This window comes from Schistocerca serialis, chromosome 6 (assembly GCF_023864345.2).
Source record: "Schistocerca serialis cubense isolate TAMUIC-IGC-003099 chromosome 6, iqSchSeri2.2, whole genome shotgun sequence".
Taxonomy (NCBI): domain Eukaryota; kingdom Metazoa; phylum Arthropoda; class Insecta; order Orthoptera; family Acrididae; genus Schistocerca; species Schistocerca serialis.
In genome coordinates, this window is record NC_064643.1 from 477,123,256 (window position 1) to 477,195,344 (window position 72,089).

Sequence of the window (72,089 nt, forward strand, 5' to 3'; positions counted from 1 at the left end):
GTCGGTTCTGGTATAATATACTTGTCCAATGAATACCTGTTTTTCATCTGCATTTCCTCTTGGTGTAGCAATTTTAATGGTCAGTAGTGTATAAGCGTGTATAAAGAATCACTGTAATTTACAGAAACAAATAGTTAGTTACTAATGATGCTTCTTGTTGAGAACTGTACGTACTCACAAATTCTGCAGCCAAGAAGGGAAAGAAAACCAATGTGCACTCCGTGTGCATACCGGGTGCAATCATTTCAGATGTGGAACGCGTCCTCCCGGATGCCATGAAGATCACATGTTGCAGCCAACTGCATGTGGTTGCTCACGTCGGTACCAATGATATGTGTCACTTTGGATCAGAAGAGATTCTCTCTGGTTTCCAGCGTCTAATAAAAGTGGTAAAGGCTGCCAGTCTTGCTTGCAAGATGAAAACAGAGCCGACCATTTGCAGCACAGTCGACAGGACCGATTGCGGACCTCTGGTACAGAGCCAAGTGGAGGGTCTGAATCAGAGGCTCAGACGGTTCTGCGACCGTGTAGGCTGCAGTTTCCTCGACTTGCGCCAAAGAGTGGTTGGGTTTCGGATTCCGCTGAATAGATCAGGTGTCCACTATACGCAGTAGGCGGCTACACGGGTAGCAGGGGCTGTGTGGCGTGGACTGGGCGGCTTTTTAGGTTCTAGGGTCTCGGGAAAACACAGGAAGGGCTTCAGTCATAGAGGGTACAGGCCGAACATAGGAAGAACGTAGATACAGGAACCACCGGTGTAACAATTGTAAATTTTCGTAGCTGTGTTGGGAAAGTACCAGAGCTCCAAGTGCTGATAGAAAGCACTAATGCTCATATCGTTATATGCGCTAAAACCTGGCTAAAGCCGGAGATAAGCTCAGCCGAAATTTTTTCGAAGTTACTTATTTCATGCAGTTACATATTTCGACATTTTTGTTTACTTGTGCTCCAGTTCAGTTCCATTGAACATGCGTCACGCTATAGGACGTAATCGTTAAAAAAAACTCTATGACTTCTAAAATTCTGTTCACAGCGTACATAGAATTAGGTATCTTTGTATTGAAATTGTAACCCTGCATTGTCACTTAGTCTCACCTTCTGACCCTGAAATATTGTTCAATAACAAAAATGCAGGGTGTAAAAAAAAGTATTCCATATTTAGGGAGTGGTAGCACGGGTCAAAATAAGAAAAAGAATTCCGCATATTGAGGCGTCACGTGTTCTGCCGGATATTAGTGTCGTACTTGCACAATATTTCGACAAAGTGGCTCGTCTTCATCAGATTTTACCTGAGACTGTTAGTCGAGTACTTCCACATACAGAAGGCAATAGCAGAAGGCAAACAAGTTTTAAATGAAAACGCTACACTCTGCAAAGCCACATTATTTAACACATTAAAAGAACTTTACACAAAACGCAACACAAACAGCTTAAAGAAACTTACTCACACACACAGACACACACTCACACACACACACACACACACACACACACACACACACACACAACACAGCTCAGTTACAAGATAGGAACTAAAGGGTTTCGTGAGCATCTGAAAATGTTGCCAACTGTGAGACGGATATTCTGCGATTCTCGGATGACTACCTGGAGAGGCTTCATGCCAAAATTGATTTTTGGCAGCGTAAAGTTGAACTTAGCGGGAATTCATTTCCAATGGCTCCAACAGCTGCAAATGTTTCTAGATACCCAAACTGCTAGGATGTCACCAACTGAACTGTGAACACGTGCATTAAAAATAGTTTCGCATAACAAAGTACCAGCTGGTACTGGGAAGTTGATTTGGGTAAGCGTGGCTGTTGACACACCAGAACGAGTACTGCATGTGGTTGACCCACAACAGAATAATGAGGCATTAGCTGAAAGGCATTGTTTTATACGCGTAAGTGTACCACACGTAAGAAATGTAAATGACGAATTTATTGTTGCAGTAAGCAGCTTTTGGATGGACGAAATGAGTCTCCCAAAAGGGTTAATAGTAGCAACTTCAGAGATACTTGATGAGGACGATACCAATAGATCAACAGATGATCACAGCCTCAAGGAAATTGTCAGTATATGTGCACCATGTGCCAAGATTAGTCACTTGAAAGACAGTGAATGGGAAGCCGAGGAAACATTGTTATTAGAATACTCAGATTTGTTTAACTCAGAAGGGCCACTGCCAGCAACATCCGTAACGCAACATCGCATTCCAACAGGCGATAACACACCAATATACAAGAAACTGTACAGAATAGCAAAGTACCTACCATCAGTGGTAGATGAATTTGTAGACCAACAGCTAACTAAAAGTATTATCGAATATAGCGATTGTACCTAACCATCCAATGTCTTTGTACCAAAAAATCCATCCTATGTAACCAAGAAGTAAAGATTCTTTTGTGACAACAGTTACCTAAATGCGAGCGCTGTAACAGAGATGTATCGAATCCCGAACATCATGGAACATTAGACGGGACAATGTAAATATATTTTGACGCTGCATCTTAGAAGTGGTTATCACCATCTTGAAGTTTGTTCAGCAGACAGGTCTAAACAATACTCACAGCATCTCCGGTCGTTAAAATACCACAGGATACTATTTGGATTCAAAAATGCTCCTGCTACATTCCAACGCTTCTTAGAGGGAGTACTTCATGAGCTGAAACCAAACATATGTATGGTGTATCTTCACAATATAATACTTTTTTTCTTCAGGAAATATAGAGGAGCATGCTAAATGTTTGGATGAAGTGTTCATCAGATTGAGAACATCACGTCTTACAATCAGCATAGAGAAGTGTCATTTTGCTCAAACAAAAAAGTTAATTACCTCAGGCACATTATTAAAAGGATTTGCTGAAAAACCATTAAATCGGTGACGTCAGAAGTCAGTTAAGTTTTAATTGGCAGCACAAAATCAGGCAGCGTTTCAGAAACTGAAGGAAAGAGCGATATCAAATCCTATGTTAGTATTCTCTGATTTTGAGAATGCATTCATACTTTCCTGCACCACTCCAATAGGCTGTATTCTGAGTCAGAATTACAATGGAAAGGAACATCCGGCGGCATACACAGCTAGGAAATTAAACAAGGCTGAGAAAAAATTACTGATCAACCGAAAAAGTGATATGAGGAATTTCTTATTTTCATTGTTATTTGTATGGACAGAAATTTAAGATGATAACAGATCATGCATCCTTGAAGTGTTTGTTAGGCCTAAGAGAACCTTCAAATCAGTTAACAAAATGGGCACTCAAATTGAGTGAGCTTGATTATAAAATGACAAGCCTGGAGTAAAGCTTACAATTGCAGATACTTTAAGAAGAAAAGAAGCTTTATTACAGGCATTAGGTAAGAGTCAAGTAGGCTGGAAAAAAGCACAGGCAGTTGACAATAATTGTCATCTGTTTAGAAAGCAACCTCAGTTTGTAACATATGAGGGCTTATAGAAAAGGTCCACAAAAATGGGTTCACATATCGTGTCTCCCAAAACATTCAGAACCGAAGTATTACAACTGATGCATGACCAAGTATTATCAAGTCATGTGGGTAGGAGGACAAGTGATAAATGAGATACAAACAGGTTTTGATAGGAAACATTCGTAGTGGTGTAGAAATACGTGCTCATGATGACAGATCATTTTTTCGACATATCTAGTAAGGGTCGTGATTCTGGATCAGAAAGCTACTATCGTCACACAGGCAATGGTAAACAACTGGTTAATAAAATTTGATGTATGAGTGAGCATAATCACAGACCAAGGGATAGGGTGTGTGTGGGTGTGAAATCGTACGGCCAAGCTCATCAGTCCTTAAGCTTACACACTACTTAACCTAAATTATCCTAAGGACAAACACACACACCCATGCCCGAGGGAGGACTCGAGCCTCCGCCGACCAAGGGATTAGCTTCGTGTCCTATCTGATGAAACAGTTATGCTGTCTACTGCAAACAAAGAAGTTATGTACCAGTCCTTTCCATCCGCATGCTAATGGACGAATGGAAACAGTTCACCACACGATATAGAAAATGCAAAGCCATTACATGAATAGCCAGCATGTAGACTGAGATACCTATTTAAGTGTTGAAATGAGTGCATATAATTCAAAACTCCAAACAGGAACAGATCTTTCGCCATGCAAATTAGTGCCGTCACCTTTTGATGTGATTCATCCAAAATTAGAGATAGAAGGTGACACAGTAAAACAAATTGCAAAACGGTTAAGAGAAGTTTGGCAGAGGGTAAAACTTGCTAACACTCAGGCTTTGGGAAATCGGCAACACACTGGGCAAAGTAGAGGTGAGCTACCACAATACAGGATCGGGCAGTGTGTATTGCTAGCAAACTCTAACATCTAAAAGGGCAAAACAAGGAAGTTCACGAAGTATCTAGAGCCATCCCAGGTCGTCAATATGTCTTCGCCGGTAACACAACTACCGACTAGGACACCTGTAGTACATGTGAATAGATTAAAAACGTTCAAAGGGGCGACTGACGCATTACCACAAGTTCATTCATCCTTACCAGAAAAGGAGAAGTTGCCTAACAAAGGAAAAGATACACATAAAGTACCATACGAATTTAGGTCTGCTTATCTTTGATTCTGTAGATATACAATGATCCGAAGGAGGGAGGGTATTGACGATAATTCCTATTCTCTTAGGTGGTGTACCAGTTATAATGTCCAGAAAGATTATCTTGGGCATAATAGTACTACACATTTACAGATAGCATATCTACTATTAAAGTTAATGCTGACAGAGATAGTTCATGCCTCACCATATAATTTCCAGTAGTAGGCACAAACGAGTGGACATAATCAATAAATAGGCGCACATATAGGCTCAAGAAGTGTTATTGGTCGCAGAACGAAAAGATACTCATCTATTATTATGTCCACTGCAGATCTAATCAACTGAATTGGAGAGAGTGCTACCACTTGTCCAGGCAGGGTAGTTCAGATTGACGAACATGCATGTAAAATTTCTTGGGAAAATGAAGCAGTAGAGTGTAAATGGGAAGTACTAACCCCACAGCCACATTTACAGGTAATATGAGATCATTAGATCTCCATATTTTCACTAGAAACAGTGATTGTCAACTGTTGCAGAAACGGAAAATCAACAGCGACGATTACCTTTTCTCGACCAATGTTGTATTAGGTGAAAGAACCATTTTACATTACCTCCTACAACAAAACCTTGGATTCTCTTCAATTACAACATATAAATGAATTGATAATCTCAGAAAATGGAAGAATTTCTATTGACTAGATATTACAACATATAAAACAATATCATGAGAACAAATGTTGATGGTTTTGAGACAGCAACATTTGTTTCAAGGTAACAGCCACGGTCTCCAACCATGTCATCATAAGATAAAATTGCAATATCATGAGAAACACCAGCAAAACATAATAACTGTTAGAGCATCCACAAGAACTGTCTTCCTGATTCTAGTACTCATTTGTGCAGATTACATATGCTTAAAACGCAAAATATCCCATTCAAACGAAATCACCAATCCATCAAATACCCATGGAATGGACGCGTACTAGAGATAAGAATCAAGAATATAAACTGTAAAGCGTATTATTAGTAGTAGGAAAGCAGAACAGATGTAAAGTTAGATAGTTAAGTTAACACAGTCTAAGATTAAGAGCCCTACTTTTCAGCTCGAGAAGCAGCCAAGGGATTGAACTCTGAATATTATTAAACTGCAAAGACAAAACATCTACAGACTAGTTTAGTAACAGACAGAGAAAGTAAAATTGACGACAAATCTCTTAGACGATGAGAATGTTATGCCACAGAGCAGAAAAGGGGAAGAAATTACAATTTTTCCTAAGTTCACGTTAGCGCAGCCACAGCGAAACCAGGCAGAGATGGTAACATAGCCATGCAGCAAAAATAAACAATCAACACTGTAAGTCAATTACATGCATGAGCACATATTGCTACATTGGCACAAATCGCCAGACACAAGTTACAAAAAAAATGGTTCAAATGGCTCTGAGCACTATGCGACTTAACTTCTGAGGTCATCAGTCGTCTAGAACTAATTAAAACTAACTAACCTAAGGACATCACACACATCCATACCCGAGGCAGGATTCGAACCTGCGACCGTAGCGGTCACTCGGCTCCAGACTGTAGCGCCTAGAACCACTCGACCACTCCGGCCGGCCACAAGTTACACACTCAGCAAAACGACCACTGAGAGAGAGAGAGAGAGAGAAATAGATATATTTCTTAGCTCTTGGTAAGTGAAGCAACAAGCCTTATCTCAGATGCAATTGCACCTTTTAGAGACTTGACAGTGCACTTAAGAACCTATAAGAAATTGTTAAGCAATCACAGTGGAACGAGGATTGCTGACTACTAGTAGAGAAGCACGTCACATTCGGTCATAATGAACCGAGCCTCACGTTGTTACCTTCCGCCTGTTTCCATAAATACCACATTCCTCCAGTTCTAAATACAGTTGATCATGGTGATCAATGGCGTTCATACCAAAGCACTTTATTCTGTGATTATTACAGTGTTGTGACATACATGTATCGGAAGTTCCAGTACCCACTGCTTGTCATTCCTGAGATGACAACATCCAGCTAACCACAACCTGCTGCTTATGGTACTTCACATTTGCCACTGCCTACACATTGTTGATAGCGATGCTGATGGTCTTTCAGCACCAGTACATCTTCCAGTTCTTATCACACTAACATCATTGTCACTTTCAGGTGAGAGGGCCGTCTGGTGCCTCTGCTGCTGATCATCGTTACAAGCACTTCTCGGTGCAAGGGCCTACCTGTCCAGTGGGGCCAGGATCAGCCAACTACATGGTACATCCCAACGACAGGTCATTGTGTGTCATTGTCATCTTCAATAGCAGGATCAAGGATGTTCTAGCACACACTCACATTATTAGTTCATGTGGAGACTGCCAGACAGCAGCCCACAAGTCTTCAGCTGAACTGCTTGTGTAGCGGCCTTGACAACAGCCAGCTGAGCTGACATCAGGAATCAGCAGATCCCACCATGTCATTGGCATGGGGTGTCAGCTGAGGCTGACATGAAGACACTGAACTGTAAATCAGAATCATTAAAGGTTAACTTCATAATCATGTATTATTGGGGCCAAAAGACTCTCTACAGTTTCCACAGCACCATCCTGACAATGCAGTGGGTCTCCGCCAGGCCTCCCTCCACTAAATTAAGTTTAAGGCTTCTCAGAAAGAACACAAATGTCAACTAAAATTCGTATATGAACTGACATACAAATAAAGTGACAGTCAATAGCCCCCTTATGAGCATATTGTAAAGTGTGTATGTAGAACTGTAAACGGATCCTAGCCAAGGCTCGACATACGTTACATACCAAGAACAATGGAGAAGTAACCCTTGTGCCCAATTTCTGATTAAGCCACCTCACAAGGACAATCACAAATTTAAAAATTACAGGGTCGCCACCAGCCCTAACAAATAAGAAAAGACCGAACTGGAAATTATCAGTTCAATTAAATTAAGAATTTAATTATAAGAATGCAATTTTTTTAAAGACACTAACAATATGAACAGCATTGTATGTCGTATATCAATGAGCTTGTTTAATTAAATTGAGTTTTCCTTCCCATTTTTGTCCATCAAAAGCAACAGATTAACTTTTAAAAAAATCAGGGAATAGAAAATTAATTTGAGAACTGGCATCAATTGGAAAGATAAAGGATGCAGAGTTTATCTTTTACGTAGCACATTTATTTCATTATTGAATTTGATGCGCATCCTATGAATGCAAATGACTGGTGCCTGAATGAAAAATTTCACTAAATAATTCGCCAAAAAATGGTAGAATAGCGAAATTAAAAAAGGAAAAAACACAGAAAAGGGAAGTGGAACACAATAATTCAATCATTCCATCTACAAACGCACCACAGAAATAGTTCAGAGAGATACCTATTACCATTATGCTCATGCACTAGTTTGGAAAGAGGTTTATCCGATTCGCAAAGTTTGTATAGGAGATATCACGACATGTAATCCGCGCCTGCCGCTTACGAACGGCCGAACTTCAGCTCATGGTAAACTTGATTACGAGTTAACTGTTCCGAAATTAGACATTAAACAAGGCGCAAATGTAAGAAATTTTAATGGTGCCATAGCAGAATGATTTCGCCGTCACGAAATAAAATTAACTCAGCAAGGCAGCAACCCTCTCTAGGAGCTACGAACTGTACTCACCAACCACTAGCTGCAGAGTGTCCTTTCTCCACCGAGCTTCGCCTAATTACCGGTGCCACGGAAGCTACCAGAGGGGTAGGCTTCCGCCGCCAACCTGACAGACATACCAACCTCAGACTAAAAGAGGTAAACCTCTCTGTCCAGGTACTGGGATCCTAAGTTGGTCATCCTGTGCTACCCTCCAGACGAGAAGCAAACATCACCTGCTCCTAGCAGACGACAACCAACTCAACATCCCCCACAACAGAAACCCAACCACTCGTAAAAACACTCATTCAGTCACATTCACGCACACATAGGGTAGGGTGTAGGGAAAACCGTAATACGTACAGGACATGATTTCCTATGGAACATTAAAAAAAATCATACATAATATCATTTAATAAGCCTTAGTTTTACTGCTCAGTCTTTCTGGGACAGTTAATAAATTAAACCGCAATCAGGTGGTGGACAGAATAGGATGCACAGAATCCAGTGAGACAAGCGTCTATGAAACGACTCCACAGAGATGTTTCAGTATCAGTAAATTTCACAGAGTATGAACTCCGCATTAAATTTGGTAAATTTAACGAAGATTCCATACAAACTATTGGTGGATATGTCTCATGGTGTCGCCTATCATGACTTCCACCTCATTACCTACAACACCACAACCACACTCAGTGCACTTCTTGGCACAGTAGGATGGCGAAGGGGACTGGTATAGAGATAGAGTGTGTGCAGTCCACTAAAAGCGCTGTGTGAATCGGATGGCAATACTTCTGACCAGAAAATGGAATAAAAATTTTAATAAATTTATTCTAAAATACAAAATTTTCATTTCTTTCACACTCTATACAAACATCTAGAGAGATTATGTAAAACAAAATTTTAGTAATATCTCCAATGCAAACCAATCACCCATTTTCGTAACTACATTTGCATCTGCAGCTGTTGAATATTCCTCAAAAGGCAGTCATTCTTTCCCTGTGGAAATACGCGATATGATTCATTTTCCTCAATGATTATAGTAAACGTAGACGACAAGACGTAAAGATTATGTGTAATGCATTTCACCACCAAAACGATCATGTTCGATCATGCTGGACATACCCTCATATGATGAGAGGTGAGAACATGTAATGCACCCAGGAACATTACCGAACGTGATCGTTTTGGTTGTCTCGGTGTTATGGTGTGGGAAAGCATAACGTTGCATTGGCATACGGACCCTAAATCTTTGGACACGGTGCACTCACCAGTCAACGTTATTGCAGCAGTGTATCTCTTCCCAATGGGTGTCTTTTCATGGGTGGATTCGGTCCTACCTTCATTTTTGTGGATGGAAATGCACGACCGCGTCGAACTGCATGGGTGGAGGAGCTACTGGAATGACAGGATATTAGACAAATCGATTTGCCTATCCGTTTCCCTGACTTAAGTTCCATTAATCACGTGTGGGATGCATTGGGAAGATATATGGCAGCATCTACACATGCACCAACGGCCGTCCAGCAGTTGTCGACCTCGTTGGTGAAGGAATAGTATGCCCTACCACAAGAACTGCTCACCAACATTGTGGCCAGCTTGGGAACACGTTTCATAGTAAGCACAGTCGTCTGCGGGGATCACACTGACCACACACACCCTATTTAAAACCATGTCCAGCCTTCTGTAATATCCAGGGGACCATCATGAATCACGATGTCTTTCAAAAAAAGTTTGATTCTTGTCCGTCTTATTCCTTTTAGTTACCTTGTGTCCTATACTGCAGCAGTTCTTTCTATGTATGGTCCAACTTTCATCGAGCTACGTTACAGTAACACAACAAGCGAAAGTTACTTACGCCTGTAAGTTTTGCATAGGAGTAGAGTTTTTCTGAGCTTATTAAGAAATCACAAACATAATCTTCTTTCTGTGCACCATTACAATCGAGGTGGACCTACAGAGAGACAACGAAACATTGCACCACACTCCCTCTTTGTTTCTCTATGGAAAATTTTCTGTCTCAGAAGAGAAATTTTGCATCGTTGTCTTCCAGTTCAGTAGATGTACGACCTCGATCTGATATCATAATGGAAAGATTCATCATCGCCATATGAGTCATCTTTCGAACTACACTGTAATTTCTTGAAGAGTCTCTCTTCCTTCTTTTGTTGGAAGTCTTCTGATTTCTCGCATTTTATGTTTTCATCTTTAGAACCGCTGTTGAACTTGGATTGTTAACTATCTCTTAGTTCTACCCCTAATTAACATTAGTATACAGAAGAATTTAGAGATGTCCCAGCTTTTCTCTTTCTGTTGGACGTCTTCTTTTTCGGTTGTGGTGATGTCTCCACGTGTAGAACTAAAGCTTTCAATGAACAAAGAGTGGATGCATAAGAACATTTAGAAGAGCAACTAACAGTTGCATCAGAACGCTTAGAAGCACCTTAATTATAACCTGATACGCCCTCTTGGAAAATCAGCCTTTCTGCTACTACAGAACAAGTTTTCAACTAAAAAAAGGATGAGTGCGTAACAAACCACTCTTTGAGTTTGCATTACACTTAATCTCAATGTCTAACACGCGCGCGTAGTAGTTGAAATAAATTTACGAAAACTTACCTGCAGAAATTTCACAATACTGAAACATACACTTCCTTGAACAGTGAATGATGGCAAGCGGTAGACAATCACTATGGAGCATTATGGAATCCCTCAAAAGTAGTATATCATATTCCCACGAGATCACAGCACCTAACAGACGCGGAACACCGATATTCCATGTCATCCGACTGTCCCATGAACCCACATCTCCTCTAGCGTATAAAACCTTCGTTCGACGAATAGTTTAGTACTGCTCGGCACTCTGGGATCCGCATCAGATAGGATTGATAGAAGAAATAGAGACGATCTAAAGAAGAGCAGCGTTACAGAGATGCTAGGCCAACTTTAGTTTGTTGTTAAATTCCGGGAGCGGACGTTTCTACAAGTACCAACTGATATATTCCACCGTGCTACGTACACCCCGCAACACGGTTAAAGTATCATTTCTTTGGAACTCCATAATTGTCGCCCATTGCGACGTAAAAGTTTGAAATTTGGCTTACCACCTTCCTCTGTGATGGTGCAAAAGTGTGGCGCCCTGCGCTTTCAACCTCGGGGTAGGCGATGCTTCAAACAGCTAGGTGTTGCCACATGCGAAAGAAAGGCCAGAGCTCAGAAACTCATGTAAGGTGGATTAATGATGTCACATTGGCACCAAATTCACCACAATTCTGTCGAACCCCACCGTGAACATGTCACACGATGGGAATATCGCCACACCCCGTCTTACATTTCACCCTTTCTTTTGACGCCTGTGCTACAGGTGATAACCGCGACGCCCAACGTTGGAAACAAGCTGTTTTCTTATGGGTGACTGAGGAAGATATTTCGGACACACTGTCGCTCAGCAAGGCCTCAAAGGGTGGCACAAAAGAGCGTCAATGAAATCTCCCTTCCTCTTTGGCCGTTCATTTATCCCCTCCTATTTGGCCGTTCATTTACAGTCAGTTATCGGGCGAAGTGACGCAATGGTTAGCACACAGGACATTCTGGAGGATGACTGTTCAAACCATCCTAATTCAGGTTTTTCGTGATTTCCCTAAATCGCTTCAGGCAAATGCCGGGATGGTTCATTTGAAATGGCACTGCTGACTTCCCTCCTCATCCTTCCCTAAGCCGAGGGGACCGATAACCCCGCTTTTTGGGCCCCCTACCACCCACCAACGTCAGCAGCGACATCTCTGGTAGTGTTGTCGAATATGCAATCAATGCGCTTTTGCACAGTGTGTAGATAAGCAGTGCGAGAGATGAATGCTTTGTTTTATCGGTTGCAGTTTGAAATGGGTGCAAAATATCTGAAATGTCACGAGGCAGTGTTCCTTATAAATCATCCAAAGGGACCAAACCTTTCATGTGGAGCTGCCACTAAAATTCTTAGGAAGTCAAAGACATTCGTTGCGAAGTGGGTCAAATGATATTTAAAGGTTGGAAACGTGGATGATTTATCGAGAGAGGGCTAAAGTGCCAGGCTATAATCGATAATGGCGGCGACTGGAATAACCATTAGGTAATGGCCTGCACCTCAACAGGTATGGGAAGTGGAGGTTGGCAAAGCTTATAGGTGACAGCATAGGTGGGGTTGGTGGGATCATTCATGGGAAAATTCCTGCAGTAGTGGGTGTTAGAGCTGCACCTTTTTTAGATTGAAGTCAGCTGATAGGTATTCCTGCTTAAGGGAAGTCTCTATAACAAGGGAATCACTTTTGACAAAGCTTAGGTATCCGAGTAATGAGGGAATTAGTATATAGGTTAGTGAACTGCTTATAGATGTTGACTCTGAAATTATTGGTATATCTGAACACTTCTTACATAAGGAGATAATTCAGAGGCTTCCTTTACCAGGATACAGGTTGGCTGGCAGCTTTTCGAGGAGCTCTTTGCGGTGCGGGGGAGTAGCCATGTATGTGAAAAACGGCATCCAATTTGAGTCAATTGATGTTTCAAAGTACTGCACTGAAAAGGTGTTTGAATGTTGTGCAGGTGTGGTTAAATTTAACGGAGCTAAACTTCTAACTGTTGTTATTTATAGATCCCCAGACTCCGATTTCACAACATTTTTGCTAAAGCTAGAGGAGGTTCTTGGTTCACTTTATAGGAAATACAAAAAGTTAGTTATATGTGGTGACTTCAATATTAATTGTATAAGTGATTGTGCAAGGAAGAGGATGCTGGTAGACCTCTTTAATTCATATAATCTTATGCAAACCGTATTCTTTCCAACGAGAGTACAAGGGAACAGTAGAACAACCATAGACAACATTTTTGTTCATTCCTCATTACTAGAAGGGCATTCTGTTAGCAAAAAGGTGAATGGCCTTTCTGATCATGATGCACAAATTTTAACTTTAAAAGATTTTTGTGCTGCAACACGTGTTAAATATAGTCATCAGCTCTTCAGGAAAGCTGATCCAGTTGCTGTAGAGACCTTTGCAAACCTTATAAAAGAACAAGAGTGCCAAGATGTTTATAGCGCTGATACAGTAGACGATAAATATAATGCTTTTCTCAAGACTTTTCTCATGCTCTTTGAACGTTGCTTTCCGTTAGAACGTTTAAAACAGGGTACTAGCACAAACAGGCAGCCTGGGTGGCTGACTAGAGGGATAAGAATATCTTGTAGAACAAAGTGGCAATTATATCAAAACGTTAGAAACAGTCAAAATCTAAATGCAGCAGCCCATTACAAACAGTATTGTAAGGTGCTTAAAAATGTTATTAGGAAGTCAAAAAGTATGTGGCATGCAGACAGAATAGCTAAGTCTCAGGATATAATTAAAACCATATGGTCAGTCGTAAAGGAAGTTGCTGGTCTGCAGAGACAGGTCGAGGATATAGAATCAGTGCGTAGTGGGAATGTCCGTGTTACTGATAAGTCGCATTTAAGTACAGTATTTAATGATCACTTTCTGAATATAGCTGGTGAACTAAATAGAAACCTAGTCCCAACAGGGATTCATATAGCGCTCTTAGAAAAAAGTATTCCGAGACTGTTACCTGAAATGCTCCTCCATGATACTGACAAGAGGGAGATTGAGTTAATAATTGAATCACTAAAGACCAAGAACTCTCATGGATATGACGGGGTATCTAGCAGAATACTGAGGTATTGTTCTATGTATGTTAGCCCAGTTCTCAGCCATATCTGTAACTTTTCCTTTAGGAGTGGTCGGTTTCCTGGCCGATTAAAGTACTCGGTAGTGAAGCCACTTTATAAAAAGGGAGATATTGATAATGTTGACAATTTTAGACTTATTTCTATGCCATCGGTGTTTGCTAAAGTTATCGAGAAGGTCGTATATACAAGGTTACTGGAGCATTTAAATTCACATAATTTGCTGTTAAATGTTCAGTTTGGTTTTAGAAATAGTTTAACAACTGAAAATGCTATATTCTCTTTTCTCTGTGAGGTTTTGGACGGATTAAATAAAAGGTTGCGAACGCTAGGTGTTTTCTTTGATTTAACGAAGGCTTTTGACTGTGTTGACCACAAAATATTACTGCAGAAGTTGGACCATTATGGAGTAAAGGGAGTAGCTTAAAATTGGTTCGCCTCTTACTTTAAGAACAGAAAGCAGAGGGTAATTCTCCGCAATATTGAGAGTGGTAGTGATGTTCAGTCCCAATGGGGCACTGTTAACTGCGGCGTTCCCCAAGGGTCGGTGCTGGGGCCACTGCTGTTTCTTATTTATATAAATGATATGCCTTCTAGTATTACAGGTGATTCAAAAGTATTTCTGTTTGCTGATGACACCAGCTTGATAGTGAAGGATCTTGTGTGTAATATTGAAACAGTAACAAATAATGTAGTTCATGAAATAAGTTTGTGGCATGTGGAAAATAATTTGATGCTAAATCACAGTAAGACTCAGTTTTTACAGTTTCTAACTCACAATTCAACAAGAACCGATATTTTGATCAGACAGAATAGGCATATTATAGGCGAGACGGAACAGTTCAAGTTCCTAGGCGTTTGGATAGATAGCTGTTGTGGAAAGCCCATGTCCAGGATCTTGTTCAGAAGCTAAATGCTGCTTTATTTACCATTAGAACAGTATCTGAAATAAGTGACACTTCAACACGAAAAGTAGTCTACTTCGCATATTTTCATACACTTATGTCGTATGGTATTATTTTTTGGGGTAATTCTTCTGATTCAAAAAGGGTATTTTGGGCTCAAAAACGGGCTGTTCGAGCTATATGTGGTGTAAGTTCGAGAACCTCTTGTCGACCCCTATTCAAAAATCTGGGAATTCTGACATTGCCCTCACAGTATATATTTTCTTTAATGTCGTTTGTTGTTAGCAATATTAGCCTATTCCCAAGAGTTAGCAGCTTTCACTCAGTTAATACTAGGCATAAATCAAATCTGCATAAAGAATGCACTTCCTTGACTCTTGTGCAGAAAGGAGTGTAGTATTCTGCTGCATCCATTTTCAATAAGCTACCACAAGAACTCAAAAATCTTAGCAGTAGCCCAAACTCTTTTAAGTCTAAACTGAAGAGTTTCCTCATGGCTCACTCCTATTCTGTCGAGGAGCTCCTTCATTATAACTTACGACTTGTCACCTGAATATGTTTTTTTATATTTCATTTTATCTGTTTCTAATATCATGTTATAATTTCATGTATTGACTCGTTCCATGACCATGGAGACTTCTCCTTAATCTGGTCCCACGGAACAATAAATAAATAAAAAATAAATAAAAACTGTGCAATTAGTAATAACATATATTTGCATGTAAATATGTATTTATAATAGTATCCTTTATCCCGTACGAATAACGGCGTACACTTTCTTGTGGAACTGACTGTATACAGATGTCGTGGTCGAAATCGACAGTTTAGTGTGCGACGTCCAATAGAACGAACTTCTTAACAATTTTTGTAATCACTGACACCTTCGCACGATTCAAACCCTAACTGAGGACATTGTGAGGTTGGAACTTCATTGAACTTTATCTGTGGCCTCTGCAGTTCAGATTTACCCCAATTTTTGCTATGGTACGCTGGTTGGAACCACTAGGGACTGTTTAAAACAATTCGACCAAATTAATGTGATCCGAAGCAGCCAACGCCGGTTATGGTTTCTCAGTCATCTTGTTTCCCGCCCTTTTGTGGCGTGATCGGGGGTAAGGGAGGAGGGGGCACGCGGCATTGAAATGTACGTGAATAAAAGCGGCAAAGGGTCCCTCTAAGATCCCTCAACACCCTCGGTGCCATCAGCTCAGCTTTGGTGAGCACTTTAAAAACGTACCTGTACATAGAAAACCTGCTTGCATGTGCACGGAATAAACAGACGGTGTCTCTTACAAGTACATTTGAAAAGTGCTCAACAAAGGTGCGCTTTTGGCACCGAGGGTGTTACCGGACTAGAGAGTCTTAGTGGCACGCTTTACCGTTTTGTTCAATGTCATATCCTCCTACCCCCACCCCGTTCGTGAACACGCCACAGAAGGACGCGAAACAGGGGGCCTGAAAAAGCACAAACATCCATTGCTGCTTCGAATCGCTTTCAGATTTCGGCGAATGGTTTTGACCAGTCCCTAGTCGTTCCACTCTGCATAACAGAGAAAAAATTCCGGTCACACTACACTCCAAACGGGTCAGGTCATGTTCAGCGGTGATTGCAACTCCACGATGTCCTTATAGAGTTGATCGCCCGGGGGTGTCAGCAACGTCGAATGTTGTCAAGAGCGTCATCTTGTTGCTCATCGAACTGTCAACTGTTGTTTTCGACAGCGAAATATGTAACAATCAACTCTCCAAGAGAACGGGTGGTTTCACTGACGCTCTTTACGCCATCGCCTGACACTTTTTTATGTCTAATCTGAGCGATGGTGTGTCTTAAATGTCTTCCTCGATGACGCATAAGAAAACCGTGTGATTTCAACCCTGGGCGTCGTGATTCTGACCTCCATCATAGAGGCGTCAAAAGAAGGGGTGAAATTTGGATAAGACGAGGTGTGACGACCTTCCCCACGTGTGACACATCCAGAGTGGTGTTAGGTAGAACTGCAGCGCAATCTGGTGCCAATGTGACATCGTTAACCCACCTTGCACCTCACAAGAACTTCTGAACTCTTGACTTTGTTTCGCATGTGGCGACATCTATCTGTTCGAAGCGTCTCCGAGCCTATGGGTGACGCCACAGGGTGGCACGTTTTGCCCCATTACAGGGGAAGGTTGTAGGCGCCTTTGAGACAAATTTCAATCTTCTGCGTCGCAATGGGTCACAAGTACGGGCTTCAAAGGAATGATCATTTAAATTTGTAGCGCAGCGTATGCTTCGCGAAAAGACCGTGAACGTAAAATTAGAGGGATTCGAGCTCACACAATGGCTTACCAGCAGTCGTTCTTCTCGCGAAGTTTTCGCCACTGGAACAGTAAGAGAAAAAGTGTTAGTGGTACACGAAGTACGCTCCGCCACTCACCTTTAGATGGATTGCGGATTGTAGATTCAAATGAAGATGTAGAGAGACCACATGTATTCGATGACCACTGACTCGTTCTCTCAGGCAGATTATCAAGCATATCACAATATCACAAGTTCAAATTTCGATGCGGATATCGATAACAAAGAGCGACCAAGCAACTCGATTGTGAAGTTGTACAAGCTGTTTGTGTTGCCAGGTGGGAAATATCAATACAGCAGCAACCTTTGTTCGGCAGATATAAAGAGAGGGCGGTCCACGGCAGCCGCAGACTTCCTGCAGAGATGTCTCGACTAGGACAGCTGGTGCTCTTGGCTCTTGCGCTCAGCGCCGCTGGCGCTTACGCGGCCGTCAGGAACCTCGCCATCCCTTCGCGGCCGCGGCTCAGCGGAAGGATAGTCGGCGGGGCGCCCGCCAACATCTCGCAGTTCCCCTGGCAGCTCTACTTTATCACGTGAGTGCTCTGCTAAGTTCAAACAACGAACGAGAATGCAGCCTGCTGACGTTTTCGACATCAGACCGTATTTCCGTAGGTGAAAGCCCCGTCATTTTGCAGGCACAAATGCAACGAGGAAGTGCTGTGCAAAGAAATTTAACCAAGAAACAAAATACGATATTTGCAGGAAGACAAAACAAACACACACGTACGAGCGTACACGGACGCACGCACTCACTCACAAATACACACACACACACACACACACACACACACACACACACACACACACACATACACACACCTTAAAACAACTAGCGCTCCACACAACTCAAGACGGCCAAGTTACCGTTCATAAATAGTAATTACCAACTGATGAGGTAGTAGCGTTAGCTCTGTCCCTCTTGTTGTTTGACGAGAACGGGATACCAAGCAAAATTTAAGCAAAATCGCCCGTCTGAAGGTGAATAACCAATCTAATCTCGACTGCTTACTTTATAACACTATACAAGTAGTTAGAAGTTCACGCCAGAATCTCTGCGTTGTTATCTTCCGTAGGATGACAAGTGCCAAAGCAATATTCTGCAGCCGTCCATAGGATGACAAGCGCCAAAGCAATATTCTGCAGCCGGCCGTTGTGGCCGAGCGGTTCTAGGCGCTTCAGTCCGGAACCCTGCTGCTGCTACGGTCGCAGGTTCGAATCCTGCCTCGGGCATGGATGTATGTGATGTCCATAGGTTAGTTAGGTTTATGTAGTTCTAAGTCAAGGGGATTGATGACCTCAGATGTTAAGTCCCATAGTCCTTAGAGCCATTTGAACCATTTGAATATTCTGCTACAGCAGATTTGCTTGGCTGCAGTAAGCGTGTGTGACGCTTATGCCCTATACACCGGTCCTCCACGAACCTGTTTGGGTGACCCAAGTATGACATGTCATAACTGCAAAAGACATGGTAAACACCCTTGTTACTCAGACCAATATCATCCTTTATAGACCCTAAAAGCGCCCTGATCTTAGCTGATGGATGAATAACGCACTTCGAACCGTGTTTCCGCACAATATCACCAATCGCGTTGGAAATCCGAATCACGGTTGGTCAGTTGCACAATATCTTCTGCTATAACCGTTCTCGCGGAAGGTGACTTCGAGATGAGTTGCCTCAACGGACAAACGTTCGGAGTCTAAGATAACGTAGGTCCTGTGAACCAAGATATGAAGTACCCCTGCACGCTGAGCCGGATGGTGACATCTATCAGCTACAAGATACAAACCATTGTTAGTTGCCTTTCTATAAACGCCATGTCCCAACGCACCATTAACCTTCATCCTGGCGAAAACATCAAGGGAAGGAAGGTAGTCATCCTTTTCCTCCTCCACATTGAAGGGGCTATTCGTGGACTGAGTTCAGACGTTCTAAAAAGCACATCGCTCTCTGGTTTCAACTATGCCTTGCAAATAACGGCGTGTTAGAACGTAGACTTCGCTCCAAACGCCAACATCTAACTTCACTGCCTTCTCCAGTTTCGGTTCCTAGGGAAGAATGGGCTGCCATTCCTCCGCAGACATTCAGAGCATCATTGAAGGTGTCTCCAACGTAGTTCCAGCCGTCATAAAGGTGAAGGGTGAACGCACGTCACATTAATGTCTACAAATAGATGTCCGGACACTTTTGATCTATTAGTATATATACACACATTATCCACACCGTTCCGGGAACTTGAAGTCTGCACCACGATACTGGTAGCTGTTTCAATCGGGTATCACAGTGTTCATTGTATTTCTGCTCTACTAACCGACTGTACCATGTTCAGCATGTCTTATTGTTCCGGAGTAGATATACACCTGACTTTTGTGGTAGCATGGATCGTTCTAAACATAGCAAACTAAAACATTTCTGATTGTTATGCGAGTGAAATGAATTTGAGGTCGTGTTTCCCTAGGATGCCACCCATTCTTCCAGATGTTGGGCCAGAATGGGACAGCCATCGCTTTTTTTTTCTTTCTGGTTCTGTTCCACAGAGTTCAAGGCTTCCTCGGTGGGATAGACGGTAGTAACATATCAATTAAATCAGTTGGTTGGTTGGGTGATTGGCTGGGGTGTAAGGAACTAAACAACAATATCATCAGTCCCTCAGTTCAGGGGCAGTTCATGAAAAATCAGTGACGTTCTTGAAGTACGTTTTCTTATGACGGAAGTACGTTGGTACGGTAAGATCGAGGCATTGAAGGCAGCAAGGATGCCAGAGCTGAGAAATAATTTACGGATTAGTACATCGCTCGGGTCGGTACGCAGCTAAGAGCACACGAGGGCTTGGTTCAAATGGCTCTGAGCACTATGGGACTTAACTGCTGAGGTCATCAGTCGCCTACAACTTAGAACTACTTAAACCTAACTAACCTAAGGACATCACACACATCCATGCCTGAGGCAGGATTCGAACCTGTGACCGTAGCAGTCGCGGGGTTCCAGACTGTAGCACCTACAACCGCTCGACCACAGAGGCCGGCAGCACACGAGGAGTCAGCCAGGGCTCATCCATTGGCGAGAAAGGCCCCACCCCACATCCACCCCCACCAGCCCGAAGTGCAGCGAAAACAGTTACAGAGTAAAGAATGTCTTCGAATTAAGGCTAGAAATTTAAAGGACATCTGTTGGATTGTCAATAATAACATGAGGAGAGAAACGAGTAATGTGGGAGGTGAGCGTCTCTGGGGCTCTGCTTACGAAAGGGGTCACCCAACCCACAGCCAACCGTGTGTAGATTGCCGTTTATACAACACCACAAACGGCTGCGTTTCGAGTAGCGCCGTGACGGAGAAGCATAGTTGCTGATGAATGGCGTCGCATTGTATTCGTTGTACACTACTACTCCAGATGATCACCGTCGGCTAGTGCAGCGGAGGTCTGAAGTGAGGCCCCGTTCTTCCAATATTTCCTCTTGGCGTCATGTGCGGGCGCCTATCGTGTATGACTTCAGGTCATGACTATTAATGATTTAGGGAACGTCACACAGGTACGTCACAAATATCCTGTACCCTCATGTATTGCGTCTCATGCGAAACTATCGTGGTGCCATTTTTTCAACAGGACAATTCTCGTCCACACGTGGCACATGTCCTATCAACAGCCTGCATGGTACTGAGTTACTCCCGAGGCCAGTAGGATCTATTGGGGTGTCTCCAATAAAACGTGTTTGAGACCAGCTGGGACATCAACCCTTCACAGTACCATTACCCTGGATATACAAGACCAGTTACAACAGGTGTGGGCCAGTTCGCCTCAGGAGATGGTACAACGGCTTCATGACAACTTTCCGAATCGATTCAGAGCAAGCATTCAGGCCTGACGGGTGCAACGTCATACTGATAAGTGGGCTCATACTGCCATGCCAAGTTCTTTATAAACTTGACTTGGTTTTGTAACCACTGCAATGATATCACATGGTCTCTCAACCCGAAAAGTTTCCTTTTTTTTCCTCCTCCCCTTCTGGGAGCTACATATTTTTTGTCAAGCATTGTATCTTCCATTAGATATCAGGCCACCCTGACAAAAATCACTTTCAATAGTAGCTGAAACGTTTGTTCATGGTTGTGCAATATCATACGGTTTACAGCCTAAAAAAATTTCACTCAAACTGACTTCCGCGAAAATCCGACGACTTACACCCCACGGAGAGGTCTGAGGTTTAGCCAAGAATGTTTGCTGCTCACGCTTGAAATGAAACTTTGTACGACCGCTCACATGCCAGCAATATCTGGAGTTGATAATTTCTGACAAAAGCTCTCTCGAATCTGTTTTTGTAGTTATCTCGTAAAATGATCTGTGCACTCTTTAAAGAGGTTACGCAGTTCACAACAGAGACATTAAATTGATTACTGACTCCAAGGACTTCCGTTATCATGCATATAGATAAGCAAAAACTTAATGGACTTGCTTAAAGTGGGCTCAGTAGGCTATGAACGTGACAGCAAAGACAAGTGAAAAGTCTGTTAAGATCAGGGATCTGTTTTCTTTAATTGCGGTAAATTAAAACTGAACGATCTTTTTGGATCAAATAATTCACTGTCACGTCATCTGTTTGTTTTTAGCTATATCTGTCAAGAAGCAACCGTGGTGTTCTCGTGGGTAGAGCACTAGACTCCAGCTCTGGAGGTCCCGGATTCAATCCCAGGTAGAAGAGGGGATCTTATATACTTCCGGTCCCTACAGGACGGGCCCAGCTCCACTCAGCCTGCTAAGGAATTGAGTATCTGGGATTTTACCCGGGGGTTAAAGGCGGCCCGGACGATGGGTTCGCCACCTTCTCCCTCCTATTGCCGCGACGAGCGGAAGTCTGCAATTAGTCGCAGTCAGGCCAGAGGCCCATTCACGGTTTGAACGTAACAGACATTTTTTTTCGTTTTGTCAATTTTACGTTTTGTCTCCAATTTTTGTAGGAGATGTAACAGCAGGTATTCATTTGTGTGAAACCGTTTACCTTAAACTATCACACTGCAGCACAATCTATATCATAAAACTCGCGTAAAGAAATTGTTCTACATTGTTCTGATTTGTAAGGTTCCAGTTTTTTAAGAAGGAAATCGCTTTTGCTACAGCCATTCCTCAAGTATTTTGGCTCCAGGAAATACTGAATGACAGTGCAGTTCAAAATATAAGCAGATATTCCCAATTACACATACAGACCGAATTAGTCAATCACAGGTAACATGTCGGTAGTACCGTGTAGCACAGCTTCTAGTCTCGATATGGTCCCAAATCGGAGAGGAACAGATGCACAAGTTTCTTCAGGTACGCCACATCCAGCATAAGCCATTCATTGACGATCCAGTAGGACGTAGAGCTACCAAATTGCAGAGATCTGCTTTACCAAGTCTCACCTGCTGTTCTTAAGAGTATCACACATTTCCTAATGTATTAAGATCATTCGAGGTGCTACAGAGTACCTGAGTGTTCGTCAAACCATGGACATATGGATGCCGTCATGTGAACACAGTTACTGTTACCTCGGAGTGTCCACAGCACACTCATCCTGAAGATATGGATAAGAGGGCAACACGTAGACACCGATAATGCTGCTCCATAATAATGGTCCATGTTCACGGTAACCTGAATGAGTTGGCCCCGAATCGTTGTACGAGAAACACCTCCGAAACATCAGAGAACCGCCAGAACTGAGTGTTAAGCTTTTCATTAGCCATAGCTGCTCTCTACGCCTTCTATTACGTGGAAAGAGGCAAAACCACGACTCTTTGTATTACAATGCACGGCTTCAGACACCAACTCCAATTCCTGTGTTGTCCCGCTTACTAAAGAAGTGTAGCTTTATGCGATGCTCTGGCTTCTCTATAAGATGCGTAAATCCCCAAATGTCAATAACTACTTCTCAGTCTTATTCATCACATCATTCTCTAACATTTTGAAGAAGGTAATGCACTTCGGGCTTGTCACACGCCTTTGTAGTAATGGGATACTTAATTAACCACATTTTGGATTTCAAAACAGCCACTCTAGTGCGTTAACTATTTATTCCTTCACGAAGCACACAATAAAATCTTTAAAGAATACAATATCACCAATTACGATCATCTATGGCTTATCGAAGGTATTTGATTATGTCAGTTGCAGTATTCTACTAGAGAAGTTAAGTTTTTATGGAATAGGTTCTCACTTAAGAAATAGAAAACAGAAAGTTGCCCTAGGCTGTTCGAGTAACACGAAGCGGGATGCCACAACGTCTGAAAGGGGAAAAATTAGGAGGGTGGTTTGAAAAGTTCTTGGAATCACCACGAGAGGTCAGCGCTAGCGCAACGAGTTGCTCAAGTGATATTCGTTGGACTGTTTCCTGTAAGCACGCGCCATGTCAGTGCTCTCGGAAGAGAGCTGTGAAGGTGATGTGGTTCTGTTATTGTTCCCGCGAAGATGAAAAAAAATCGAGATTCGAGCAGTGTTCAAGAACTTCATGCCGATTTCCAGAATACACTGGGAGAGGGGGGGGGGGGGGGGGTCTCCGCTCCTTCATATTCAACTGTTGCCAAGTGGACAAATGAATTTAAATTTGGTCGGAAGAGCTTAGATGATCATCCGCACAACGCACAATGGTCGGCCAATTTGTGTCACTACTCCTGAAATCATTGCAGAAGTGCACAAAACGGTCATGGAGGATCGCCGGTTGAAAGTGCGTGGAAATTGCTCACGCTTGTCAGATGTCATCTGGAAGGGTATATCACATTTTAACAGAAGAATTAGAAACGTAAAAATTATCTGCAAGATGGGTGCCGCGACTCTTGACGTGCGCCCGCACACATGTGTCGTCGCCATGTCAAAATTACACGAACTAAAGTATGAATTGTTGTCACTACTGCCTTATTCACCTGATATGGCTCCGTCAGACTTCCATCTCTTCCCAAAATTGAAAATTTTTCGTGGTGGACGAAGATTCACTTCAAATGAAGAATTGATAGCTGCAGTTGGTAACTATTTTGCAAGCCTGGGGGAAACTCATTTTCAAGATGGGATCAAGACACTGGAACATCCATTGGACCAAGTGCATTAATCTACAAGGAGACTACATTGAAAAATAAAAATAGTCTAGGTGATGTAAGTACTTTTTTCCTATTCCGTTCCGAGAACTTTTCAAACCACCCTCGCTTACTGCGCGGTCCACGTAGTTCTATCATTTTCCAACTACTGTTCTTGCTTTATGTTAATGATCCGTCCTTTTATTTAAATCAGCAGGCATGATTAGTCCTGTTTACAGATAACACAAATAGTGTTGTGACTCTTAACAAAGAATCATGAACACACAAAATAGTAAATGATGATTTTGTGAACGTTACTGATTGGTTCTACAAAAACGGCTTAGCTTTGAAGTTTGAAAAAACACAGCTCATCCAGTACTGTCAAGAATGTTCCTAGAGAGTTCTATGTTCTTGCTTGTACATATTCAGAAAATAGCAATCTGGAACAAATACATAGTAGATACAGTAGAACTTCTAATACATATAGGTCGGGTAATTTTTATCATAATAATAACTGCCAATTTTGGGGATATAGAAATAACTAAGTTAATATTTTTGTATATTTTCATTAACTGATGTCTTGCGAGATACTCCGCACTCAGACAAAATGAAAGTAATTAGAATTACGGGTGGAGTTCACATACATACATCTTGCAGGCATTTCTTTAAACAGCTGGAAATAATAACCACAGCCTAACAGTACATTATTCACTTACGAAATTCATTATCAAAAGTCCTTGTACTTTAACACACTTTCCAAATTTTTTCTTCGTTTCTTTTACTGCTTGTTAAACGTACAGCTTGAACACAGAACTGGCGAAAGGCTATACTCCCTTCCCAACTACTGCTTCCCTTTCATATCTTTCGACACTTATAACTGCATGTGGTTTCTTTATAAGTTATGGATAAAATTGTGCTCCCTGCTGCTTTCCGATTTTGGAACGGTATGTTTAAGTCAACATTGTCTAAATTTTTCCCTAACTCTACAAACACAATAAATGTAGGTTTCAATAAATGTAGGTTTACCTTCTTCAGCTTATCTTCTAAAATAACTCGTAGGGTTAGTATGGCCCTAGTTTTGCTTCGGAACCCAAACTGACTTTCCTCGATATCGACTTCTGTAAATTTTTTCCATTCTTCTGTAAATAGCTCCTGTCAGTATTTTGGAAGTGCCGTTTGTTAAAATGATGATTCGGTGATATTCATAGATGTCGCCACTTGCACTCTTTTGAAATGGAATTGTTACAGTCTTCTTGGAGTATGAGGGTATTCCGCCTGTCTGATACGAGATGAGATAGTTTTATCATGACTCAAATCATTGTGAGGGAATGTCGTCTATTCCAGGTGTCTTGTTTCAGTTTAGGTCTTTCTGAGCTCTATCACATTCTTCTCGCATCACTGTATCTCCCACCTCACTTTCATTTACTTTCTCTTCTCTATCTATCAAGTTCCACATGTCTTGCGCACCTGCATTAGGCAGTGGCGTCGGTACACTTCACATTACCAGCTAGCCATCGAAACTCTTTGTATACACACAAACAAATACACATTTGACATGAATTACATTAAAAATATTTCACATCGCCTGGCTCCAACCAATGTTTGCAGGATTTTCCCTTCGCTGCAATACCGAGCGAGGTGGCGCAGTGGTTAGCACACTGGACTCGCATTCGGTAGGACGACGGTTCAATCCCGCGTCCGGCCATCCTGATTTAGGTTTTCCATGATTTCCCTAAATCGCTCCAGGCAAATGCCGAGATGGTTCCTTTCAAAGGGCACGGCCGAATTCCTTCCCCGTCCTTCCCTAATCCGATGAGACCGATGACTTCGTAGTTTGGTCTCTTCCCCCAAACCGACCAACCAACCTTCGCTGCAATGAAAATGATGGGACCGTTAATATCCTCCCTAGTATTTCCAACTGGGAGTTTAGCTTCCAATGGGTCAACATTCAAAAGCCCCCCTCTACTTTTAAGTGTGGGGTATGAAAAGCATTAAAAAAACTTTCGTAATTTTGACGTCAGGTTCATTTCCTTTTTATAACCCTTCTACATATTCCTTCACCGTTTTGCTTTCCCATCTTACAAGGAGACGGCACGACCGTGGGGTCGGGGACAGCCGGCACGGTAGCTCAGCGTGTTCGGTCAGAGGATTTAGCTACCCTGTGTAAAAAAAAAAAAAACTCAGCGAACGAATCAACGATCAACCTGAACAGGTGTCATCGGACGTCCACCACGAACAAATTCAACGAACAATCTAGAACATAATGAGATCAAAAAAAGAAAAAAAAGGTGTTTAGGGCTCGGATTCTTACGCCAAAGATCTCGTGTTCGATTCCTCCTCTGGCACTTTTTTTTCTTCTGTTTCATTTTCTTTGGTTATTCCACGAATTATTCAGAAAGTTTCCCAAACCTATATTATCTTTAACAAATTAGTTTCATTATTGAATAAAAATTATTTTCTTTTTGTCCAACAACACAATTCATGACGGTGGGTTTTCCATTTTTCATTGTAAAGTATACGAGGAGAAACATTCCTTTTTAATCAGAATAACAAAGTCGATTGGAAAACATTCAATTTTAATACATATAATAATTATAAACAAGAACCGCAGTGGTAATTATCGTAAAAACAAACAAAGCAATAATTTTTGCGACATCTTGCACAACATATAAAAGTGGATTTTTTACAATCACAGGGCGTTTGAAATAAATCTGTACAAAAACATGGCCCACTAACATTTACGAAAATGTTTCGAGTTTCTGACAATTTTGTGGCAAACCAGGCATATTGAATCATGTCTCTGAATATTGGTGACGATAATTGATGGTGAATTATAGAATGAATTTTTGTACAAGCTTCCCGGGAATTAATTTCACAATTCTCCTGTAACAATGTGCTGCAATTTTGCAAGCAACAGAAGAAAAAAAAAGCGCCAGAGGAGAAATCGAACCCGAGACCTTTGGCGTAAGGGTCTGAGCGCTAGCCATGTAGGCCAGATGGCGGCTCGGCAGTGGACTAACATTTTACACTCATACGGAACCTAGGAAACTTCGGGATTTTCCGAGTAGTGCGTCCTAATATTTTAACCACGTGAGGTGTTAGGGGTCCTCTTTCACCACTCAAAATTGCGGACAAATCACCGACCCCATGGTCGTGCCGTCTCCTTGTTAGTACTGACTTGCTAGATGTCTTGATATTCATACAGTTGTTTCTTTTTTCTCCAAGGATATCTTTAAGTATCCTATAGAAAGCATCAACTTTTCCCCAAGTCATGCATACTTATACAGTTTCTGCTTTGCCGTCTTGCATTTTCTGTCAGTCGCGTTGTTAGACCTCTTTATTCACTTTTGCCTGCTTCATCAGCTGTATTTTTATTCTCCTTCCATCATATAAACCAAATATCTCGTATGTCATCCAAGGGTCTTGTCTTTTTACCTATTTGATCATATGATGCCTTCACTATTACACCTCTCAAGAGTACCCATTCGTCTTCTATTGTTTTCCCTATTCCTATTTCAGTAAAACGTTGTCGAATACTTCCTTTGCGACACTCAACAAACTCTGGGTATTTCAACTTATACTACTACTACTACTACTACTACTACTACTACTACTACGTGATCAGCCCCAGTGGACCGCACGCATCTACAAGTTTCCTCCTCCACTGTGTTCTGTCCATTGCTGCTATCCGCCATTCGTCCACATCTATTGACATTTGTTTTAAATCTTCCTTACTTGTAGTCTTGAAAGCATGTTTAATTTTTTACGGAGAGAGGATGCTGGCCTCCCGTCCAACCTGCGGTGTTACCCTCACAGCTCACAGGACTGCTGGCTTTTCTTAAGGGTTGGGCTCCCCTCAGGAGTTGGGTTATAGGAAGGGATAAGAAAATTGGAAAGACGCCCTCGGGCCTCAAAACCTATTACCGTTGGGGTCGAAAAAGCAAGAGTTGGCCAAGGGAGGCCGACAGGGAAGGAGAAAGAAGGAGTCTGACACAAGTAAGTGGAAGCAATGTCAGACTCAGCTCGGGTCCCCGCGGTCGCCACCCGCGTACTTCTAGCTGAAGCCCCTGGGGCTTATACAGTTCCAATATTATTTCGTTCCTTATTTTCTGCTATTTCACCGATAAATTGTGCTTAGAGTACTCTTTTGCCTCCGATTTCGAAATCTCTGTTTCATAATTATACAGGGCGAGTCAAAAAGGAATTCAGAACTTTAGAACGACGTAGAAATTTATTGAGACAGCTTATAGAATCGATAGATGTGTCATTTTGCAGCAAACAACCTCTAGTTTGATTCACATACTGCATCAGTATCCCATTCCGCCACCAGGAGCGCCAGTGTAATGCACAGTTAAAATGGCTTCTGTCACCGGTGTGGAGTGTGCTCACTGTATGTTTTGGTTTCATGAAACGATTCGGCGTAATTTTTGCACCGAATACGCTAAAGAACCTCCAAACAGGCCTACAAATTACTCTTCGCACAAGAAATTTGTTGAGATGGGTTGTTCACTTCTACATGATAAATCACCAGATCGACCGTAAGCCGATGATCATGTCGAACAGTTTAAGGAGAGCTTTGCCATCAGTACATTCTACACGTTTACGCCATCAGTACATTCTACACGTTTACGCTTGATTCCTAATGGCACAGCACATTAGTGGTGCAGATAAGGTTGCTCGTGGGGAACTCTGGATAGAGGACGACGAGACATTCCTGAAAACAATAATCTTCAGCGATGAGTCTCTATTTCCTATCAGTGGCATGATGAGCACCCACAACTGCAGAATATGGGACAGCGAAAATCCGTATGCAACGCTGAAACGTTATCTGTTTTATGCCCTTAGCAAACTGTAAGTGCACGGCCCTTTCTTCTTCAAGAGAAAACTGTCACTGGTTTGTGTATCAGGATATGCTTGAAAACTTTTAACTCCACACAACGATGAAGATGACCGAGATGAGATGGTTTACTACCACAAATACGGTGCACCATCTCATTTCCTCCTCATGGAAGTTCTACGTTTCCTTTTATGTGAAACCTGAGGTTGTTTGCCACAAAATGATACATCTGCTGATTCTGTAAGTTACCTCAATAAATTTCCATATTTTTCCAACTCTGCAAAGTGATTTTTGTATTACCCTGTATAATCTGTTTGAAATCTTCTGATGTCTCCAGGCCTCTTCCTGTACACAACCTTCTTTAATGATTATGAGGCTAAGTATTAGCAATGATTAAATTGTACTTTGTGAAAAATTCTACCAGGTGGCTTCCCCATTCATTCTTTTTCTCTAGTTCATGTTTTCCTACCATTTTTCCTTCTTGTCCTTTTCCTACTACCGAATTCCAGTCGCCAATAACAATTAAATTTTCATCTCCCTTACTATCTGAATAGTTTTGTTTATTTCATCATACATTTGTTCAATCTCTCTATCATATGTGGAGCTAATACGTTTATAAACTTGAACTAATGTGGTGGGTGTTGTATTTGTGTCTCTCTTGGTTATTATAATGTATTCAAATAGCTTATCCGTATTCCTACTTTCTCATTCATTATTAGACCTACCTCTATTCGATTTTGTAGTGATAACCCTGTACTGACATGACCAGAAGTTCGTTCTTCTTGGCATCGCACTTCACCAATTTCCACTACATCTGATTTTATCCTATCCATTTACCTTATTTAATTCTCTAACCGCCCGCATCTCGTGGTCGTGCGGTAGCGTTCTCGCTTCCCACGCCCGGGTTCCCGGATTCGATTCCCGGCGGGGTCAGGGATTTTCTCTGCCTCGTGATGGCTGGGTGTTGTGTGCTGTCTTTAGGTTAGTTAGGTTTAAGTAGTTCTAAGTTCTAGGGGGCTGATGACCATAGATGTTAAGTCCCATAGTGCTCAGAGCCATTTGAACCAATTCTCTAACCTATCCACCCAGTTAAGGGCTCTAACTTTCCAAGCTTCGGCCCATAGAATCCCAATTTTGTTTTCCTTATGACAATATCTTCCTGAGTAGTTCCCGCGAAGGGAATAGAATTGGGTACTATTTAACTTCTGGAACATTATATCCAGGAGGATCCCATCGTCATTAAGCCATAGCGTACAACTGCATGTCCTCTGGAACTATAAAGCCTGTAGTTTACCTTTGCTTTCAGCAGTTCACACCAATTTTTGTTTCTCGTGACGACAACATCCTCCTGTGTAGTTCCCACCTGGAGAACCGAATGGAGTGCTGTTTAACAGCTAGTGCCCGTGAAAATGCTAGAAAGGTCTCTCTTCAGAAACCACATGTTTGTCTGGCCACTCCGATGTACACTCCTGGAAATGGAAAAAAGAACACATTGACACCGGTGTGTCAGACCCACCATACTTGCTCCGGACACTGCGAGAGGGCTGTACAAGCAATGATCACACGCACGGCACAGCGGACACACCAGGAACCGCGGTGTTGGCCGTCGAATGGCGCTAGCTGCGCAGCATTTGTGCACCGCCGCCGTCAGTGTCAGCCAGTTTGCCGTGGCATACGGAGCTCCATTGCAGTCTTTAACACTGGTAGCATGCCGCGACAGCGTGGACGTGAACCGTATGTGCAGTTGACGGACTTTAAGCGAGGGCGTATAGTGGGCATGCGGGAGGCCGGGTGGACGTACCGCCGAATTGCTCAACACGTGGGGCGTGAGGTCTCCACAGTACATCGATGTTGTCGCCAGTGGTCGGCGGAAGGTGCACGTGCCCGTCGACCTGGGACCGGACCGCAGCGACGCACGGATGCACGCCAAGACCGTAGGATCCTACGCAGTGCCGTAGGGGACCGCACCGCCACTTCCCAGCAAATTAGGGACACTGTTGCTCCTGGGGTATCGGCGAGGACCATTCGCAACCGTCTCCATGAAGCTGGGCTACGGTCCCGCACACCGTTAGGCCGTCTTCCGCTCACGCCCCAACATCGTGCAGCCCGCCTCCAGTGGTGTCGCGACAGGCGTGAATGGAGGGACGAATGGAGACGTGTCGTCTTCAGCGATGAGAGTCGCTTCTGCCTTGGTGCCAATGATGGTCGTATGCGTGTTTGGCGCCGTGCAGGTGAGCGCCACAATCAGGACTGCATACGACCGAGGCACACAGGGCCAACACCCGGCATCATGGTGTGGGGAGCGATCTCCTACACTGGCCGTACACCACTGGTGATCGTCGAGGGGACACTGAATAGTGCACGGTACATCCAAACCGTCATCGAACCCATCGTTCTACCATTCCTAGACCGGCAAGGGAACTTGCTGTTCCAACAGGACAATGCACGTCCGCATGTATCCCGTGCCACCCAACGTGCTCTAGAAGGTGTAAGTCAACTACCCTGGCCAGCAAGATCTCCGGATCTGTCCCCCATTGAGCATGTTTGGGACTGGATGAAGCGTCGTCTCACGCGGTCTGCACGTCCAGCACGAACGCTGGTCCAACTGAGGTGCCAGGTGGAAATGGCATGGCAAGCCGTTCCACAGGACTACATCCAGCATCTCTACGATCGTCTCCATGGGAGAATAGCAGCCTGCATTGCTGCGAAAGGTGGATATACACTGTACTAGTGCCGACATTGTGCATGCTCTGTTGCCTGTGTCTATGTGCCTGTGGTTCTGTCAGTGTGATCATGTGATGTATCTGACCCCAGGAATGTGTCAATAAAGTTTCCCCTTCCTGGGACAATGAATTCACGGTGTTCTTATTTCAATTTCCAGGAGTGTAGTTGCATCAGTGGTAACATTACCTGTATCGCAGAAGCATACAAGCTCCCGCAGAATACAATGCTGCAAAATGTGTTCATATTCTTCCACTTGTAGCGTTTTCTTAAGCACAATAACGTGACCATACATTAAGCACGAAAAATATTCCGATACCGTAACACTAGCTTTCCTGTCGACACTACACGTGACGGCAGATAACATTTTCCAGGTATTCGCCACACCCAAAACCTTCTGTCGATATAGCGTTATTCACCACTATAAATCACTCGTTTACAGTCATCCACTGTGCTATGGAGTCGTTCTTTACACCACGGCAAGCGTCGCTTAGCAGTGGTATCGCTTATCAGTAACTGTTTGTCCTTTATGGTTCAAAATGGTTCAAATGGCTCTGAGCACTATGCGACTTAACTTCTGAGGTCATCAGTCGCCTAGAACTTAGAACTAATTAAACCTAACTAACCTAAGGACATCACACACATCCATGCCCGAGGCAGGATTCGAACCTGCGACCGTAGCGGTCGCTCGGTTCCAGACTGTAGCGCCTAGAACAGCACGGCCACTCCGGCCGGCTGTACACTATGCCCCAATTTCTTTGAGCTACCTACGCACAGTCTTTGGGCTAGAGGGACTCCTGGTAGCACTTTCGCTCTCACAAGTGATTCCCTTTACTGATTCCTACGATTTCTTACAACCACCCTCCGCAATGTTCGATGGTTCCTGCCCTAGGGAAAAAGAAGAATATTCGAAATTCTTCCAATCCATCTGTGGCACGAATCAGCAAACCAGTTCTTAATAGTATTATCTGAAAACAGTTTTGGTTGCAATTTTAGTTTTTTTTATTTATCAACTACGCCTTTCACCCTATTTAGGCATCTTCAGGCTGATCTTAATTTGGTATTTCTTAGGACGATCCTTCAGGCAGTGTACGAAGGCGATGTTGGCCTGATGTACTCGACGACGCCCTTAGCTACACTAAAGGATCGGCCCAAGAAATACCAAATTAAGATCAGTCTAAAAATGCCTAAATAAGGCGACACACGTAGTTGGTAAATACAAAAAGTAAAATTTTCAACCAAGACTGTTTACAACTAATACTAAGAACATTCGACATCGAGGTCATTGGAGATGGCGTACGAGCTCGGATTGTGGTAAGGACGGAGAAGGAAACCGGTCGTGCCCTTTCAAAGCAACCATCGCAGCATTTGCCTGGAGGGATTTAGGGAAATCACGGAAAACCTAAATCAGGATGGCCGGACGTGGGTTTGAACCGTCGTCCTCCCGAATGCGAGTCCAGAGTGCTAACCACTGCGCCACCTATCTCGGTTCGATGGTCCCTGCCCTTCAGCAGGGGAGAGTCTTGTGGAGTGAAAAAGTTTTCAGACTTTCTCCTCCAACCAACCCAGTAATACAAATTTAAAATATTTTCTTGTCCCGTTTTAAAATGATACTAATCGTAGCAATAATTTTGTGTACTACAGTCTTTTTCTGAAATTACAAAAATTACTCCAAAAGAAAAAGCTTTTTTCCAAATGTCAAAAACTGTTTCTAGGTACAATATGGTCATGCGCCTAGGGACAAATATTCTATTCAAATTTAAAAGTGTTTCTGTAGAAAAGATTTTGTGTCTACTGTATACAGGATGAACGCTAGTACAAAACCGACAAAGTGCAGGTACGGATTCTTGACTGGAAATGGAGGAAGAAAGATCTTATGAACATGTTTCCACAAATGCATCGTTACCACGGTGGATGGCGCTGACTAATAAAAGTTCCCCTGACCGATTGCCGTGCGTTCCTTGTGTGTTGCAGGCTGTGTGATTGATGCAGTGTACTGTAAGCAGCAGAATGGTCCGGTCTTCATATCGGGAACAGGCCAAGATGGGCTTTGTGTACGGCCAAGCAGACGAAAACGGTCGAGAGGCAGCACAGCTATACCAAAACAAGTATTCTCACAGACACCAACCACATCACACAATATGTCAATCCTATTTTGGGCGTTTGTGTGATCATGGGTCCTTTCAGACAGACGAACGTGCAGGGAGGCGGCGGACTATGCGTGCATCAGATTTTGAGGACCGGTTTCCTGCCTCTCGACCGTTTCCATATGCTAGGGCGTACGCAAATACCATCTCGGCTTGTTGCAGACGTGCATACCGGACCATTCTGCTCCTTACAGTACGCTGCAGCCTGCAACACACAAGGAGCAGAAGGTGCGTGGTCAGAGCAACTGTCATTCGTCAGCGCCATCTATCTTGGCAACAATGAATTCCCCGACACATATTCGTAGGATCTCTTTTCGTCCATTTCCAGTCAGGAACCTGTCCCTGCAGTTTTTCGTTTTTATTAATGTTCACCCTATATAATAGTCTATGCGTTACATTATGACTCTACCACACACTAACAATAAAAAAACCAGTTACAAGCTACATACGTTCTGAAACAGAAGCTATTGGTAAGTAACAGAAATTTCGCTTTTGAAGACAGGAAAAATTGACGAAACATTAGGTAAACGCATTTCATTTGCAACTATTGCGTGTTTCATGATAGAAGACCTTCTGTTTCAAGGTACAAGATGGTGCACGACGGACGAAGTATGGCCTAACCGTCCACAAGTTATGTGACTTGTTTTAAAAATGTACAGACTCTTACTCGCCATAAAACACTGTAACTGGGGAATTAACAATACTGTCGAAATAGTTTTAATGGACAATACAGCACTTACATATAAAGTACTCGTAATACTTACTAACTCTGCACAAGAAGACGAGCTGTTGTCTCACACCAAGAGAAACAGTCATGTGTATTTTTTCATGTGATTCTAAAATCACTCACTAGACTGAAACACCGTTCAAGAAACTCATGTATTCCTTGATACACTCTGCTTCAGGTGCAATGCTCTTCCTTGTATGAGGTATTCCTGGAGATGTGGTTGTTCCTTCGCGTTTCCACTTCACAATCACATCAACAACAGTCGACTTGGGCAGCTTTAGAAGGGTTGAAGTATACCTGACGAATCAATTATTCAGGTGACATCTCTCAACTAGTCCACATTCGAAGTGACTGAGCTCTCCTGAGCAACCCTCTCTGCAGTTACTGTTTCTCTACTGACAAGACAATACTCCACGCCTCCTTTTATACTATGTCCTTTAGTGACATAAACTGAGGCGACAAGTCGTGGGATAACGACATGCACATATTTAGATATCGATAGTACCGCGTATACAAGGTATGAAAGAGCAGTGCAAAGGCGTAGATGACATTCACACTCAGGTGATTCATTTGAAAAGGTTTCTGAGGTGATTGTGACCAGACGACAGGAATTAACAGACTGTGGACGTGGCATGGTAGTTGGAGCTGGACGTATGAGCATTCCATTTCGGAAATCGTTAAGGAATTCAATATTCTGTGACGCACAGTGTCAAGAGCGTTCTGATAATACCAAGTCTCAGACATTGTCTCTCACCACAGACAACTCAGTGGCCGACGGCCTTCACTTAACGACCAACTACCTGCATTTGCGTAAAGTTGTCAGTGCTAACAGACAAGCAACACAGCGTGAAACAATCGCAGAAATCAGTGTAGGACGTACGACGAACGTATCCGTTAGGACAGTGCACCGAAATGTGGCGTTAATGGGCTGTGGCAGCAGACGACCGACGCGAGTGCCTTTGCTAACGGCACAACACGGCCTGCAGCTCCTCTCCTGCGGTCGTGATCGTACCGGTTGGACCCTAGACGACTGGAAAACTGAGTCCCGATTTCAGCTGGTAAGGGCTGATGATATGATTAGAGTGTGGTGCAGACCCCACGAAACCACGAGTTGTCAACAAGGCACTGCGCAAGCTGACAGGGGCTCTATAATGGTGTTGGCTGTGTTTACATAGAATGGACTGGGTCCTCTGGTCCAACTGAACCGATCACTGACTGGAAATGGTTATGTTCGACTACTTGGAGGCCATTTGCAGCCATTCATGGACTTAATTTTCCCAAACAACGATATGCCATATCACTGGGCCACAACTGTTCGCGAGTGGCTTGAGAAAGATTCTGGTCTATCGGAGTGAACGGTTTGGCCACAGATCCCCCAACATGAATCCTATGGAACATTTGTGGGACTTAATCAAGCTGTTTGTATACAAAATCCTGCACGAGCAACACTTTCACAATAATTGTGAATGGCTCTAGAGGCAGGATGGCTCAATATTTCTGCAGGGGGCTTCCATCGACTTGTTGAATCCATTCCATGTCGAGGTGCTGCACTAGGCTGGGAAAAAGGAGGTCCCACACGATATTAGGAGGTGTCCCGTGACTTTTGTCACATTAGCGCATAGTGATCCATTCTGCATCGCATAGGTGTGACTGGATACTTTTGCTCAGACAGTGTAAATGGAAAACAGACAATCTATCACGCAGGGCACGCACGTTCACTAAGCACCTAGATGGGAAGAGTTGAAGACTTTCTGAATACGAATGAAAGTCCAATAAACTTTATTTGTAAGCTAGAGGTTTCTTTACGAATGTTATTCCTGATTTATGTTCATTGATGTGATTTGTAATAATGTCGTGTGATAGCTAAATTGCCTTGTTTTATGGAAACGAGTGCAGCCGTTCTTTTGTGTGGCAGAGGTGGCAGCAGCGACTGCGGGGCGTCCATCGTGAGCAGCATCTATGCGCTGACCTCTGCCCGCTGCGTCGTGGAGGGCGATATCTACAGCATGCAGGTCCGGGCCGGCAGTTCGAGCCGGGGCAGCGGCGGCGCGTTGTACACGGTCGTGGTCAAATTCTGGCACGCTAGCTTCGACGGCTTCGACAACGACATCGGCGGGCTGCGCGTGTCCGAGCCCTTCGTCTTCGGCCCCGACGTGCAAGCCATACCCGTCACCTGGAACGAGACGGCAGTAGGAAGCCCCGCCACGGTCGCCGGTTGGGGCGTCTCCTCGTCCGACGGCAGTCTCCCCTCTGAGCTCCAGACAGTCACCGTCGAAATCATAGACACCGCCGCATGCAATGCCACCTACGGGAACCTCACCATCAACATGATCTGCGCCGGAGTGAGTGAAGGCGGCAAGGACTTTTGTGCGGGCGACGAGGGCAGTGCCCTAGTGTCCGGTTCGGAGCAGGTGGGAATCGTCTCCTGGAACAGCGGATGTGGGCTACCCGGCTATCCTGGGGTCTATACCTACGTTGTACCCTTGCGCAACTGGATTTATGGGATTCTTGGTGGAGTCTAATGCACCTGTTTAGTGTATCATCTCGCTGCTAGTGTACAGAATATCATGTCTGTCTGTCTCTCTCTCTCTCTCTCTCTCTCTCTCCACTTGTAAACAAGCAACGTTTTCAATAAAGTATACTATACAGTCAATTCGGCTCCCAGGTTTCTCTTATTAATGTACATAAAGTATTACACGCGACACTTTCGATATACACTACTGGCCATTAAAATTGCTACACCGAGAAGAAATGCAGATGATAAACGGGTATTCATTGGACAAATATATTATACAAGAACTGACATGTGATTACTTTTTTACGCAATTTGGGTGAATAGATTCTGAGAAATCAGTACCCAGAACAACCACCTCTGGCCTTGATAACGGCCTTGATACGTCTGGGCATTGAGTGAAACGGAGCTTGGATTGTGTGTACAGGTACAGCTGTCCATGCAGCTTCAACACGATACCACAGTTCATCAAGAGTAGTGACTGGCGTATTGTGACAAGCCAGTTGCTTGGCCACCATTGACCAGACGTTTCCAATTGGTGAGGGATCTAGAGAATGTGCTGGCCAGGGCAGCAGCCGAACATTTTCTGTATCCAGAAAGGCCCGTACAGGACCTGCAACATGCGGTCTTGCATTATCCTGCTGAAATGTAGGGTTTCGCAGGGATCGACTGAAGGGCAGAGCCTCGGGTCTAACACATCTGAAATGTAACGTCCACTGTTCAAAGTGCCGACAATGCGAACAAGAGGTGACCGAGACGTGTAATCAATGGCACCCAATACCATCACGTCGGGTGATACGCCAGAATGGCGATGACGAATACACGCTTCCAATGTTCGTTCACCGCGATGTCGCCAAACACGGATGCGACCATCATGATGCTGTAAACAGAACCTGGATTTATTCGAAAAAATGACGTTGTGCCATTCGTGCACCCAGGTTTGTCGTTGAGTACACTATCTCAGGCGCTCCTGTCCGTGATGCAGCGTCAGTGGTAACCGCAGCCATGGTCTCCGAGCTGATGGTCCATGCTGCTGCAAACGTCGTCGAACTGTTCGTGCACATGGTTGTTGTCTTGCAAACGTCCCAATCTGTTGACTGAGGGATCGAGATGTGGCTGCACGATCCGTTACAGCCATGGGGATAAGATACCTGTCATCTCGACTGCTAGTGATACGAGGCAGTTGGGATCCAGCACGGCGTACCGTATTACCCTCCTGAACCCACTGATTCCATTTTCTGCTAACAGTCATTGGATCTCGACCAACGCGAGCAGGAATGCCGCGATACGATAAACCGCAATCGTGATAGGCTATAATCCGACCTTTATCAACGTCGGAAACGTGAAGGTACGCATTTCTCCTCCTTACACGAGGCATCACAACAACGTTTCACCAGGCAACGCCGGTCAACTGCTGTTTGTGTATGAGAAATCGGTTGGAAACTTTCATCATGTCAGCACGTTGTAGGTATCGCCAGCGACGCCAACCTTGTGTGAATGCTCTGAAAAACTAATCATTTGCATATCACAGTATCATCTTCCTGTCAGTTAAATTTCGCCTCTGTAACACGTCATCTTCGTGGTGTAGCAATTTTAATGGCCAGTAGCGTATTTCAGAGAATGTAGCGTTCCGAGACATATTTTATTCCTGGCATATAAGCTATGTCAGCGCAGTAACAGCGGTGGCACCTTTAACTTACATGTGTAAACAGGAGATGTGCCTTCGACCAGCCAGTTGCGATCAGGAAGTATTGGGTGATCAAAAAGTCAGTATAAATTTGAAAACTTGATGAACCACGGAATAATGTAGATAGAGAGGTAAAATTGCTAGTCACGTGAAAGATCTCTTGCGCTCGTCGTTTGGTGATGATCGTGTGCTCAGCCGCCACTTTCGTCATGCTTGGCCTCCCAGGTCCCCAGACCTCAGTACGTGCGATTATTGGCTTTGGGGTTACCTGAAGTCGCAAGTGCATCGTGATCGACCGACATCTCTAGGGATGCTGAAAGACAACATCCGACGCCAATGACTCACCATAAATCCGGACATGCTTTACAGTGCTGTTCACAACATTATTCTTCGACTACAGATATTGATGGTGGACATATTGAGCATTTCCTGTAAAGAACATCATCTTTGGTTTGTCTTACTGTGTTATGCTAATTATTGCTATTCTGATCAGATGAAGCGCTATCTGTCGGTTATTTTGTGAACTTTTCTATTTTGTTTGGTTCTAATAAAACGCCATGTCAATCCAAGCATGTATGTCAATTTGTACCTCTCTATCTACATTATTCTGTGATTTATTCAGTTTTCAAATTTATACTGACTTTTTGATCACCCGGTAAAAGCGATGGTCATACGATCGCAGTGTGTCAGCATTACTGTGTCACAGATCGCAGTGGAGCAACATCTCTAAAGCAAATGTTCAGACACTTTCCAGGATGTTTTGAAGAAGAGAAAAGGGTGCGCAAAGTTTTTCCCGCAGACATTGACTCCCGAAGAAAAACAACGATGTGTGGACGACCGCGGCGACTGGATTGAAATGCAAGACGTGGACAATTCCTTTCTGTAAGGAATCACTAAGGGTGACGAGGGTTGTTGTTATCAATACAAAGCACCACAAAACTACAATGTGTTGAAATTCTCATGAACAACCAACACTTTGTACGACGTAAACGACATTCAAGGCAATGTGACGCGCGAAATGAACGACACCCCAGAGAAGAACTTTTCTGATAGGTTCACAGGATTGTATTAACGTTCTATGCGTTGCGCTCGAGGTAGGGAGACTATGTAGAACACCTGAAGCATTCATTACAACCGCCATATTACCGTTTCTCTATTATTTACTAATCCATCCTCGAAACTTTTCGGGGTGACAGGGTACACATACAGATTCTTTCAAAAAGCACTTTACAACTTTAAAAATTCATATAAATTTGTTGAAAGAAGCTATAGAACTGAGTTTAGTGATATTTTGTAGGGAAACACATCAAGGTTTTTTTTTACCTTGAACTAAAGATGTTGTATGTGGCTTCCGTTGGTTATCCTGCACACATCCCATCGGAAATCAATTTCTTCCCAAACTCGCTGTAGCATTGCAGGTGTAACTTGTTCAGTGGCGGCGTAAATTCTTGCTCTGAGTTCAGGCAGAGAAGCCGGCACAGTAGGTACAAACACGATACCCTCGATGAATCCCCACAAAAAAATCGAGTGGTGTCAGGTCTGGGGAAGTCGGGGCCATGCAATCGGCGTGTCACGGCCTATCCATTGACCTGGAAAGTGCTCACAGAAAATGCCGAACGTCAGCCAGGTAGTGGGGTGGTTCACCATCTTGCATGAAGTAAATATTTCGTCCTTGGTCATCCTCATCGAACTGTGCTATCAAAAATTGTTGTAACATATCCAGGTACACTATCCTATTGATGGTTCTCCCACGAAAAACACTTTGTTCTTGCTCAGTGCACAAATAACGTTCAGTTAAGGGCTACGACGAACATGTTGTAATGTTTGATGTCGATTTTCTCTGCCCCAAATCCTACAGTTGTACATGTTAACCTTGACACTTAAGTGAAAAGTCGACCCGTCAGAAAAGATGATTTTGTTCAAGAAATATTCATCCTCGAGTAATCGATTTAACATATCCGCACAGAAGTTCTTGCGAGCAATTTTATCAGTGTCTTGTACGATCGTCAATATTTACGGTTTCAAATGCACACGGTTCCCCAACACATGCCAAACAGTCCTATGTGGGATTTGCAGTTCATGAGGTGCACATCGAGTCGATTTCGTAGGGCTGTTGACAAAACGTGTCTCACTCGCTCAGCGATGTCGTCAGATATGCTTGGACGACCTAATGATATCCCATGTCTTACCGAGCACTTTGTTTCTACAAAACATTTATGCCACTCATGAACTGTAAGCCTATTAGGAGGATCTTTAGCGTAGGGCAATTACACTGGATTGATGCCGCCGGCTTCGATTCTTCAAACCAAAACACACTGCTAGCACGCTTGGGTCCGGTGAAAGCAATCTGTAACGCAACTGCCGCTAGCGCTCCTTACGGTGCGATTCGGCACTAGTGAACTACGCGAGACAAAACTTGATGTATTTCCCTACAAATTTACACTACAATCACCTCTGTAGGTACTACGAATTAATTTATATGAATTTTCAAAGTTGTCAAGTCCTTTTTGGGGTTGGGTTGTTTTGGGGGAGGAGACCAGACAGCAAGGTCATCAGATTAGGAAAGGACGGGGAAGGAAGTCGGCCGTCCCCTTTCGAAGGACCCATCCCGACATTTGCCTGGAGCGATTTAGGAAAATCACGGAAAACCTAAATCAGGATGGCCAGACACGGGATTGAACCGTGTCCTCCCGAATGCGAGTCCAGGGTGCTAGCCACTGCGCCACCTCGCTCGGTAAAGTCCTTTTTGAAACACCCTGTACATCAGATTCTCTACTTCACACTTAAATTTTTGGCAGATTATTTCTCCATTGTTCCTCTAGCGAATGACCTGTAGGAAACATGAACATTTAATTATTTCCGTGCGATCCCTGAGTTCTCCTATTTTATTAGAATGGTCGTTTCTCCCTGTCTACTTGGGAGTCAACAAAATATTTCCGCCTTCGGAGCAGAAAACTAGTGATTGAAATTTCGTGAAAAGATTTCACCGCATCGAAAAAGGCCTTTACTGTATTTATTGCCACCCCAACTAGCTCCTCTTATCCCTGACACTGTATCCACTACTACAGTGTTTCGCGATAGCGTGAGTTGAGCTTCTTAGAACTTTTTTCACGTCCTGCATCAATCCTATCTGGTAAGGATCCCATACCGCACAGCAGTTTACCAGAAGAGAAAGCACAAGCGTAGTGTAGACAGTCTCTTTAGTAGACCTCTTGCATCTTCTAAGTGTTTTCCAATAAAAATGCAATCTGCGATTCATCTTCTCCACAACATTTTCTATATGGTTTTTCCGGTTTAATTTCTTCGTAATCGTAATCTGTAGGTTTTATTTTAATAGAAAGCTTTTAAATTTGTTTCATTTATCATATAAGCGTAGTCTAACGCAACTTTTTAGTACTGACGTGGAGCACCTTACACTTTTTATTGTTTAGATGAAATTGCCACTTACCGCACCTTGCAAATATCTTGTCTACACAGTTTAACAACCCATTCTAATTTTCTGATGACTTTGCTAGACTGCAAACGACAGCACCCTCTGTGAACAATCGAAGAGATCTCTTAAATCTTTTATATAGATTGCGAAGAGCAGAGGACCTAAAAGACCTTCTATATGATCATTTCGATTTAAGTTTTTCGCAACTGTAACCCCTAGGTGTTATTTGAGTAGATAACTTTTAAATTTGTGTGAATTATTTTGTAAGTGAGATTTAACACAACATATTGCTACTTAAGTGGAAGTCCTCACTTTTTTTGTTTCAATTGCTATTTTTCTCGCCATAAATACACTCCTGGAAATTGAAATAAGAACACCGTGAATTCATTGTCCCAGGAAGGGGAAACTTTATTGACACATTCCTGGGGTCAGATACATCACATGATCACACTGACAGAACCACAGGCACATAGACACAGGCAACAGAGCATGCACAATGTCGGCACTAGTACAGTGTATATCCACCTTTCGCAGCAATGCAGGCTGCTATTCTCCCATGGAGACGATCGTAGAGATGCTGGATGTAGTCCTGTGGAACGGCTTGCCATGCCATTTCCACCTGGCGCCTCAGTTGGACCAGCGTTCGTGCTGGACGTGCAGACCGCGTGAGACGACGCTTCATCCAGTCCCAAACATGCTCAATGGGGGCCAGATCCAGAGATCTTGCTGGCCAGGGTAGTTGACTTACACCTTCTAGAGCACGTTGGGTGGCACGGGATACATGCGGACGTGCATTGTCCTATTGGAACAGCAAGTTCCCTTGCCGGTATAGGAATGGTAGAACGATGGGTTCGATGACGGTTTGGATGTACCGTGCACTATTCAGTGTCCCCTCGACGATCACCAGTGGTGTACGGCCAGTGTAGGAGATCGCTCCCCACACTATGATGCCGGGTGTTGGCCCTGTGTGCCTCGGTCGTATGCAGTCCTGATTGTGGCGCTCACCTGCACGGCGCCAAACACGCATACGACCATCATTGGCACCAAGGCAGAAGCGACTCTCATCGCTGAAGACGACACGTCTCCATTCGTCCCTCCATTCACGCCTGTCGCGACACCACTGGAGGCGGGCTGCACGATGTTGGGGCGTGAGCGGAAGACGGCCTAACACTGTGTGGGACCGTAGCCCAGCTTCATGGAGACGGTTGCGAATGGTCCTCGCCGATACCCCAGGAGCAACAGTGTCCCTAATTTGCTGGGAAGTGGCGGTGCGGTCCCCTACGGCACTGCGTAGGATCCTACGGTCTTGGCGTGCATCCGTGCGTCGCTGCGGTCCGGTCCCAGGTCGACGGGCACGTGCACCTTCCGCCAATCACTGGCGACAACATCGATGTACTGTGGAGACCTCACGCCCCACGTGTTGAGCAATTCGGCGGTACGTCCACCTGGCCTCCCGCATGCCCACTATACGCCCTCGCTCAAAGTCCGTCAACTGCACATACGGTTCACGTCCACGCTGTCGCGGCATGCTACCAGTGTTAAAGACTGCGATGGAGCTCCGTATGCCACGGCAAACTGGCTGACACTGACGGCGGCGGTGCACAAATGCTGCGCAGCTAGCGCCATTCGACGGCCAACACCGCGGTTCCTGGTGTGTCCGCTGTGCCGTGCGTGTGATCATTGCTTGTACAGCCCTCTCGCAGTGTCCGGAGCAAGTATGGTGGGTCTGACACACCGGTGTCAATGTGTTCTTTTTTCCATTTCCAGGAGTGTACATGTTGTCTAAACAATTTAACAACTCATTTTGATTTTTTACTTGACTGTAGGCTACAGCACCCTCTGAAAACAATCGTAGAGGTCTCTTAAATCGTTTATATACATTACGAACGGCAGTGACCTGTAACACTTCCTTGGAAGAATCATTTCACGTTCGCTAGATGACTCCCGTCAGTAACTACTGACAGGAAATCTCAAATCCAATTGCACAACTGAGATGATATTCCGTACACACGCAATTTGATTAGAAGCTGCTTATGAGGAACGCTGACAAAGCCTAATTGAAATCTAGAAATATGGAACCAACTTGAGACCCCTGTCGACAGCACTCGGAAACTTTGTATGAATAACGATCCAGTCATGTCATGAAAGATCGAAATTTTCTGAATCTGTGCTGTTTATGTCTGCGAAGTATTTCATACTGTTGGAACATCGTAAATGTTCCAAAATCCTGCTCCAAATAGGTGTCAGTAGTGTGGATCTATAACTCAGCGGGTTATTTCTATTATACAGCGATGAGTAGAACAAGCAAATTCCGAGCAGCACGATTCGGCAGGAAGTGTGGGATGTACATCCCTAACACAGTGCTGCCGTATATCTGAATGTCCAACACATAGGCAGCTACTGTTGGTGTGATACGCGGGGACATACTGCGTACACCGATAACATTTGTCCATTGCATTCAGGCTGGGATCAATGGTCCGATGCTGAGGCGTCACCGTTTCTTACTGCCCTCCCCCCCTCCCCCCTCCCTCCCCCATCCTGAAATATTAATCCCACTCTTAATCCTATGACTTTAATAATAACAAGATGCAGCGAAACAGATAAACATTCTCCAAGAGATAACAGAAAAACTAGATTAAAATTTTCGTTTAAGAAAATCGTAGACATGACCAACGTTAAAAGTGCTCCAAAATTTATAGAATTAAAATGAGGAAAAATAAAGTTTCAGAACTGAAATACTTGAGAGGAGTAAATCAGCTTGCTCAGGACAGCTAACATAAATTCAGCCAAAAAAATGGAAATGGCATTCCAATTAACAAAGAACAGTAAAATAAAGAATCTTTATCTATTAATACAAAACTGTGGCATTACAATGTTGTGATTAAAACCGGACGCCTATATGCATCATCATGTCTCTTCATAACCACAGCCATCACTTAATTAATGTGAAGAACAAATACAGAAGAATAATTCGAAAACAATTGGGTCCAGAATATGAAAATGGGATTGGGATATTGAGAAGCAACAAGGTGTATCAAAAAACTGAAAATACTGTAGATAACGTGATCAAGCGCGAATTACATTTCAGGGCCACTTAAAAATATTGAATAACAAGAGGTTTAAAAATATTCAAATTCCTTTATAAGAATGAAAAAACTCAAAATTCATGGTTTCTAACAGTTAAGAAAGATCTACATGAGTTGCTAATAAAGTACAAAGACATAGAAAACAGACATTGCTTGAGGGAAAAGATACAAATGTCAAGTGTTTCCAGAATAAAACACAAGAGAGAGGGAACACGAAGAAACATTAGAACAAAAGCGAGCAAGAATAATGAAGTATTGGGAACCAAAACAGAAGTCTATGACCTCATCACTCAGCTCTTTCGCATGGTCCTAAGTTGATCAAATTCCAACAGAACAACAACGACAATAACAATAATAACAAAATCTGTAATTACAATAAAATAAATAAAATGGCTCTGAGCACTATGGGACTTAACTTCTGAGGTCATCAGTCCCCTAGAACTTAGAACTACTTAAACCTAACTAACCTAGGGAAATCACACACATCCATGCCTGAGGCAGGATTCGAACCTGCGACAGTTGCGGTCGCGCGGTTCCAGACTGTTGCGCCTAGAACTGCTCGGCCACTCCGTCCGGCGATAAAAGATATAAAATGTTTTAATAAAATAATAATTTGTTTACATTAGTATTTAGCGCATCTCTTTAGAATAGCATCCAAGAAAGCACATTTCAGAGAAATATAGCATTTGAAAAGCATTCGTCAGAATATTTGAGAAACGCATACATTACGGCGGCACTCTTTGTCCATCGTTTACTAAACTCAAAAATTAGGCCTCTAGGTCGAGTCCCGGCAGGTGAAGGATTTTCTTCGATCGGGACTGGATATGTGTGTGTTGTTGTCATTATTTGATCATCATCAACACGCTAGTCGCCAGAGTGGCGTCAGATAAAAAGATTTGCACCAGGTGAGCGAACATCCGTAAGGAGCCTCCCGGCCATCCAGGAAAACTATATCACTTAGCAGTGTAGGGATTCTGTGTTATTTTCGGTTTCCATTTGCTAATTTATTGTGTATTATAAAAGGAATTTTAATAAGATTTAAGATCTCGCACTCTCCTTTGGTTCAAAAAATGGCTCTGAGCACTATGGGACTTAACATCTGTGGTCATAAGTCCCCTAGAACTTAGAATTACTTTAACCTAACTAACCTAAGGACATCACACACATCAATGCCCAAGGAGGATTCGAACCTGCGACCGTAGCGGTCACGCGATTCCAGACTATAGCGCCTAGAACCACACGGCCACACTCATGATTAATGTTTGCTCGTTTTGTCAGGTACAGAATTACATTGTGCGAGTGATACTTCTATGCAACTGATATTGCTATGTGCTTGATACCAAGAAGTATCGCGAAAAAAGGTATGATATTCTGGCAAACCATGCCAAATTACATATATTTTTGTAATGCCAGAGTGTGGAGATGGGTGCAGAAAAGCAAGCAAGCAAGCAGGTCGTGGCTGGAAGCAATAACGCTTTTGTGCTGAGGGGCTCCGACCCCGAATTTGCAGAACAGTTCTGAGAGTGACTTCGGTCCACTGAGGGTGCTCTGGTCATGCATCAGAGGTGGATGACCACCCGACCTTGCGGGAAATATCTAGTTCGGCGAGGAATATACCTACAGTGCATGTGCTTATGTTGTGTGTTGCATGGGGGCTTAATTATTAAATTTGAAAATAATTTTTTTTATTTTTGTAGCTGTATGTCCGATTACGCTGTGTCTCGTAAACGGTTGGCCCTGACTAGTATTTGTACGCAATCTGACTGCATAGAACAATAACAAAGAATAAAATGAAAGTTTCCGTTAATACAATTAATTAATTAAGTCCCCAGCAACTATAAAACCTACGAAGCCAACAAGCACAAGTGTAGCTGTTCTGTGTGTGGAAGTGTGATTCAACGTACACATCTGGCACGGCTCTTCTTCAATAAGACAAGAAATTTTAAATACCAATTATACTGAAGTAATTTTAAAAAAAATTAGAAATACTATAATTGCGCAAGAAAACCAGAATTACACTCTAATACAAGAACACAAGCCAGATGCTTTGTTGACTGAACCTGTAATGACGCACTATTCAGGACATTGAAATAATGAGAAAAAAAAGAAAAGTAGTTTGTTACCATCATTTATATTGATGAAAAGCACTCTAAACATTACAATATCTCCACACCGACTCGCTACTACCACATCTCAATAAGAACTGACTACTGCCACATCTCGACAAGCACTCTTCACTACTACATCTCAGCAAGCACTCCGACTACTACGAGTTCTCAACAAGCACTGCCCTCCGCTACTTCTCAATAATCACTGCCAGTGGAGGCGGCGAAACAAAACTCTCTGGCGCTGTGGCTCAGTGTAGCCACCTTTCATATGCCCTTCCTCCACGGGCTAGAATTTGATGGTATTTTTGCCAGCATTGGTGGTGAAAATACCACCAAATTCGTCAAAAAAAATACAGACAAAAATAAAAGATAATATTAATATGTAAATATCACATAATTAGATAAAATTTTGGCTTTGCACTGACCTTTCAATAACCTAATATATAAAATACAGTAGGCAATACAAATTCTTTCATACATGTGGCTTTACATAATAGTTTACACAATACACAAAAAATCAGTTTATACAAATGTTCACATAAAATACTTTTAATTATTCAAAAAAAAAAAACAAATAGTTGATAGTTCCGCAGCAGCACCCAGCAATGGTCAACAGGTGCAAACACCAACAAGTGACATCATTTTAGTAAAAGCAGTTCCATCTGTGGCACCCAGTAATGTTGAACAGGTGCAGACAGCAAGAAGCAACATCATTTCAGTAGAAGCAGTCCATCAGTGGCACCCAGCAATGTTGAGCAGGTGCAGACAGCAACAAGTGACATTATTTCAGTAGAAGCAGTTCACCAGTGGCACCCAGTAATGTTGAGCAGGTGCAGACACCAACAAGTGACATTATCTCAGTAGAAGCATTTCCATCTGAGGCACCCAGCAATGTTGAGCAGGTGCAGACACCAACAAGTGACATTATCTCAGTAGAAGCAGTTCATCAGTGGCACCCAGTAATATTGAGCAGGTGCAAACACCAACAAGTGACATCATTTCAGTAGAAGCAGTCCATCAGTGACAACCAGCAAAGTTGAGCAGGTGCAGAAACCAACAAGTAACATTATTTCAGTAGAAGCAGTTCCATCTGTGGCACCCAGCAATGATGAGCAGGTACAGACAGCAACCAGTGACATTATTTCAGTAGAAGCAGTTCCATCTGTGGCACCCAGCAATGATGAGCAGGTCCAGAGAACAGTCCATAATATTCACTATCACTGATCACACTGTTCATCAGAGTTTATAAGCAGAAATTAAACATGTCCTAGTGGCAAAAAATCATGTAGAAAAAGTACAAGTAACAGTCCATAATATTCACTATCCTAATCACACAGTTCATCAGCAGAAATTAATCATTTCTAAGTGGCACCCATTATGTTGAAAAAGTGCAGGTAACAGTCCATAATATTCACTATCACTAATCACACAGTTCATCAGCAGAAATTAAACATTTCTAAGTGTCACACATCAATATTGAACAAGTGCAGGTAACAGTTCATAATATTCACCATCACTAATCAGACAGTTCAGGCATGAACAATAGTTTGAATGCACATACAAATGCTTTTACAAAATTATTCTCAATGCTCTTACACTAAACATACAAATTCTAATAAACACACAAATGATATCAGATAATTGTCATATTAACTATTACAAATTCACAAATATCAGTAAACCTATAACATTTATGGGTGTCAGTGCAAGCCACTACAAACAAATAAAATAATATTTAGGAGATAGGTGGGTAGGATTAGGAAAGGAAAACACACAAAACACACTCACTCATCTTTCATCCACATTAAGTACTACTGTGTAATTGAATAGTGTTAACTGTGTAAATGCAATTCTGTCAAAATTTGATGTTCATCACGTGTATCAAGTAGTAGTGGCAGCAATGTATAACAGTCAATAATAGTTAAGTCAACGTCATAGTCATCATGTCAAGACCAATGTTTGCCAAGCCAGATCAATATGTACGGTTGCTGAACAACTGTCAGTGAGCCAAGATATGCAATTACTTCCTCTCTCCAAAAAAAAAAAAAAAAAAATATGTACTGCTAATTGATTTAACAAAGTGTGTGTAGACAATCTTCCTTCTACTTGAGTGTTCTAGTATGCTATCTTCATCCTCTTTGTTCCATATAGACCAACAAAAAAAAAAAAAAAATATGCACCTCACTTACTTTACCTCTTATCCACCAAAACTCCAATAATCATCAGCATCACATAATCTCAATACTTCAATAATACCTCTTACGTCGATACATATAAATCTTATCATCAATATCATTTACCTTACCTCTTGTCCACAAAAACTCCAATAATCATCAACTTCATATAATCTCAATACCTCAATAATACCTCTTCAATACGTCGACACATATAAACCTTATCGCCAATATCATTTCACTTCCATAACAACTCTTTCCTCTAGTCAGTCTCCTCGAACAAGTACAGATAAAATCCTAATGCAAACCTCATCATCCCATACAATCCGAAGACACACTCTCAACACACAACCTCTGTGTAATCCATCTGACCCAAATCTTCTACTCATTATAAATTATAAGATGGATTTTGGTTACCTTGTCCATCATTAAATAAAAGAAATGCATACATGACCTCTAACAGACTTAGTTCGAATAACTCTCAGTAATTAAGTACGATTACAGAGTGTGAATGATCATAATATTTCACAGTGTGTACACCACTTCAAGAATTATGGCAAACAGAAGCAAACATGTGGAGTATTTCCTGTGTCTAGTGTCATTTCCTATTTCAATTGCTCACGAAAAATGCAGTGTAATAACTGTCAATGGTCTAAACCTAGTTTTGGTATTTCATGCCGTTAGCTTCCTTCCTATTAGCATTAATTTCTACAGCTTCCATAAAACCTCCAGCCCATGTGACTTCTATGAAGTTTCTTGTACTAATGTCGTTTATGTCGAATTATAGCAGTTCATTTTCTTATCTTAAAAATATAAGGCACTGAGCGTAAGCAAAACATGCAATAGCGAGTAAATATACCAGTAGAGAACAGAATGTCAAGAAGTGGATGCAGCACAATTCTTACAACAAGGCTCTGCCAAGCAAACAATCTATAATTAATACCATAGTGTGACCTAAACTCTATGTTTGTACACAGTATATCAGCATTTCTATATACCAAATTAAAGAGTAGTTATGACAACAAACAGAAATGTATAAATATGCAATCCATACGCATAGCAGCAAACATATATCTTACATAATAAACAGGTCATTAGCATCATATCAGCATAAGCAAATAAATGTTCATATGTCATCTTAATAAGTAAACATGAAGGCGCAAGCAGATAAATCACAAAGTATAACTTACACACATAACCATAGTCAGCACAATTAATCAGGTGACAATTATAATTTAAATAAATAAGCACAGCAGGCACATAATAAAAAAAATATGACATCAGTGAAAAAGCATAGCAGCCAAGCGATGCATAATATATACAAATAACAACCTTGTTCATTAATAAAACATTGACAAAAATTAGCAAATGTACTCAAGCACGTCGCTTCACAAGTAAATTCATAGAACACGAAATTAGCACAAAGTATGAATCACGTAATTGCGAGCAGCAAATTACGTCTAAAGTACGTACCTAAGTGGAAATATGTTACCTGAAAAAATAAACTCAATTAATAGTTACCTTTTTAGTTTATTATTTTCTTCTTGGAAATTACATTCTTTCTGAAATTTTCTCGATAGCAAGTCCTCTTAACGTCGGAGACACACAGAATTTACCTGAAGTTCTTAAATATTTTATACAACCGTATCCTGAAAAATACTGAACGTTAATAACATAATTCATCAAGTCACTATAGCTTTATACTGAATTTAGTCGGAGAAGTTAGACTGTGTATTTGTTTACGGCTGTCAGTGCATTCGCACTGAGCGCTCGATCAGCTGCAGGCGCGTGACGTAGGAAGCAATTGTTTGCGGTCAACGACTGCCTTGTGCGGCGCGCAGACTTGACTGTTGCTTTGAGTATATGCCGCCGCCAAAACACAGCGCCGTATCCTTGTATTCTCTGCATGTTTACGTAAACTGTTGGTTTCTCGAAAGTATGTCATTCCACAAAAATTTTAACGTTTGATATATGATGTATTCCCTTAGAGCGTCGTGATTTAAGAGTTTCTACTTCAACAGTGTTATCATGAATAATTTTGCGAATTCTATATGGACCGTTATAAAGCAGAAAAAATTTGCGACACAAGCCTTTTCCTTTGTGAGACAAACTATGAGACTTAATTAACACCTTTTTACCCACTGAAAAAGTTTTTAAACGACCAGGACGCTTAGCTGATTTCTCTCTTCTAGCAGCCACAGATGCAATATTTCGTAGAGCCAGGTTGACAACTTCAGAATGCCGCAGTTTCCGTGAAGGCGGAAAAGGAACGATTTCCGTAATGCGATTTGTCGGTGCTTTGTTTTTTAATATCAGTATAGGCGGTAAAGAAGTTGAGTCATTAGGAAGTTCATTCAGAATGTTTTGAAAAATATGAAGATACTGATCCCACGTTCTGTGATTCTGATGACAATAAAGACGACACAATTTATTGATTTTCTTCATCCATCTCTCTGAAGCGTTAGATTGAGGGTGAAAAAGTGAAATGAAAATTGGTTTAATTTTACGACGCCGTAGAGTACGAAGCCAAATTTTAGAACGAAACTGTGATCCATTATCTGATATAACCTTATCAACATGATCAACTTCTTTAAGAAAATGGTTAATGAAAGCGTTAGATACTGAACGAGCTGTTGCTTTGCATAAAGGTGTAAAACACATATATTTTGATGTCAATTCCACTGCTACGAAAATGTACGCAAAACCATTAGTAGAACGAACCACTGGACCGAACAAATCGACTGCAGCCATGTCCTTTAATTTCGCTGGAATGATAGGAAACAACGGTGCTCTGTGAGAAATTGTTGGCGGCTTAGCCTTTTGACATAATTTGCATTTGGCCAGAACAGATCGAATACGTTTTTCCATATTACTGAAGTAGCAATTTTCCCGTAATTTATGAAAGCATTTTCTGGGACCAAAGTGTGCATAACTGAAATGCGTATACCAAATCAATTTATTGACCCACTCATCAGGAATACAAACTAACCAAACAGAGTTGTCGACCGATTTTCGTTAAAAAGAACTTTCCAGATAGATCGCAAAAACGAGGTGTGGCCAAATCGTCCAATCTAACAAAGCGTCTAAGAAAATTACAGACACCAAGGAAACTACGAACATCACGTTTTGTGGTAGGAACAGCATAATTACGAATAGCGTCTATTTTTTCTGGATCAGGAAGAATACCTTCTGTAGAAATAATGTGCCCGAGAAATTTCACCTGAGAACGACCAAATTCAGATTTTTCTAAGTTCACTGTAATGCCAACTCGTGCAAAAATACGTAATAATGAATCCAAAATTTTGTTGTGCTCACTCCAAGAATGTTTAGCAATAAGAATATCGTCAACATATGAAGTAATATTGTCACGAAGATAAACAGGTAAAATGTCGTTTAAGCTACGAATGAATGCTGCTGAAGATACACTAAGTCCAAACGGTATTTTCCGAAATCTCTTTTGGGTAAATTAGTCATATCCGGTTATTCTTTAACGATTCTCTATATAGATTGATAGTAGAAGAGTTGTTTTGACAGATGCAAAGAATAGTAAAAGCGTAGGCAGCGGTGCAGAAAACTAAAAGGGAAATAGCACCACTACAGCTCGGGGCCCTATACACGCTACGGCACATATTCACTTAGTATAGTGAATCCCCTGAGGACGTGTAATTTCGACTGTCACTTCTGAAATTATTGTTGTATCTACTACCCTGGTTATTTCAGTGGTAATAATTTCTATTATTGTATGAATAATTTCTGTCTTGATGATACCGATTACTGTTTCCGTATGATTGATCATTCCGGTACGAATTACCGTTATTATACTTGTCTGTGTAATTTCTGTTAGATCGTCTGTTGTTGTCATAAGGCTGGTATCTATTGTCCTGTCTGTTACGTCTGTCATTCTCAAAGTTACCCATATAACGCCCGTTCCGATCACTATCCCTTTTCTCTGAAAATCTATTGTAATTACTGTTACTGAAAAAATTACAGGAAATCCCGTCGTCGTTGTCATACTCAAGTTCTTGTAGCAACGTCTTAAAAGAGTCAATGTCGTCTTTACATCTTCCGGCTAAAGCAATTTGTCTTATGGACTGTGGCAGCTTAGTTAAACAAATGCGAATTAATTCAGTCGGGCTATAAGGGTTGGAAAGGAACTGATTCTTTCGAATCATGTCTTCAAAATATTCTGCTGGCGTGCGGAACTCAGACTGTTTGAAATTACGCTGCATAAAAAGACTATGTTTGACTCTGTCTTGCGTGTTTTCGGACCAATATGCCGATAGAAATGCATGATAAAAATCATTTAGATTATTACAACCTCTAATGAGTGCGCGCATCCGCGTCGCCGGTTCGTTTTCTAAATATCCACACATAAATTCCAGTTTGTGACTTAGTGGCCAATTTGGTGGAAGTGCGTACATAAATTGATCTAACCATGAACATGGATGTATGTCGTTCTTAGAATTGCGGAAGATCTTAAATTTCCGAACAGTCAAAAAGTGTTTATAGTCAAAGTTTTCGCCTCGTGGCTACAAAGACCTACCGCGTCTGTCCCAGTCACAATGACGATTATTGTTAAATTCACTCGCCTGGCGCTCTCTTGTTGCATCCCGTAAATGAAACAAATTATTTTCTTCAAACCCCTCTGCTATCTGTGATTCCAAATTTCTTTTGCTGTCTTTTCCTACGATTTCGCCTTCAATTTGTTTGACTTGCTTTTGTAATGCTTCAAATTCCCTTTTGACGCGTTCATTAAATTTTCCCTGATTTTCAACATGCTTATTTATATTCTGGTACTCTTCGGTATCTGCAAATGGTAATGGAGCTGTATCATCTGAATCTCTATCCCCATTTAAACTAAGACTTGTCAATTTATCTGAAATCTCCTCAACTCTTTCCGATAAGTCACCTATTTTTTCTTTCTGTTTATTTACGTCTTCCGTAAGTGTCGCGACTCGGGTTTCAGTATTAACACATTTAGTAGTTAACTGTTCATATTGTTGTGTTAGATTATTTATTCTGTCATTTGGTACGGATTCCTCGATTCTCTCAAATATTTCTTCATTATCGTGTGCACGTTGTAAATTTAACTCTGAAAATTTTTGTACTATCACGTGATCTCTTTCTTCCTGTTCTCTATCCTGTTCCCTTTGTCTAATCTCTACTGCAATTAATCTATTATTGTGAGAATTCAAAATCGGTTGTACTTCATCTCTGATTTCTTTCTTTAATTCATCTTTCATATTTTTGAAACATGTCCCTATTCGTGAGTCTAACCGTGTTTCCATTGTTTCCATCTCTGTTTTAATTGTTCCTATTTGTGATCCTACTGTTTTTAATTCAGATCTCAACTGTGATCCCAATGAGTCTAACTGTGTTTCCATTGTTCCCCTGTCTGTTTTTAATTCAGATCGTAAAGTTCCCATCTGTGATCCCAAATGTAATATAGCACCCATCAACTGCTCCATATTAGCTGGTTCGAAATTCTTTTCGCCCTTAACATTTCCCGCAAAACTAACTTCCTTCTGCATAGCCATAAAGCTATCTGTGTTCGATACCATTTCAGAATCTTCTATCGTTAATCTCGTATTCTGTGAATTTTCTGATTGAGAAAAATTTTGAAATGGTTTCGGACTATTTTCCCGACTTATTAAATTGTTTTCCACTTCTTTATTCATCATACTGTTCTCCTGTGTTGGCGAATTCGCCATGTCAACAATTTCGTCATTCTGACTATCCATCATATTTGCCTTTTTCATCGATCGCGTAATCATTTACAAAACATACAAAACTCGTCACTGTACGAAAATTGCACACAATGCCTCCTTATCTCCAACAATACCATTCGCACGAAATGTTTCCCTCAAACACGATTAACGAACAATTGAAATAATTGCACTAAATTGTCAAACGCGTGTACAAGACAACGAAAATTAATTTCTACAAAAAAAATACCATTAGAAGAATGACAATTACCAAATCTACACATGCAAAATAGACTACAATTACTAAACTACAAATTACTACAACAATACTACTGTCTACTATTTTTACAATCAGAAGAATTCCAAGGGACGATCCGAAGCAGCGGTCGCCACGTGCATGGGGGCTTAATTAATAAATTTGAAAATAATTTTTTTTTATTTTTTGTAGTTGTATGTCCGATTACGCTGTGTCTCGTAAACGGTTGGCCCTGACTAGTATTTGTACGCAATCTGACTGCATAGAACAACAACAAAGAATAAAATAAAATGTTTCCGTTAATACAATTAATTAATTAAGTCCCCAGAAACTATAAAACCTACTAAGCCAACAAGCACAAGTGTAGCTGTTCTGTGTGTGGAAGTGTGATTCAACGTACACATCTGGCACGGCTCTTCTTCAATAAGACAAGAAATTTTAAATACCAATTATACTGAAGTAATTAAAAAAAATTAGAAATACTATAATTGCGCAAGAAAACCAGAATTACACTCTAATACAAGAACACAAGCCAGATGATTTGTTGACTGAACCTGTAATAACGCACTATTCAGGACATTGAAATAATGAGAAAAAAAAGAAAAGTAGTTTGTTACCTTCATTTATATTGATGAAAAGCACTCTAAACATTACAATATCTCCACACCGACTCGCTACTACCACATCTCAATAAGAACTGACTACTGCCACATCTCGACAAGCACTCTTCACTACTACATCTCAGCAAGCACTCCGACTACTACGAGTTCTCAACAAGCACTGCCCTCCGCTACTTCTCAATAATCACTGCCAGTGGAGGCGGTGAAACAAAACTCTCTGGCGCTGTGGCTCAGTGTAGCCATCTTTCAGTGTCTTCGCTAAAATATGTACGAGTGTCTGGTGGCCAGTAGCTATACGAATGATGTAAAAGGGGCGATTTTGTATGGCACAGGATACAAATTGTATGTTTACTACATCGACAAGGTACACGGTGATATATTGCTGGGTTGGAGGTCGGTTTCATGCTCTAATATTCAAGCTCCTGTCCTCAGTGGCAGAGCAGTGTAACTGAGTAAGAGACTTTCCATATTTGACGACCTGTGTGCCACTTTGCAAGGTTTAATTGTCAGTGCAATATGGCGATCTGTACAAAATAGTTTTTGCTGACCGCAGAAAAAAAAAGGTGGACAGTGCTTCCACACAGGCAGCATCAGTAATCTGGCAGGTAAATTCACTAAGAGCCAATCAGAATGCTCCATTCATTCACATGATGTCTTTTGTGCTGGGTCCATAGGAGCCATGGCTTCTACATAGTGGTGATAACATTTGTGTTTCAGTGATGTTTGTTGAAAGCAGGAAGGGTAATACATGATGGATGGGGTGTCATGTTAGGACCATCAGGATGAATGCATTCGGCGTTATTCTGCGCTGTTTTTCATAAACAAGTTCTTTTAGGACAAGGATTTCCATGTAGACAAGCTGATACATCACACAAGCTCTTACAAAAGCAGTCATTAACTATTTCTGCAGCACTTCACAATTTTTAAGAGGTGGACTTGGCTGTTATTTTACATAGCCATATGATGTCCATATAACATTGAGAACCTTTTAGATGGTGAGACACCACACGCGCATTTCACTGCGATGTGTCAGCCATGCTGGGCAGGTAAGCACATGTACACAGTTAGACGCAGCTCGCATGTTCCATTAGGATCGTTGGGGGGAAAGAACTCGATGTTATTCTGGAATAGATTTCTATAGCATGACCTGTGATGTCAGTATCCATATGTAGAGGGATATTGTGCCAGCAATGGTAAACACACTTGCCCAGAGGCGTCTCACATATGGGACCAGCGTGAGCGCGCCACCCAGCGTGCATGCCTTGGAGTACTGTAGGGGAGCAGTTCGCTGATATGTCGTGGTTGACTATAGTTCGAAAGTATTTTTTTATGTGCATTGAGTGTTTGTGCAATGCATTATTTTCGGCTGTTTAAGCGTTGTGAGCGTGATGACAGAGCATTATATATGCATTATTTCGGTGGTTACGAGTTGTTTTCGTGTCTGTCGCATTATTTTGTGAACAGGTCTGTAGGTTGTGCAATGCATGATTTTGACAGTTGATGATTAGCAAGCGTGTTTGCATAGTCTTTTATATGCCTTATTTTGACAATTTACAAGTTGTTTGGGTGTCTACACATCAGTGTATAGAATTATTTCTCTTTCCCACCATTTTTCCGCAAGACCGCCCTGGGATGAAAGCACACTCTGGTGGCAGTGCTGTGTACTAGGTCGGTTGGACTCTGGACATCATGGTGGACACACTGAATGGATCTACTGCCTCAAATTGTTTAAATAAAGACTGAAAATAAAGACTTATGTCCATCATATCCACCAGCCCAGCACAGGCTGAGTCCTTTTCTCGCAATTCCCCCCCCCCCCCCCCCCGAACGGCCGTCTTGAATTACGTCAAGGAATGGATGACAGCACCCTCTGGTGGCGGTACTGTCTACTAGGTCAGTTGGACTCCGGACCTCATGGTGGACACACGGGATGGAGCTACTGCCTCAAATTGTTTAAATAAAGAATGAAAATAGCTGCATTATCCTTATGATATTTGAACTTCTCGCCATTTTCTGGGGGAGGGGAGGGGGTTTGGTTAGTGGAGGTAGACCAATTGACCTATTTCCCCACCAAAATTTGAACTTCCTGCCATTACATCATTGTGACATTGCCATATCTATCGCTGCCATCTTGAATCCACAATCTTGAATAAATTTGGGAACAATTGAGAGTGGGGCCACACCGGCCTTGTTCTACTACTTATGTCCTCTTGCACTGATGTATGCCTGTATTTGTCACAGCATACTATCTACAAGTTCATCAAGGCACTGTTGGTCCAGTCTGCCCACCCCTCAACAGTGATTCGACGTAGATCCCTTGGAGCGGTTGTGGGTCACGTCATCCATAAACAATCCTTTTCAATCTATCCCAGGCTTGTTCGACAGGTCTCACGTCTGGAGAAGATGCTGGCCACTCTAGTCGAGTGATGTTATCCTAAAGGAAGTCATTCACAAGATGTGTACGATAGGGGCGCGAATTGTCGTCCATGAAGATGAATGCCTCGCCAGTATACTGGTGATATGGTTGCACTATCAGTCAGAGAATGGCATTCACGTATCGTACAGCTGTTATGGAGCCTTCCATGACCACCAGCGGCGTAGGTCAGCCCCACATAATGCCACCCAAAACAACAGTGCACTCGCTGAACAGTGTGTCTAAGGCGTTCAGCCTGACCTGGTAGCCTCCAAACACGTCTCCATGATTGTCTGGTTGAAGGCATATGCGACACTCATCGGTGAAGTGAACGTGATGACAGTCCTGAGCAGTCCATTCGGCATGTTATTGGCCCCATCTGTACCGCACTGCATGGTGTCGTGGTTGCAAAGATGGACCTAGCCATGGATGTCGGGAGTGAAGTTGCACATCATGCAGCCTATTGCGCACAGTTTGAGTTGTAAGACGACGTCCTGTGGCTGCACAAAAGCATTATTCAACATGGTGGCGTTGCTATCAGCGTTTCTCCGAGCCATAATCCATAGGTAGCAATCATCCACTGCAGTAGTAGCCCTTTTGCAGTCTGAGCGAGGCACATCACTGACAGTTCCTCTCTGTATCTCCTCCATGTCTGAACAACATCGTTTTGGTTCACTCCGAGACGCCTGGACACTTCCCTTGTTGAGAGCCCTTCATGTCACAAAGTAACAATTCAGGCGTGATCGTACCGCGGTATTGACCGGCTAGGCATGGATGATATACAGACAACACGAGCCGTGAACCCCCTTCCTGGTGGAATGACAGGAACTGACCGGCTGTCGGACCCCCTGCGTCTAATAGGCGCTGCTCATGCATGGTTGTTTAATCTGGTTCAAATGGTTCAAATGGCTCTGAGCACTATGGGACTCAACTGCTGAGGTCATTAGTCTCCTAGAACTTAGAACTAGTTAAACATAACTAACCTAAGGACATCACAAACATCCATGCCCGAGGCAGGATTCGAACCTGCGACCGTAGCGGTCTTGCGGTTCCAGACTGCAGCGCCTTTAACCGCACGGCCACTTCGGCCGGCTTGTTTAATCTTCGGGCGGGTTTAGTACCATCTCTGAACAATCAAAGGGACTGTATCTGTGATACAATATACACAGTCAATCTCTATCTTCAGGAGTTCTGGGAACTGGGGTGATTCAAAACTTGTTTTGATGTGTATAGATGGTGCTATACTCTGTTCATCATAAGAATAAACCTGATGTAAACATACGCCGTGTATTCTTCAGCATTTGCTTGAATCTCATTTGATTTCGTTTCACGTGGAGTGGAAGCCAAGCTGTGACCAGTACAGTCAAGTACGATCATAAGGATGCGTTTTATGCTGTGTTACACGCACATAGACTGAGCGATTATGCCGAACAACAGGTTTACCGGCACATTAACTTGGACAGCACTGGCCAGCCAGCGGTCTGACTAACCTGCAATGATGTGAGTTGAGAATGAAACTATCGCGTGCTTCTTAGGTGACCAGACGGAAAGCATAAAATGCACTCATTTTCACCTGACACAGTGTTCTAATTACAAATAAGAGTTATGAAAATTTCTAAAACATAGGGAAATTTTTCTGAGCGAGCTTTGTGTAATGCAAAAGCATACTGCAGGGATTGCACCGTACTGTTGCATACTGAAGCTGCTGAAGGTATTAATTACAGACAGTCGTCTGGTAATCTCTAAGCTCCTTCCTTATCCGAATCCGAGAAATACAATTCAGTTCTGGACGTGTCACCTGCTACGTTGATAACGAGCCTATCAACAACAGAATCCATGAAGCCAGCCAGGCGCCACCTTTTCTCTTCTTCTTTTATGACGAGCCGTTCTACATCACGCCAGTGTTCGGCAGTGACATGTGAAAAAGATGCGTTTGTTCCAGTACGTCTGGCAGCTAAATAGTCTTGTTACTTCTCGGGTCAAATCCTGCAACTTGGCTCCAGATAAATTCTGTTGGGTTCATATTCTAACGATACAGTAGCAAATGTGAAAATACAGCATTTGTATGATGTGCTGGATGCTATGAAAATGATTGTTTTTCATGTCTCTACGATACTTATCTACCTCTGTGGTATAAAACGATGGAAATATTCCAAATAAAGAGGAATTGGTTTTCGATTTTTGCCTCAAAATTAAATTGTCATGGTTTCTTAATTTAAGCAACTTTTATGAACAGTCTCATAAAACATCATAATTAAGAATTTGTATTTGAAATGAAAACAGGAATTTCCCGCCAGTATGTAATTAGAAACTAGATGACCTGTATTATTCATAAAAAATGATTATAAGTTTTATAATTACCATTTCGTTGCGCTATCTTTTTTATCTCATTGTTCGTTATTGGTCATTTTATCATTGTCTTTGTTCGGCGCGGACGTCTAACGACGCTTGTTCAAAACCGTCGTTGATCCATTAACTCAGTTCTTTTATTACAGAGGGCGGCTAACCCTCTGGCCAAACACGCTGACCTACCGTGCCGGCAACTCGCTACCGACTGCGCTACACGTACGTTGAGGATTTATTTATCAATTGTAGTACATACAGACACGGGGAAAAATTAAAAGCCGATTATCTCCGTAAATTTATGAAAAATATAAAGAACAACCTTTTTCTCGACAATTTTTAACCGTATTCCACACGCGCATTTCACTACGGAACAGAAAGCAGCCTGAGCCATTTTCATATTGCGCCGCATTAACAACCCAACAATCAGAGCACAACGCTGCAGAAGCTATGACTGTACACCATTTTTGAAATTAAAACTACGCAGGTAAAGCGTGATTAAGAAAACGTCGATGGCTGTTAATGCATTTGAATATCTTAAGGTTTCATTTAACGTAACTTAGTTATATTACATGAGTAGGACCTACTTCCAAGAGTACGTGTGTACTTCCAGTGTACGTGTGTTACGACTTCTGAGCAATCACCGCGTTTGCGATTGTCTCAGGTTTATACTTATGATAAACGGATTATAGTCTCGAAAGAGTTGTAACAATGGATTCTTTTAAGCAGCTGCCAGCTACTTTCCATCACAAAAAAAATAGCCGAATGAGGTAACACCAATACCCTCGAAAAAAAACGCGTCACACACAAAACACGAGTCACGTGAAGTGTAGCCCCCGCTCACACTACTACACATAAATGTTTCCGAATGGATTCTGGCAGCTGGCTCTCACTACTTATACACCGAACTTCCATACTAGAGACGGGTCAAACGGTTATTCTAGAGTAACTGCTATCACGCTTCCAGTTTTTTATAATCGTTATTTTTAACGGTTTTGGTTAAATAACGACGTAGGTGGAATCCATCAGTTTATTTATCAGTGTAATTGCGAGTGCTGCAAAATGGCAGGAATGTCGTATGAATCGTGCCATAACCCTAGCTAATTAACTGCAGGTACATTTCAGTCGATGTTTGAACGATTATTAGTGTTTCATATTATATATATGTAGAAGCTGAAAGCAAGGGGAAACTACAGCCGTAATTTTTCCCGAGGGCATGCAGCTTTACTGTATGATTACATGATGATGGCGTCCTCTTGGGTAAAATATTCCGGAGGTAAAATAGTCCCCCATTCGGATCTCCGGGCGGGGACTACTCAAGAGGATGTCGTTATCAGGAGAAAGAAAACTGGCGTTCTACGGATCGGAGCGTGGAATGTCAGATCCCTTAATCGGGCAGGTAGGTTAGAAAATTTAAAAAGGGAAATGGATAGGTTGAAGTTAGATATAGTGGGAATTAGTGAAGTTCGGTGGCAGGAGGAACAAGACTTCTGGTCAGGTGACTACAGGGTTATAAATACAAAATCAAATAGGGGTAATGCAGGAGTAGGTTTAATAATGAATAGGAAAATAGGAATGCGGGTAAGCTACTACAAACAGCATAGTGAACGCATTATTGTGGCCAAGATAGATACGAAGCCCACGCCTACCACAGTAGTACAAGTTTATATGCCAACTAGCTCTGCAGATGACGAAGAAATTGAAGAAATGTATGATGAAATAAAAGAAATTATTCAGATTGTGAAGGGAGACGAAAATTTAATAGTCATGGGTGACTGGAATTCGAGTGTAGGAAAAGGGAGAGAAGGAAACATAGGTGAATATGGATTGGGGGACAGAAATGAAAGAGGAAGCCGCCTGGTCGAATTTTGCACAGATCACAACATAATCATAACTAACACTTGGTTTAAGAATCATGAAAGAAGGTTGTATACATGGAAGAACCCTGGAGATACTAAAAGGTATCAGATAGATTATATAATGGTAAGACAGAGATTTAGGAACCAGGTTTTAAATTGTAAGACATTTCCAGGGGCAGATGTGGACTCTGACCACAATCTATTGGTTGTGACCTGTAGATTAAAACTGAAGAAACTGCAAAAAGGTAGGAATTTAAGGACATGGGACCTGGATAAACTAAAAGAACCAGAGGTTGTACAGAGATTCAGGGAGAGCATAAGGGAGCAATTGACAGGAATGGGGGAAATAAATACAGTAGAAGAAGAATGGGTAGCTTTGAGGGATGAAATAGTGAAGGCAGCAGAGGATCAAGTAGGTAAAAAGACGAGGGCTAGTAGAAATCCTTGGGTAACAGAAGAAATATTGAATTTAATTGATGAAAGGAGAAAATATAAAAATGCAGTAAGTGAAACAGGCAAAAAGGAATACAAACGTCTCAAAAATGAGATCGACAGGAAGTGCAAAATGGCTAAGCAGGGATGGCTAGAGGACAAATGTAAGGATGTAGAGGCCTATCTCACTAGGGGTAAGATAGATACCGCCTACAGGAAAATTAAAGAGACCTTTGGAGATAAGAGAACGACTTGTATGAATATCAAGAGCTCAGATGGAAATCCAGTTCTAAGCAAAGAAGGGAAAGCAGAAAGGTGGAAGGAGTATATAGAGGGTCTATACAAGGGCGATGTACTTGAGGACAATATTATGGAACTGGAACAGGATGTAGATGAAGATGAAATGGGAGATATGATACTGCGTGAAGAGTTTGACAGAGCACTGAACGACCTGAGTCGAAACAAGGCCCCCGGAGTAGACAATATTCCATTGGAACTACTGACGGCCGTGGGAGAGCCAGTCCTGACAAAACTCTACCATCTGGTGAGCAAGATGTATGAAACTGGCGAAATACCCTCAGACTTCAAGAAGAATATAATAATTCCAATCCCAAAGAAAGCAGGTGTTGACAGATGTGAAAATTACCGAACTATCAGCTTAATAAGTCACAGCTGCAAAATACTAACACGAATTCTTTACAGACGAATGGAAAAACTAGTAGAAGCCAACCTCGGGGAAGATCAGTTTGGATTCCGTAAAAACATTGGAACACGTGAGGCAATACTGACCTTACGACTTATCTTAGAAGAAAGATTAAGGAAAGGCAAACCTACGTTTCTAGCATTTGTAGACTTAGAGAAAGCTTTTGACAATGTTGACTGGAATACTCTCTTTCAAATTCTAAAGGTGGCAGGGGTAAAATACAGGGAGCGAAAGGCTATTTACAATTTGTACAGAAACCAGATGGCAGTTATAAGAGTCGAGGGACATGAAAGGGAAGCAGTGGTTGGGAAGGGAGTAAGACAGGGTTGTAGCCTCTCCCCGATGTTGTTCAATCTGTATATTGAGCAAGCAGTAAAGGAAACAAAAGAAAAATTCGGAGTAGGTATTAAAATTCATGGAGAAGAAATAAAAACTTTGAGGTTCGCCGATGACATTGTAATTCTGTCAGAGACAGCAAAGGACTTGGAAGAGCAGTTGAATGGAATGGACAGTGTCTTGAAAGGAGGATATAAGATGAACATCAACAAAAGCAAAACAAGGATAATGGAATGTAGTCTAATTAAGTCGGGTGATGCTGAGGGAATTAGATTAGGAAATGAGGCACTTAAAGTAGTAAAGGAGTTTTGCTATTTGGGGAGCAAAATAACTGATGATGGTCGAAGTAGAGAGGATATAAAATGTAGGCTGGCAATGGCAAGGAAAGCGTTTCTGAAGCAGAGAAATTTGTTAACATCCAGTATAGATTTAAGTGTCAGGAAGTCGTTTCTGAAAGTATTTGTATGGAGTGTAGCCATGTATGGAAGTGAAACATGGACGATAAATAGTTTGGACAAGAAGAGAATAGAAGCTTTCGAAATGTGGTGCTACAGAAGAATGCTGAAGATTAGATGGGTAGATCACATAACTAATGAGGAAGTATTGAATAGGATTGGGGAGAAGAGAAGTTTGTGGCACAACTTGACCAGAATAAGGGATCGGTTGGTAGGACATGTTCTGAGGCATCAAGGGATCACCAATTTAGTATTGGAGGGCAGCGTGGAGGGTAAAAATCGTAGAGGGAGACCAAGAGATGAATACACTAAGCAGATTCAGAAGGATGTAGGTTGCAGTAGGTACTGGGAGATGAAAAAGCTTGCACAGGATAGAGTAGCATGGAGAGCTGCATCAAACCAGTCTCAGGACTGAAGACACAACAACAACATATGTAGATTATCTGTCGCTATTAGAAATATCCTCTCAGCTGCAACAGAAAGTACGCGGAACTTCGCCGCAGCACTGTTTAAGTAAAATCTTAACGACGTGCGTTTTTAAGCGTGAAGTAATATGTAAGCTGAATACCGTAGATTAAATTCTAAGATTAATTTCTTGTGCTGTTCATTCAATAGAATGAGTGTACGGCCCTGTAGTACAACACAAAACTATACGTAGTGTGATAGATTCGTTTACTCCTGTAGAAGATAGTCTTATTGAAGAAAGCCTGAGTACGTTAATCCAAGTTTTATTTGAGATTTGGAAAACTGCTAGATGTCTCCAGCTACATCATGTCTATAACATATGAGGACAAGCAGATCTAAAAGGATGACAGTGTTAAATTTCTGGGATTACAACTCGATAATAAATTCATGTGGTCGCTGCGGTTTCCCGAGCATATGTGAGATGCGTTTTCTGTAACCTGAATGAATGATTCACTGAAAGTCTCTACACTACCATCTTGGTTGAGTCCACAGGTCGACAAAAGCACTGCGGACGCTTCTGAGCTCACGAAACGGCCGAATCTGCAGTTGAACCACCGTTCTCTCCCCACTTCATTCATAGCTTGAAAGACTTAAGTCGAACAAGGCCCGGGAGTAGACAACAGTCCATTAGAACTACTGATAGCCTGGGAGAGTCAGCCCTGACAAAACTCTACCACCTGGCAAGCAAGATGTATGGGATAGGTGAAATACCTTCAGACTTCAAGAAGAATATAATAATTTCAATACCAAATAAAGCAAGTGTTGACAGATGTGAAAATTACCGAACTATCACTTTAATAAGTCACGGGTGCAAAATACTAACACGAATTCTGTACAGACGAATGGAAAAACTGGTAGAAGCAGACCTCGCGGAAGATCATTTTGGATTCCATAGAAATGTTGGAACACGTGAGGCAATACTGACCCAACAACTTATCTTAGAAGATAGACTAAGGAAAGGGAAACCTACACTTCCAGCATTAGTATACTTAGAGAAAGCTTTGGACAATGCTGACTGGAATACTCTCTTTAAAATTCTGAAGGTGGCAGGGGACAAAAACAGGGAGCAAAAGGCTATTTACAATTTGTACAAAAACCAGATGCCGCGCAGGGTAGCCAAGCAGTCTGAGGTGCCTTGTCACAGTCCGCACCACTCCCTGCATCGGAGGTTAGAGTCCTCCCTCGGGCATGGTTGTGTGTGTTGTCTTTAGTGTATGTTAGTTTAAGTTAGATTAAGTAGTGTGTAAGCTTAGGGACCGATGACCTCAACAGTTTGGACCCATCAAACCTTACCACAAATTTCCAGAAACCAGATGGCAGTTATACGAGTTCAGGAACACGAAAGGGAAGCAGTGGTTGGGAAGGGAGCGAGACAAGGCTGTAGCCTATCCCCGATGTTATTCAATCTGTATGTTGAGCAAGCAGTAAAGGAAACAAAAAAAATTCAGAGTAGGAATTAAAATCCAAAAGAAATAAAAACTTTGAGGTTTGTCGACGACATTGTAACTCTGTCAGAGACAGCAAAGGACCAGGAAGAGCAGTTGAACAGAATGGACAGTGCCTTGAAAGGAGGGTATAAGATGAACATCAGCAAAAGCAAAACTAGGATAATGGAATGTAGTCGAATTAAATCGGGTGATGCTGAGGGAATTAGATTAGGAAATGAGACACGTAAAATAGCAAAGGAGTTTTGCTATTTGGGGAGCAAAATAACTGCTGATCGTCGAAGTAGAGAGGATATGAAATGTAGACTGGCAATGGCAAGGAAAGCGTTTCTAAAGAAGAGAAATTTGTTAACATCGAGTATAGATTTAAGTGTCAGGAAGTCTTTTCTGAAAGTATTCGTATGGAGTGTAGACATGTATGGAAGTGAAATATGGACGATAAATATTTTAGACAAGAAGAGAATAGAAGCTTTCGAAATGTGATGCTACAGAAAAATGCTGAAATTAAATGGGTAGATCACATAACTAATGAGGAGGTACTGAATATAATTAGGGAGAAGAGAAAATTGTTGCACAACTTGACTAGAAGAAGGGATTGGTTGGTAGAAAATGTTCTGAGGCATCAAGGGATCATCAATTTAGTATTGGAGGACAGCGTGGAGGGTAAAAATCGTAGGAGGAGACCAAGAAATGAATAAACTAAGCAGATTCAGAAGGACGTAGGTTGCAGTAGGTACTGGGAGATGAAGAAGCTTGCACAGGATAGAGTAGCATGGAGATCTGCATCAAACCAGTCTCTGGACTGAAGAGCACAACAACAACAACGACAACAACAACAATAAATTCATTTGGGAAGGGCATACCACAGAATATCCGAAGCGCCTAAACAAGTCTTCATTTGCGTGAAAATGATGTCAGATGTAGGGAATACAAATATAAAAAAATTACATACTTTGCTTACTTTCATTCTATTTTTCTCATATGGAATCATATTCTGAAGTAACTCATCAAACTGAGCAAACGTTTTTAGTGTGCAATAAGAATCATTTGCAGTGTAAATTCGCGAACATCATGTAGAAACCTGTTCAAGGAACTTCATATTGTAACCACTGCTTCCTAGTACATTTATTCCTTAATGAAATCTCTTGCATGTATTTCCATCCAATAGCTCAATACATAATATCAATACTAGGAATAAGAACAACAATCTACATTAAGACCTAAAATCACTTACCTTGGTCCACAAAGGGGTCCAATATTCAGGAATACACATTTTGAATAAATATCCAGCAACTCAGCAACCATTAAAAACTTGGTTTCAGATAAATCGCGGTTTAGAGAGAGTTTGAGATACTTTTTTAAGGCAACTCTTTCTATTCTATAGATGAATATCTTAACAAGGACTGTTAGGCCAGCTTACGTAAAAATTCTGCTATATTTCAGTTTTAATAGACTTAGTTATAACAGTCAAGATCAGGTATTCTGTGTATGATAAATTTATTAAATGTGCATAACTATGTTTTATTCTGGCAGTGTATTAATCCTGCAAATATTAGCAGCTCCAGTTTACTGCAGTCTATTCACATAGTTAGACAATCTCCTGACAAATGATGGGGATAATAAGTATTATGTACAAATGTTTTATGTTACTTGTTATCCCTCCCCCCTCCTTCTCCCCGGTGGCCAGCGGCTATTTCCGAAGGAGTACGAAAATATTTGTTCACTCCAATAATCATCCTCTCTGGAAATATCACCGGGGTCTACGACCTCTAACTGGAGACAGGAACATAGTTCCCAACTTCCAGGTTACCTGTAGTGGTAGCCTATTAACTGCCAGGAACTAAAACTGTGAGCGAATAACGATAACTACCAGAGAAAAATACCGACAGTTATTTCCATAGTCGCTCTATTTGCACTACCCGCCCAAATTAAACTGACGTATAAGGCTGTGGCTCAAGGTAACGACCGTACATGTCAATGCCTGTACTGAAGCTCCTATCAGCCACCGATTTGACATTAACTTTATTCTGAAATAGAGGTGGGCCAAACGGTTATTCTGGAGTAACCGTTATCACAGTTCCAGTTATTCTTTGATAACCGTTATCGTTAACGGTTATTAATAACTGCCAAGTTATTTTTCGCTAGCGAATACCGATAACTCCGACAGTTAAATAACGACATAGTTGGAATCCATCAGTTTAGTTATCAGTATAACTGCGAGTAGTGTGAAATAGCAGGAATGTCGTATGAATCGTGTCATAACCTTAGCTTATTAACTCCGGGTACATTTTAGTTGATGTTAGAACGATTATTAGTGTTTCATATTATATGTTTGTAGGTTATCGGTCGCTATTAGAAATATTATCTTCGCAGCTGCGACAGAAAGTACGCGGAACTTCGCCAAAGCACTGTTTAAGTAAAATGTTAACAATGTGCGTTTTTAAGTATGAAGTAATATGTAAACTGAGTACTGTAGGTTATATTTAAAGCTTAATTTCTTGTGCTGCTCACATAATAGAATAAAGTGTACAGCCTTATAATACAACAAAAAATATACGTAATGTGACAGATTCGTTTACTCCTGTGCTGTAAAAGCTAGTCCTATTGGGGCAAGTGTGAGTACGCTAATCCAAGTTTTATGTCAGATTTGCAAACTGCTCGATTTCTCCAGCGACAGCATGTTTATAACATATGAAGACATGCAGATCGAAAAGGTTGACAGTGTTACATTTCTGGGACTACAACTCGATAATAAATTCAGTTGGGAAGGGCATAACACATTTTTTCATTCTATTATTTCATAAGGGAGCATATTCTGTGGTAACTTATCAAATGTAGCAAAAGTTTTTCGCATGTAAAAGCGTGTAATAAAAATCGTTTGTGGTATCAATTCAAGAACATCATGTAGGAACCTGTTCAAGGAACTTTGTATTCTAACCACTGCTTCCTAGTATATTTATTCCTTTATGAAATTTGTTTCAAGTATTTCCAACCAATAGCTTAATACATAATATCAGTACTAGAAATGGGAACAGCAATCTACATAAAGACCTAAAATTAGTTACTTTGGTCCAAAAGGGGTCCAATATTCAGGAACATGCATTTTCAATAAACTGCCAGCAAGTCAGCAACCATTAAAAACTTGGTTTCAGATAAGGCACGGTTTACAGTGCATTGGAAAGACTATTTGATACAGAAGTGTCTGATTCCACCCGTCATCAATATGCCGGAAATGGCTATTTTAAGTGTGTCTATGACATCACTACATACACATGGCAACAAACACGAAGATACATATAAATAATACAATAACATTTCCCACCAAAAATACAATCAAACCAATGGGACAACTGCGGGATGTTGGGGGTTTTAGGGTGAGGACAAGCTAGTAAAAAAAACACACCATGATCCCAAAACACAAAATGAAGAACAAAAAGAAAAAAAAAATACAGCATTCTGCTACACCAACAAAAATCTGCAGGAATCGGACACTTCCCTTGAACAATATAGGTCAACTATAGGTGACCATACCAAAACACCAATACCCACAACTAAAAGTACGAAAATTGGAATCAGACATTTCCCTTGACCTACATAGGTCAACCTCAGATGACGATACTAAAACATCAACACACACAACTATGAAAATGGGAATCGGTCATTTCCGGTGACCTATATAGGTCCACCACAGCTACTGATGCCAAAAAACCAACACCTACAACTGCGAAAAATAAAACCACAATCCCAAAAGTCCACAAATCAATCATCCCTACATAAATTAAATCACATTCAATACTTCATAAATACACAAAACATCACAGCTAGAAAAAAAAAATATATTAATTACCACCAGCAAATTCCGGCACTGCAAACTAGATCGACAGCCCCCCCCCCCCCCCCACACACACACACACACAGACACACAAAAACCAACTCATAAACACCGTGTCGTAATGACATTCACACACCACAACACCTTTACGTCGAAGCAGACGGGTGGAATCAGACGCTTCCATTGACCCCTCCTTCTACTCTGTAGATGAATATCGTAACAGAGACTGATAGACCAGCTTAGGTAAAAATTCTGCTATATTTCAGTTTTGACAGCACTTGGTTGCAACAGTCAAGATCGGGTATTCTGTATACGATAAATTTATTAAAAGTACGTAACTGTGTTTTATTCTGTCAGTGTACCAATTCTGTAAATATTAGCAGTTACTGTGATATATTCACATATTTTGACAATCTCCTGACAAATGATGAGGATAATAATTATTATATTCCACTGTATTATGTTATACTTTCTGACATGTTATTTGTCATTCGCGATGGCCACCGGCTATTTCCGTAGCAGTACGAAAATATTTGTTCGCTCCAGTTACTATCCTCTCTGGAAATATCACCTGAAACTACGACCTTTAACTGGAGTCACCGAGTCAGGAACGTCTACACACACAGTTATTCCGTTACCAGCTTCCAGGTTATCTGTGGTGGTAGCCCGATAACTACCAGAGAAACTACGAGCCAAAAACTGCCAGAGGAGAAAACCGGTCTCTGACAGTTATTTCCATAGTCGCTCGAATTCCTAAGTAACTTTCCTTGTTCTACCCGTCCAAGCTAAATTAACACGTAAGGCGGTGGCTTAAGGGAACGACCGTACTTGTTAATGCCTGTACTGCAGCTCCTATCAGCCACGGCTTGGACATTAACTTTATTTAATTGTTTATGCTAAAAGTAACGAAGGCCCACGAAATAGTACACAGTTCTTATCAACAGATGGCGCGCAGTCTCACAGTTATTCCCATGATCTATAGAACGCCTTCTAAATGCGTAGTACGATCTTCGGTCAACAGATGGCGCGAGGCACTATTGACACTAAACAGCTATTGAAATAACTGCCAGAATCAGAGGAACGGTTATCGCAGTAACCGTTACTTCTCAGTAACCGGTTATTTCTATCAGTTACGTTATTTTTTGCCACCTCTATTCTGAAAGGTTAAAATATCTAACATGGCGCCTGCAGAACAGTGCAGTGGCACAAATCTCGTGAAAAACAGCAAGATTAATGGCTCACTGTGTAAAAACTGTTTAAAACGTGAGGTAAAAGGTATTCTGTGCGTGAAATGCAACTTTTGGTTGCACAAAAAGTGCACGAAAATATCGTTAATATTCATTGATGACGATGTTCAGTGGTCATGTCTGGACTATTTACATGACGAAAATACATCGCTAGCTTCGGAAGTGGAAACAGAAGATGTCGTCACAAAGGACTTCAAAACAAAATTAACACTCTAAAATCAGAACTATTATTACTCAAGATAGAAAATACGGTTGTGAAGAATCGCAAAATATGCAGTTGCGTGAACTGTGAAAGTGAAAAACATAACCTCAAGACCACAATTCGAATCAGTCCGATTCACGA

At 41.9% G+C, this 72,089-nt stretch overlaps 1 protein-coding gene across 1 annotated transcript; it reads left to right on the top strand.

The window, feature by feature from the left end:
• The first annotated feature begins 5,303 nt into the window (after positions 1–5,303).
• LOC126484941 (trypsin alpha-3-like) lies at positions 5,304–37,157 on the top strand. The gene is made up of 3 exons (XM_050108542.1): positions 5,304–5,350; positions 17,447–17,701; positions 36,551–37,157. Exons 1-3 carry the CDS (start codon positions 5,304–5,306, stop codon positions 37,155–37,157), a joined length of 909 nt encoding a protein of 302 aa, XP_049964499.1.
• The last annotated feature ends 34,932 nt before the right edge of the window (positions 37,158–72,089 follow it).

What these genes read in the sequence shown, in the direction of transcription:
- LOC126484941 (XM_050108542.1), top strand. Translation starts at nt 5,304, where the DNA reads ATGAGAACAAATGTTGATGGTTTTGAGACAGCAACATTTGTTTCAAG. An exon ending in ACAGCAACATTTGTTTCAAG is followed by an intron (nt 5,351 to 17,446) that starts GTAACAGCCACG and finishes TTGTGTTGCCAG; the next exon opens with GTGGGAAATATCAATACAGC. An exon ending in TGGCAGCTCTACTTTATCAC is followed by an intron (nt 17,702 to 36,550) that starts GTGAGTGCTCTG and finishes TTTGTGTGGCAG; the next exon opens with AGGTGGCAGCAGCGACTGCG.